Source organism: Schistocerca nitens, chromosome 9 (assembly GCF_023898315.1).
Source record: "Schistocerca nitens isolate TAMUIC-IGC-003100 chromosome 9, iqSchNite1.1, whole genome shotgun sequence".
Taxonomy (NCBI): domain Eukaryota; kingdom Metazoa; phylum Arthropoda; class Insecta; order Orthoptera; family Acrididae; genus Schistocerca; species Schistocerca nitens.
The window spans coordinates 399,743,300-399,815,388 of record NC_064622.1 but is presented as its reverse complement, the minus strand read 5'-3'; positions in this window follow the sequence as shown (position 1 = coordinate 399,815,388).

Genomic DNA, 72,089 nt, shown 5'->3' with positions numbered 1-72,089 from the left:
CCCACTATACGCCCTCGCTCAAAGTCCGTCAACTGCACATACGGTTCACGTCCACGCTTTCGCGGCATGCTACCAGTGTTAAAGACTGCGATGGAGCTCCGTATGCCACGGCAAACTGGCTGACACTGACGGCGGCGGTGCACAAATGCTGCGCAGCTAGCGCCATTCGACGGCCAACACCGCGGTTGCTGGTGTGTCCGCTGTGCCGTGCGTGTGATCATTTCTTGTACAGCCCTCTCGCAGTGTCCGGAGCAAGTATGGTGGGTCTGACACACCGGTGTCAATGTGTTCTTTTTTCCATTTCCAGGAGTGTAGATTTCATCCCTACACGTGTCTCACCCTCAAGAGCTGCATGGGAACGATTATGAGGCTCTTGTTAACTTCTGTACGTAGGCGTTTCGGCAGGATTCTTCAGACGTATTATGTATCTTTTTTAGTAATCGAATCATACACTACTGGCCATTAAAATTGCTACACCACGAAGATGACGTGCTACAGACGCGAAATTTAACCGGCAGGAAGAAGATGCTGTGGTATGCAAATGACTACCTTTTCAGAGCATTCACACAATGCTGGCGCCGGTGGCGACACCTCCAATGTGCTGACATGAGGAAAGCTTCAAACCGATTTCTCATACACACACAGCAGTTGACCGGCGTTGCCTGGTGAAACGTTGTTGTGATGCCTCGTGTAAGGAGGAGAAATGCGTGTCATCACGTTTCCGACTTTGATAAAGGTCGGATTGTAGCCTATCGCGATTGCGGTTTATCGTATCGCGACATTGCTGCTCGCGTTGGTCGAGATCCAATGACTGTTAGGAGAATATGGAATCGGTGGGTTCAGGAGGGTAATACGGAACGCCGTGCTGGATCCCAACGGCCTCGTATCACTAGCAGTCGAGATGACAGGCATCTTATCCGCATGGCTGTAACGGATCGTGCAGCCACGTCTCGATCCCAGAGTCAACAGATGGGGACGTTTGCAAGACAACAACCATCTGCACCAACAGTTCGACGACGTTTGCAACAGCATGGACTATCAGCTCGGAGACCATGGCTGCGGTTACCCTCGACGCTGCATCACAGACAGGAGGGCCTGCGATGGTGTACTCAACGACGAACCCGCGTGCACGAATGGCAAAATGTCATTTTTTCGGATGAATCCAGGTTTTGTTTACAGCATCATGATGGTCGCATCCGTGTTTGGTGACATCGCGGTGAACGCACATTGGAAGCGTGTATTCGTCATCGCCATACTGGCGTATCACCCGGCGTGATGGTATGGGGTGCCAATGGTTACACGTGTCGGTCACCTTTTGTTCGCATTGACGGAACTTTGAACAGTGGACGCTACATGTCAGATGTGTTACGACCCGTGGCTCTACCCTTCACTCGATCCCTGCGAAACTCTACATTTCAGTAGGATAATGCACAACCGCATCTTGCAGGTCCGGTACGGGCCTTTCTGGATACAGAAAATGTTCGACTGCTGCCCTGGCCAGCACATTCTCCAGATCTCTCACCAATTGAAAACGTCTGGTCAATGGTGGCCGAGCAACTGGCTCGTCACAATACGCCAGTCACTACTCTTGATGAACTGTGGTATCGTGTTGAAGCTGCACGGGGAGCTGTACCTGTACACGCCATCCAAGCTCTGTTTGACTCAGTGCCCAGGCGTATCAAGGTCGTTATTACAGCCAGAGGTTATTATTCTGGGTACTGATTTCTCAGGATTTATGCACCCAAATTGCGTGAAAATGTAATCACATGTCAGTTCTAGTATAATATATTTGTCCAATGGATACCCATTTATCATCTGCATTTCTTCTTGGTGTAGCAATTTTAATGGCCAGTAATGTATTTACCAATCATCGCCAGATAAACCACCGAAACATGAACTATTGGCCAATTGACAATCCCAGTTGGCTTCATCAGTGGAACGTCAGCGTCTGTGGAGTGTAAACGTGTGGTGTGAAATAGTGAAACATCGGCTCACAGGCCCGTTGTTCATAGACGGAACAATGAATGCGCACAAGTAACGCAGCCTTCTAACGGACCATCTTCCATGGATGCTAGAAGACGTTCCCCAGCAGTATAGCAAGAAGCTGTGGTACCAATGTGGTAGGTGTCCAGCCCATAGAGCACGAAGTACTAATTGTTTCCAAATCATTCGACTGGACGCTGAGGACCTGTGCCTACGACGTCTGTATAATTTTTCTCTGGGGAAAGCAAGGCGCTGCCTGCATGGACATACCAACTACTCCCGATGATATGCCACGGCGTGTTACTGCAGCAGTTCAGACATCTCTGCTGGAATGCTAGCGCTTGCGCAGCAGTCGTTCCATACCAAACTGGAAGCGTGTATTGCCGATGCCGATGGTCAATTTGAACACAACCTGTGATGGTCAATTGTCTCGTTACTTGTGAGTATCCAAATAACTGGTGTAGGCGCTTAGTTGCTCTTAAGTGTGTACCCACAGGTTAGGTTAGGTTAGGTTAGGTTAGGTTTGTACAACTATCGGTGTGAGAACATTTCAATCAAACACCACTAACATTCTAATTTACCGTAGTTTTAGTTTGATAATGTCAATAGGCGTTTTTGTATTCAAGAAAGTGTACCTTTCCACTTTCCATTTTCACAAATTTGCGATGCACGTTTTAGGTGATTCACCCTGTATACTACTTTAAGCCAGTTTTGGCGTGATGCGTAGTCAGGTAATCGAAACAAAGCAGAACTTCAGAGCTGTTAAAAGCTATAGGGAGAATTTCCAGACGAGCCCGAAAGTTGCTTCCCCCACTTGGAATTCCAGAATTGCTGAACCGAATGAATTAAAATTATCCCCACCTATACCGCTTAATCTTCAGTGTGGCGGACTCAGTTCTTCTTCACCACGTGTGCGTAGCACCAAAATTTGACACCCAGCGTCTAAAAAGAAGTTTCAGAACTTCCCTTTCACATAACTGATCAGAAAAAAGTCTACCACTGATTCTGCAAAGGGATGACCCGTGATAGCCTTCATTGGGAGCGGAATGAAATTTTCACTCTACAGCGGAGTGTGCACTGATATGAAACTTCCTGACAGATTAAAGCTGTGTGCCGAACCGACACTCGAACTTGGGCCTTTGCCTTTCACGGGCAAGTGCTCTACCATCTGAGCTACCCAAGCAGGACTCACGCCCCGTCCTCTACTTCTGCCAGTATCTCGTCTCCTACCTTCCAGACTTCGCAGAAGCTCTACTGCGAACCTTGCAGAACTAGCACTCCTGGAAGAAAGGATTTGGCGGAGACATTGCTTAGCCACAGATTGGGGGATGTTTCCAGAATGAAATTTTCACTCTGCAGCGGAATGAGTGCTGATATGAAGCTTCCTGCCAGATTAAAACTGACATATTCTTGGCTGTTGCTACACTATGGTGTATGGGAGCGCAGAACACCTCGTTCTTGCTGGGTGCTGTGTTGGCAGGTCAGCAACTGCAACTTGCAATACAAATGTTATAGATTTGATACGTGGCTGCAGCTGCGGCTCATGCCATTACACCTTACTCAGGCAGATTTTGTATGTAGAGCATGCAGAGCATTAATCCAGGTCCACCAATAAGCATTTCTGAATAAATTTGCAGAGATGAAAGTCACATAATTTACCTCATGTGCCACACATAACCGAAAGTGCGTGTAATCTTGTCAAAGCCGTAAGTGTGATTGCTCGTGACGCCATGGAGACTCTGCTGAACAGACGAAAGGTACGTTTCAGTACTTTGAGGAATGGAAAATAATGTACAGTAAAAAGCTTTATAATTTAATGACATTGCATTTAACAAAACACCACTTAAATGTATTAAAAATTTAATTTTTTTAATGTTCAAATGTGTGTGAAATCTTATGGGACTTACCTGCTAAGGTCATCAGTCCCTAAGTTTACACACTACTTAACCTAAATTATCCTAAGGAAAAACACACACACACACCAATGCCCGAGGGAGGACTCGAACCTCCGCCGGGACCAGCCGCACAGTCCATGACTGCAGCGCCTGAGACCGCTTTTTTTTCTCTAAATCTCATTTGGTCGCTTTTGTTCGTTGCATCTGCTCGGGGCGGACGTCGTAAGACATCCGTTTTTTAAGTTCGTTGTTGATCGATTAACTCAGTTTTTTTTATTACAGAGGGCAGCTAACCCTCTGACCGAACACGCTGAGCTACCGTGCCGGCAAGACCGCTCTGCTAATCCCGCGCGGCAAAATTTAATTGGAATAAGAACCTATGTCTAGTGTAGGATAGTATCTCCATTTTGCGTAAAGAGCAAAGATCCTCCATAAAAGATATTATGACTAAATTAACTTAATGCAATTTGCACTCGTTTCTTATAATATGCTATCTCGGCGGAAAATAAATAGGATATCTTGCAGTATTAAGTGCTATTTGTGATGGAATGACGGATCGCAACTGTTTTGCAGTCTTCATCTGTATCCTTGCGCTGTGAAAAGTTTCGTCACGATTGATATACGAAGCAGTAGGCCATTAGGTGTAATGCACAAGTATTTTACTGCAGATGTGACCATGCACACGGCTGGAAGACAGAAACAGCGAAACATCTGTGCAACTTCACAGAAACAGAATGCGGAAATATTTTAAGCAGTGGAAGAAATCAACGCAGCCGGCCGGTGTGGCCGTGCGGTTCTAGGCGCTTCAGTCTGGAACCGCGCGACCGCTACAGTCGCAGGTTCGAATCCTGCCTATGGCATGGATGTGTGTGATGTCCTTAGGTTAGTTAGGTTTAAGTAGTTCTAAGTTCTAGGGGACTGATGACCACAGATGTTGAGTCTCATAGTGCTCAGAGCCATTTTTTTTTTTAAATCAACGCAAATCGATGTAACTAAATAAGTACTAATTAGAAGGCAACAACCACTGATAGAACATTAGATAACCGCGCAAATTGACGACATCAAATCTGATTCTTTTGTGTTATGCAGAAGATAATAATTGTCTGCAGTAAACTGATTCCTGACAATGAGTTGCCTACTGATGATACTTGGCACACCAAAGCGTTGCAAATCAAGGATGAAAAGTAGTCATGATGTAATATAAAATGACAAGTAATTCATTACTAATAATGACATCATTGTCACCTTTGATAGTAAAAATTATTTTGGGTCATGTTGCCATTATCAAGCGGTAAAACTGTGTTTTAGCACATGTCAGAATCTAAAATTCTTTTGACAGTTGTACATGTCGTCGTCGTATCCATATGTTGAAACTTTCTACATTTTTAAGTTCTTTAACATGAATCGCACCAAATCACTATTCGTATACATTGTCTATACGATGAACCGTCATAAGAAACCTACAAGAAAGGAAGATCGTTATTAAGAAACACAGTTTAATTGTAGAACACTAACGGACTTCAGGGTGCGACTAGAATTACGTATTTTGAATCACGAGATCGTCACTTTTCTTAAAGGAATTTAAAACAGAGTAACCTTGCAGTATATGTCCATTTCCATAGCAAATGTAACATACAAACAGTTACGTGAATGAAATAATCACTGTTCTAACGAGCTCACAGATTATAAGGATAAAATACACGTTTAGAATCAATAAAAAAAAATGGTTTTTAAGTGGTGACTAAAGTATTTATGTAACGAATTACAGTAACCGATTCTAAACGTCATTCACTGACTTGCGGAAGGTATCGGTGAATGTTCCCTCTTAACTCCTAATAAAAACTTCTTAAGGACCTTCGTCAATAGAATCATTGTCATCATCATTGTCATTATTAATCATAAATGATATATATATATCATCATTACAATACTCGTGAAACGCTGTAAAAGAATAAAAACACCCTCAAAATAATAAAACTCTTGATTCATATCTCGTATCGTATCTAGAAGTCGTACTGAAACAAATTGCATATTTACACTATCGGCTGAGATATGATGTTTCCAATGCTGTATACTTCAGCTTACATATTCTCTTAACTCATCGCTAAACGCGGTGTGAGTTACTGTTCCGCACACAAGAAATTTGTCCTTTTTGCACTACAATTCGGCAGGTCACACAGCATCCTAATGATTTCAGGCACTGCAACTGCGAGATGTAGTTTCACGGCTGTGTGCATTTAGGCCTACAGTCGCTTACTTCACGTAGTAATCTGAAAGTCTCTGCCGAGGTCGTTAAATCTAATGGTGTTACGGCGTAATGTGAAGCGCCGGCACGCCAGTCGAGAACGAGAGAGCGGAGATGACTGTGACAAGATGTCAGCCAATTGCACGCTGTGCGACCCCTTTCCAGGACAACAACGCGGCAGCAGCGGCCTCTATGCGAAGACGGTAGAAGTGCCGCTCCCGAATAGTCGCGAGTTAGTCGACAGCAGCCTGAATACTAGCAACATGCTTAGAAGCGTCAAAGCTCATTACTTTGCTCGTACATTCCATGTAGCTCAAACTTTGATTTGTTGTACTAAAGAAACGTGATTATTTTGTCTGTCGCCCTTTGCTTGCGACACTATGTAATTCTCAAAGTTAAGTACTGTCATTTATTTTTCATCTTAAAACTCATCAACACGAATTGTTTGAATTGCTTGAATTGTTTGTCTAGCGATGCGAGAAAGCAGGTTTCCTAGACAATCCACAATTTGACAGGCAGGATTTAACAAGTGGGATGGCAGATTTTAAGTGGTGTAACTGCGACCGGGACGGTCGCGGGGTTGAAATGACGGAAACCGCGGCGGGACCCTCGGCGAGGCCCGCGAACAACAACACAACGGGAGTGGACCGACACGACCAACGAAGGATAGAACGAACAACAACAAGATCGAACAACGGAGTCACAAGGAAACCTATCAAACACGTCCACTCGTACGCAGAAGAAGTAAGCAAGCTGTCTAACGCGAGGCGATGTGTCAACAGACGTACGCGAGATTAGACTGGCTGGCTGAGCTTTTTTTTTTTTTTTTTTCTTTATTGAGTTTCGATTCCCCCCGAAGGAGGCGGGCTGGCAGCAGCTCAGTATGCCGCTCTTCAGCCTACAGAATTAGTTTTAAAAAGAGGAAAATAATAAAACAGGCCATAAAATAGGAAACTTAAATGGTAACATGGCGGAAAAATTCGTCGAACTTAAAACATAGAAACAAAGGAATGATGATGCTAATAAAATACACATGAAGCAGACAGGTAAAAGAATAGACAGACAATTAAAAAACACGACTACAGTCTGGTTTGTGTTCGCAAGAGACATAAAATTCACATCCAGCGACAGCATGATTTCTGTTCGCAACACTTAGGAAAGAGGAACAACACTGAACATTCACTTGAACACTGCACTAAAAAGTTTCAAATCTGGCATACCACAGCCGAGGGCGGCGGGGGGGGGGGCGCCGCATCATCTGTCCAGGTGGGGACCTGGACAGATGATGCGAAAATAAAAGGGATGGAAGGAGAGGAAAAACGAAAGGGGGGAAAGGGGGGCAAAGGAGTCGATGGAGGACGAGGACCCATAAGAGGGGAGGGTGCTGGGCAGACACGACAGGGAGTGGGGAAGGCAGAGGAGGGGAATACAAAAGGAGGGGAGAAGGGAGGTAGGGAGAGGGTAGGCAGGGAGAAAACAGGATGGAAGGGGGGGAGAGGGAGGCCAGGGAAAGGACAGAGGAAAGGAAGGGAGGGGGGTGAGGATCGGAGCTGATAGGAGGGATAAATGGAGGGAGAAAGGGCATCATCCAGGAGGGGATGGAAGCCACCTTGGGAAAGGAGATGAAGGGTGTAGAGATGGTGGGGGGGACACAACAATGAAGGCATGGCAGGGTGTGGCGACGGGAGAGGAGAGGAGCAACCAGGGGATGAGGGGGATCAAGGCAGCGGGAGGTGTAGAGTATGTGGAGATGTTCGAGGATAAGGGAAACGAATGAGGTCATAGAGGATCCGCGTGGGGGATGGGAGGCGTATACGGAAGGCGAGGCGGAGTACATGATGCTCAAGGATCTGGAGGGACATATAGAATTTGGAGGGCGGCAGAGTTCCAGGCCGGACTGGCATAACAGAGGATGGGACGGATTAAGGATTTGTAAGTGTGGAGGATGGTAGAGGGGTGCAGCCCCCATGTCCGGCCAGAGAGGAGTTTGAGGAGTCGGAGGCGGTTGTGGGCTTTGGATTGGATGGAGCGGAGATGACTGGCTCAGCTTTCTTTTCCCTTTATTGTGATTTCATTCCCCTGCCCCAGATGGGCAGGGGAGGGCTGTTAGCGGCACAATCCGCCGCTCTTCAGCTGAGTGACATGACAAATAAATCAAGAATAAAATGTTACATACATAAGGCGATAAAAAGGGGAACCTAAAACAGAGTAAGGGGAGAAAATGGAGGTAAAAATAGACTGACATGGAGACGTTCATAGGGGACAGTTAAAAAAGTCACCAGAAAGTTAAAAAAACGCAGTTGGCGATTCTTAAAACACAGAGAAGACATTGAATGCTCATGCACAGGTTAAAAGCCGGCCGCAGTATTAAAAACACTCCAGAACAACACACTTAAAACCCACTTGGAGCACACACAACAAAGAATAAAACTGCCAGGTAGGACCTGCCGAAGGAAAGGTCAGAGAGGATGGAAAAGGAGGGGAGAGCAAGGGGCAACAGGGGAAGCAGCGGGATGAAGAGAGTAGGGGTGTCAGCGGGTACTCTAGGAGGCAGGAGACGTGTGGGGTAGGAGATGAAGAGGGAAGACAAAGCAGGAGGGTACACTGAAAGGGGGCACAAGAGAGGGAGGGGGAGTAGGAGGGGGAAGCCGCTCAGGAGGACAGAGGGGGAGGAGAGGGAGCCCTGAGGAGGAGCCAGGAAGATGGGGTTAGAGTTGGTAGGAAGGGTAGATGTCAGGGCGAAGCTCATCATCCGGGAGGGATAGATGGTGGAAGTTGCGTTGGGAAAAGAGATGGAGGGTGTGGAGATGGAGAGAGGGTGGGACACAATGGTAAAGGCGTGGCAACTGGTTGGGGGTGGAGAGGAAGGGAGCCACCAGGGGGTGAGGGGGATCAAGTCAGTGGACAATGTATAGTGTGCGGATATGTTCAAGGAGAAGGAGAAGGTGGGAAAAAGGGATGAGGTCATAGAGGATGCACGTGGGGGATGGAAGGCAGATGCGGAAGGCTAGGTGGAGCTCATGGCGTTTGAGGACTTGGAGGGCTTTATAGAACTGGGGAGGGGCGGAAATCCAAGCTACACTGGCATAACAGAGGATGGGGCGGATCAAGGATTTGTAGGTGTGAACGATGGTGGAAGGATGCAGACCCCTTGTCAGGCCGGACAGGAGTTTCAGGAGGCAGAGGCGGTTGTGAGCTTTGTTTTGGATGGTAAGGAGATGGGGAGTCCAGATGAGGTGGCAGTCAAGTGTGAGGCCAAGGTATTTGAGGGTAGGAGTGAGGTGGGTAGGACAGCCATAAATGGTCAGGTAGAAATGATGGAGGCCGAAGGAGTGGGTGATGCAGCCTATGATGATCGCCTGGGTCTTGGAGGGATTGATACAGAGGAACCACTGGTTGCACCAAGTGGTGAATTTGTCAAGGTGGGTTTGGAGGGTACGTTGGGACCGTTGAAGGGTAGGATAAAGGGCTAGGAAGGCGGTGTCATCAGCAAACTGGAGAAGATGAACAGGCAGGGGAGGTTTGGGCATATCAGCAGTGTACAGGAAATAGAGGAGAGGGGAAAGGGCAGAACCTAGGGGCATGCCGGCAGAGGGATAGAAAGTACAGAATTGTGGATAGTCACATAGGAGGGACGATGGGAGAGGAAGGAAGAAGGAAGCAACGAGACGGACTAAGTTTATGGGGAGAGCATAGGTCTGGAGTTTGGAGCCCAGGATGCCAGACACGGTCATAGGCGTTCTGGAGATCAAGGGAAACAAAGATAGCAGAACAACGGGAGTTAAGTTGGAGGGAAAGAAGATTGGTAAGGTTAAGGAGGTGGTCGGCAGTGGAGAAGGAAGGCCAGAAGCCACATTGGGTAAGGGGAAGGAGGTGGTGCTGGTTAAGGTGGTGGTGAATACGTTGAGAGAGGATGGCCTCGAAGACCTTACTGAACACGGAGATGAGGCAGATGGGACGATAGCAAGAGGTATCAGAGGGGGGTTTGTTGGGTTTAGGGAACAGAAGGACACAGGACGTCTTCCACAGATCAGGGTAAAATCTGGTGGAGAGGAGGACATTGTACAGGGAAGCAAGGACAGACAGGAAAGATGGGGGGGATTCCTTGAGGTGGCAATAGGTGACGCCATCATAACCAGGGGTGGTGTTGCGTTTGGAGGACGAGTGTGATGCCTTGTGCCGTGATGGGAGTGTTGATGTCTGAGCGGGGTAACCGATCCAATTACTGGAAGCTAGGGGCGAGCGGGGCTACAGAGGTGTCAGTACGGTCAAGGATGGTGGGGAAGAGGGAGTAATCAAAATGGGGATTGTCAGGAATGGAGAAGACCTCGGATAGGTGGGAAGCAAAATGGTTAGCCTTACTGAGGTTGTCAGGAAAGGGTCGATCGGCATGGAGGATGGGGTAATGCGGGGTGGGATGGCTACCAGTAAGGTGGTGAAAGGCTGACCAGTACTTGGAGGAGTTGACAGGGAGGGTGGAGTTGAGGCGTGTGCATGTCTGGCACCAGTCCCGGCTTTTCTTTGCTGTAAGGAGGTACCGGATGTGTCGCTGTAATTGCTGGTGGCGGGTGAGAGTATCCCGGTCACAGGTGCGGAGGAAGGAGCGGTAGAGCCTGCGGGATTCACGCAGAAGGACAGCCTGTGGAGGAAGCATAGGGCGGTGAGGGTGGATGAGTTTGGTAGGGACATGAGCCTCCAGGGCAGGGTGGTGGAAGGTGAGGGGGTGGCTTTCGACCTGTAAGGCAATGGATTCCCAGTAGGCATCCCAACTGGCACGGCGGTAGTCATGGACAGACTTTGGAGGGGCAGCTGGGTGGGTGGCTGCAGGGGTGGGATGGGTAGAGGAGATGGTGAGAAGGACAGGGAGATTGTCACTACCAATGGGATCGAGGCCATCAACGGTGATCTGACCAAGGAGGTTGGGGGAAGCGAGGATAACATTGGGGGTGGAGTTACTTTCAGGACAGGTGTGCTGTGGGAGAGGAACGAGGTCACCATGGAGGGTGGCAAGGAACTGATGCCACTGCTGAAGGGTGGCGGGGTCACGGCTGTGGATGTTGAGGTCAGCAGCGATCATATAGGTGGAGAAGGTATGGTCAACATGGGAAATGAAGTCAAAGGGGAGAGGAGCTGTGGGGCGGATATAGATAGTGGCATAGGTGATGACTGGCTGAGCGAGAGGCAGGCTACCGGAGGCGCCGCTATTGGCCGCTGGAACCACGTGTTCCACTGTGGCGCCCTCACACTAAAAACGGGCCAGGAGGCGCGCGCCACCACAGCTTACGGTGCGATGGTGCAGAGACTTCTATGGGTCTTCGACTTCCATGACGTCTGGCGCTGATTCAAATTCCGCGGCGTGCGGTACCAGATAAAGTACTGAAGAATGCGGTATTTCTTTCTTTCATTGCCAAGACGCTCGCACTGCGTCTGTTCTGATCCTGAAAGAAAAATTCGCTTCCAACAGGTTTAACGTGACTTGTACATTTATTGGCACTCAAATATTTTCAGTTTCTGATGTGTGACGTGGTTTAGTGAGTAATATTTTCCCAAAAGTGTTATACTATATCTCCAGTCTGATAAATTCTGCACACCATCTGTAATAGTAGGGGAGAGTGGGAAAAGTGGACATGGTGGGCAATGAGGCCATTTAGGTTCTATGGGATATAAGCTACTGTCACAACATGGGTAATGTCTTAACTTATTCTCCCTGGGCACTCAGCACTCAGTCACCCACCGAAATTTTAACTCTTTGGTGTGTCACTTTTCAGAGTTGTGGGATTCTTGTTATCCTTATGTAAGGTAAGCGGTCGGTTTGTGTATTCCTTGTGGAGAGGGAATGTGCCTCAAGTCATTTTAATGAAACTGTGTTGAAAGTGTCGTATCTTGACTCAGTAATTCTTCTGTAGTTGTTGTTGGTTCAAATGGCTCTGAGCACTATGAGACTTAACAAAAAATTGTTCAAATGGCTCTGAGCACTATGGGACTTAACTGCTGAGGTCATCAGTCCCCTAGAACTTAAAACTACTTAAACCAAACTAACCTAAGGACATCACACACATTCATGCCCGAGGCAGGATTCGAACCTGCAACTGTAGCAGTCGCGCGGTTCCAGACTGCAGCGCCTAGAACCTCTTGGCCACACCGTCCGGCCTGTAGTTGTTGACATTTCGGCCATGTTGTTAGAGGGTACACGCCTTTTGTATAATGTGAATGGGGGAAAACGTAAAAGCAGCGGCTGGAAGAAGGATCGGCGGCGATAATTACTGCAAGTTCTTATAAGAGTGCTCTAAAAAATGGTTCAAATGGCTCTGAGCACTATGGGACTTAACATCTATGGTCATCAGTCCCCTATAACTTAGAACTACTTAAACCTAACTAACCTAAGGACAGCACACAACACCCAGTCATCACGAGGCAGAGAAAATCCCTGACACCGCCGGGAATCGAACCCGGGAACCCGGGCGTGGGAAGCGAGAACGCTACCGCACAACCACGAGCTGCGGACTAAGAGTGCTCTCGAAGTGGCAAATAAAGAAAGAGACCAAAAAGAAGGTAATATGGAAAGCAGTCGGAAAGAAGGCAGTAAAAAGAAGAGTGTGAAAATCAGCAAACTCAACTCTAGAAGATCTTTTTCCGAAGGCAACGCGGTGGCCGTGCTGTTCTAGGCGCATTAGCCCGGACCCACGCGACAGCTACGGTTGCAGGTTCGAATCCTGCTCGGGAATGGATGTGTGTAATGTCCTTAGGTTGGTTAGGTGTAAGTAGTTCTAAGTTCTAGGGGACTGATGACCTGAGATGTTATGTCCCATAGTGCTTAGAGCCATTTTTGAACCGAAGGCAACGATGAAGATACATGTGTATGTACTGCGAAGAAAAATTTTCACATTTAAGGCCGAGCACTGAATGTAGTGCCAATTGTGCTCCTTCGGTGCCCAGAAACACTGTATAGGAGTTTTACTTGCGAAAAGGGTAAATAATTTAAGTCTAGTCATATTTTTCAAAGAAGTGTACTCAGTTCTTTGTTAAACCATTTTTATCCTTTATTTTTTAGTTTTTATTTACGCTCATGTCGGGCAAAGTGGCCATTTTGACACATTGTGAAAATTTTATTGTTTAAAATATTTAATTTGATCTTAAACTAATTAAACTATTGGATACTACAGTTCAGTAGGTGGAGATTATAATCACTCATTTCTTTGCATTTCCGTCTATTGCTATTCAGCTAAAAAAATTGGAATACCGTAGTTTGGCCACTCTCCACGTCTCTCCCCGGCGAAGATTTATTTATTTTTTTTTTTCAAAGAAATAATGAAAACTTTAACTACATCTACATCTACATTTATACTCCGCAAGCCACCCAACGGTGTGTGGCGGAGGGCACTTTAGGTGCCACTGTCATTACCTCCCTTTCCTGTTCCAGTCGCGTATGGTTCGCGGGAAGAACGACTGTCTGAAAGCCTCCGTGCGCGCTCGAATCTCTCTAATTTTACATTCGTGATCTCCTCGGGAGGTATAAGTAGGGGGAAGCAATATGTTCGATACCTCATCCAGAAACGCACCCTCTCGAAAACTGGCGAGCAAGCTACACCGCGATGCAGAGCGCCTCTCCTGCAGAGTCTGCCACTTGAGTTTGTTAAACATCTCCGTAACGCTATCAAGGTTACCAAATAACCCTGTGACGAAACGCGCGCTCTTCTTTGGATCTTCTCTATCTCCTCCGTCAACCCGATCTGGTACGGATCCCACACTGATGAGCAATACTCAAGTATAGGTCGAACGAGTGTTTTGTAAGCCACCTCCTTTGTTGATGGACTACATTTTCTAAGGACTCTCCCAATGAATCTCAACTTGGTACCCGCCTTACCAACAATTAATTTTATATGATCAGTCCACTTCAAATCGTTCCGCACGCATACTCCTAGATATTTTACAGAAGTAACTGCTACCAGTGTTTGTTCCGCTATCATATAATCATACAATAAAGGATCCTTCTTTCTATGTATTCGCAATACATTACATTTGTCTATGTTAAGGGTCAGTTGCCACTCCCTGCATCACGTGCCTATCCGCTGCAGATCTTCCTGCATTTCGCTACAATTTTCTAATGCTGCAACTTCTCTGTATACTACAGCATCATCCGCGAAAAGCCGCATGAAACTTCCGACCCTATCTACTAGGTCATTTATATATATTGTGAAAAGCAATGGTCCTATAACACTCCCCTGTGGCACGCCAGAGGTTACTTTAACGTCTGTAGACGTCTCTCCATTGATAACAACATGCTGTGTTCTGTTTTCTAAAAGCTCTTCAATCCAGCCACACAGCTGGTCTGATATTCCGTAGGCTCTTACTTTGTTTATCGGGCGACAGTGCGGAACTGTATCGAACGCCTTTCGGAAGTCAAGAGAAATAGCATCTACCTGGGAGCCTGTATCTAATATTTTCTGTGTCTCATGAACAAATAAAGCGAGTTGGGTCTCACACGATCGCTGTTTCCGGAATCCATGTTGATTCCTACATAGTAGATTCTGGGTTTCCAAAAACGACATGATACTCGAGCAAAAAACATGTTCTAAAATTGTACAACAGATCGACGTCAGAGATATAGGTCTATAGTTTTGCGCATCTGCTCGACGACCCTTCTTGAAGACTGGGACTACCTGTGCTCTTTTCCAATCATTTGGAACCTTCCGTTCCTCTAGAGACTTGCGGTACACGGCTGTTAGAAGGGGGGCAAGTTCTTTCGCGTACTCTGTGTAGAATCGAATTGGTATCCCGTCAGGTCCAGTGGACTTTCCTCTGTTGAGTGATTCCAGTTGCTTTTCTATTTGGACACTTATTTCGATGTCAGCCATTTTTTCATTTGTGCGAGGATTTAGAGAAGGAACTGCAGTGCGGTCTTCCTCTGTGAAACAGCTTTGGAAAAAGGTGTTTAGTATTTCAGCTTTACGCGTGTCATCCTCTGTTTCAATGCCATCATCATCCCGGAGTGTCTGGATATGCTGTTTCGAGCCACTTACTGATTTAACGTAAGACCAGAACTTCCTAGGATTTTCTGTCAAGTCGGTACATAGAATTTTACTTTAGAATTCACTGAACGCTTCACGCATAGCCCTCCTTACGCTAATTTTGACATCGTTTAGCTTCTGTTTGTCTGAGAGGTTTTGGCTGCGTTTAAACTTGGAGTGAAGCTCTCTTTGCTTTCGCAGTAGTTTCCTAACTTTGCTGTTGTACCACGGTGGGTTTTTCCCGTCCCTCACAGTTTTACTCGGCACGTACCTGTCTAAAACGCATTTTACGATTGCCTTGAACTTTTTCCATAAACAATCAACATTGTCAGTGTCGGAATAGAAATTTTCGTTTTGATCTGTTAGGTAGTCTGAAATCTGCCTTCTATTACTCTTGCTAAACAGATAAACCTTCTTCCCTTTTTTCATATTCCTATTAACTTCCATATTCACGGATGCTGCAACGGCCTTATGATCACTGATTCCCAGCTCTGCACTTACAGAGTCGAAAAGTTCAGGTCTGTTTGTTATCAGTAGGTCCACGATGTTATCTCCACGAGTCGGTTCTCTGTTTAATTGCTCGAGGTAATTTTCGGATAATGCACTCAGTATAATGTCACTCGATGCTCTGTCCCTACCACCCGTCCTAAACATCTGAGTGTCCCAGTCTATATCTGGTAAATTGAAATCTCCACCTAAGACTATAACATGCTGAGAAAATTTATGTGAAATGTATTCCAAATTTTCTTTCAGTTGTTCTGCCACTAATGCTGCTCAGTCGGGAGGTCGGTAAAAGGAGCCAATTATTAACCTAGCTCGGTTGTTGAGTGTAACCTCCACCCATAATAATTCACAGGAACTATCCACTTCTACTTCACTACAGGATAAACTACTACTAACAGCGACGAACACTCCACCACCGGTTGCATGCAATCTATCCTTTCTAAACACCGTCTGTACCTTTGTAAAAATTTCGGCAGAATTTATGTCTGGCTTCAACCAGCTTTCTGTACCTATAACGATTTCAGCTTCGGTGCTTTCTATCAGCGCTTGAAGTTCCGGTACTTTACCAACGCAGCTTCGACAGTTTACAATTACAATACCGATTGCTGCTTGGTCCCCGCATGTCCTAACTTTGCCCCGCACCCGTTGAGGCTGTTGCCCTTTCTGTACTTGCCCAAGGCCATCTAACCTAAAAAACCGCCCAGCCCACGCAACACAACCCCTGCTACCCGTGTAGCCGCTTGTTGCGTGTAGTGGACTCCTGACCTATCCAGCGGAACCCGAAACCCCACCACACTATGGCGCAAGTTATTAATTCTGGAGCAAATGGTCAGATTCGACTAGCCGTGCTTTGTGTTTGGGGCAATAGTTTTCTGTCTCTTTGATAACCGTTCTGCGTTCAGGTGGGTTGTCCTCTTTTGGGTTGACTTGGGAGAGCATTTTTGTTTTGTTTTGTTTAGGGCGCTCAACTACTAAGGTCATTAGCGCCCAATCACAAACGTTAGTGCACTAATAGCGTAGAAAAACGCAAGAGGGCAACATCAGAAAGTACTTACGAAGACGCAGAGAAACAAAATAAAAGAGTTAGATATTTTTGGACAAGTCCGTGAGTGTAATAAAACGAAGGGCACGAGCAGCTGCTCGAGCGTCATCGGCTAAAAGTTCCTGTAAGATGGACTTGGGACAGCGCTGAGATATTCTGTCGCTTCCCGACCTGGACTAGCACTCGCCGCCCGACAAGCTACTCGAGGCTGCGTGGGTGGACTCGGCGCCGGCAGGAGTTGCGCCGGCGGCAAGTAGGGAGTGCGCTTAAAGTTTCACGCGCAACCAAGGCAGTCCCGCAGTCTCCAGGTCAGAGCAGCCTGCTCGTGGTGGCGCGTCGTTACTAATTTAGCGCGCGAAAACTAGAGAACGTGTTACGAGGTGTCGGCCGAAGCTGCCGAAACCTATGGACCTGAGTTGCCGGCAGTGAGTGAATATTTCAGCGGCGCCGACCGCCAACGGTTTTCCTGTGACTCGGAGGCGCAAGCGCAGGTACGCTCGACGCTGCGGCATCTCACGTAACTCCCAACGAGCCGCTAAAACATCGCGAGGTGTCGAATTTATTTTCTGTTGCTCCTTCTTTTTTCATGCTATACACTATCTGATCAAAAGTATCCGGACACCTATTCCTGGACATTATTAGGGGCTGTGTCCACCCTTCGCCTTTATGACGGACTGAACACTGCTCGAAACAGTTTCTACATCTGCATCTACATACATACTCCGCAATCCACCATACCGTGCGTGGCGGTGGGTACCTCGTACCACAACTAGCATCTTCTCTCCCTGTTCCACTCCCAAACAGAACGAGGGAAAAATGACTGCCTATATGCCTCTGCACGAGCCCTAATCTCTCTTATCTTATCTTTGTGGTCTTTCCACGAAATGTAAGTTGGCGGCAGTAAAATGGTACTGCAGCCAGCCTCAAATGCTGGTTCTCTAAATTTCCTCAGTAGCGATTCACGAAAAAAACGTCTCCTCTAGAGACTCCCACCCGAGTTCCTGAAGCATTTCCGTAACACTCGCGTGATGATCAAACCTATCAGTAACAAATCTAGCAGCCCGCCTCTGAATTGCTTCTATGTCCTCCCTCAATCCGACCTGATAGGATCCCAAACGCTCGAGAAGTACTCAAGAATAGGTTGTATTAGTGTTTTATAAGCGGTCTCCTTTACAGATGAACCACATCTTCCCAAAATTCTACCAATGAACCGAAGACGACTATCCGCCTTCCTCACAACTGCCATTACGTGCTTGTCCCACTTCATATCGCTCTGCAATGTTACGCCCAAATATTTAATAGACGTGACTGTGTCAAGCGCTACACTACTAATTGAGTATTCAAACATTACGGGATTCTTTTTCCTATTCATCTCCATTAATTTACATTTATCTATATTTAGAGTTAGCTGCCATTCTTTACACCAGTCACAAATCCTGTCCAAGTCATCTTGTATCCTCCTACAGTCACTCAACGACGACACCTTCCCGCACACCACAGCATCATCAGCAGACAGCCGCACATTGCTATCCACCCCATCCAAAAGATCATTTATGTGGATAGAAAACAACAGTGGACCTACCACACTTCCCTGGGGCACTCCAGATGATATCGTCACCTCCGATTAACACTCACCATCGAGGACAACGTACTGGGTTCTATTACTTATGAAGTCTTCGAGCCACTCACATACTTGAGAACCAATCCCAGATGCTCGTACCTTAGTTAGGAGTCTGCAGTGGGGCACCGAGTCAAACGCTTTCCGGAAGTCAAGGAATATGGCATCCGTCTGATACCCTTCATCCATGGTTCGCAAGATATCATGTGAAAAAAGGGCGAGTTGCGTTTCGCAGGAGCGATGCTTTCTAAAGCCGTGCTGATCCATGGACAGCAACTTCTCTGTCTCAAGGAAATTCATTATATTCGAACTGAGAATATGTTCGAGAATCCTGCAACAAACCGATGTTAACAATATTGGTCTGTAATTTTGAGGATCCGTCCTTCTACCCTTCTTATATACAGGCGTCACCAGCGCTTTTTCCAGTCGCACGGGACTTTACGTTGGACAAGAGATTCGCGACAAATGCAAGCTAAGTAAGGAGCCAATGCAGTAGAGTACTCTCTGTAAAACCGAATTGGAGGACCTGGCGATTTATTTATTTTCAACCCATTCAGCCGCTTCAGAACCCCAGGGATGTCTATGTCCTCCATACGGGAATCTGTACGAGACTCAAACGGCGGTATGTTTGTACGATCCTCCTGCGTGAAAGATTTCTCAAATGCTAAATTTAAAATTTGAGCTTTCGTTTTGCTGTCTTCCGTTGCCAGGCCAGATTGATCAGTGAGTGACTGGCTGGAAGCCTTCGACCCGCTTACCGATTTTACGTAAGACCAGAATTTGCTTGGGTTTTCAGCAAGATCTTTTGCTAAGGTATGACGGTAGTAATGGTTGAATGCTTCGCGCATCGCTTTTTCTACAGCAGCACGAATCTCTACTAACTTTTGCCTGTCGTCATTCTCCCGATCTTTATTGTACCGCGAGTGCAACTGTCTTTGCTTCTTGAGCATTCTCCGAATTGCGCTGTTAAACCACGGTGGATCTTTTCCGTCCGTAACCCACTTTTTCGGCACATACTTGTCCAATGCGTGATGTACAATGTGTTTAAAATTTGCCTATAATTCTTCCACGTCCATCGTACCGGAAGTAAATGAAGTCGATTCATTTACTAAGTGGGATGCCAACAACTGCTTATCTGCTCTTTCTAGTAAGAATGCTCTCCTAGCCTTATTGACCGACTTTTTAACTTTCGTAACCATAGTCGTAATGACAACATCATGATAACTAATCCCTGTCTCAACACTGACAGGCCGGCCGGAGTGGCCGCGCGGTTAAAGGCGCTCCAGTCTGGAACCGCACGACCGCTACGGTCGCAGGTTCGAATCCTGCCTCGGGCATGGATGTGTGTGATGTCCTTAGGTTAGTTAGGTTTAAGTAGTTCTAAGTTATAGGGGACTTATGACCACAGCAGTTGAGTCCCATAGTGCTCAGAGCTATTTGAACCATTTTTCAACACTGACAGCGTCGACGAGGTCTCGTCTGTTCGTGGCTACCAGATCTAAAATATTTACATTATGCTTTGGCTGTCGATTTAGCTGCTCAAGACAGTTTTCGGATAATGTGTTCAAAAGTAATTCGCATGACGGCTTATCTGTACCACTTGTAATGAATCCGTAGACATCCCAGTCTATACTAGGTAGGTTGAAGTCGCCTCCCACTAATATAGCATGATCTGGGTACTTCTGCGATACAGAATGTAGAGTCCCTTTGAACGATTCTAGAACTGCCACGGTGGAACCTGGTGGCCGGTAATAACACCCCACAATTAACTTTATTTCCCCTAGCCCTGTTAAACGTGTCCAGATAACTTCACAATCACACTCTACTTCGAACTCAGTAGACACAATATTTTTGTAAACTGCAACGAAGACACCACCTCCTACGGTGTTTAATCTATCTTTCCGATACACATTCCAACCCTCACTAAATACGAGGGCCGTTCAGAAAGTAACCTCCGGTTGATTTAAAAAAATACACCAAGTTAAATAAAAATATTTTAATATATACATCTTACAACTACATCTTTGCACTATTTTTCTACATAGTCTCCATAGCGATTGAGGCACTTATCGTATCTCTTCACAAGCTTTGAAATTCCTTCTGCATAAAAATCACCCGCTTGTGCCTGGAGCCAGCCTGTGACCGCATCTTTGAGCTCTTCGTCGTCATCAAACCTCTGTGACCCGAGCCATTTCTTCAAATGCATGAAGAGGTGATAATCACTTGGCGCCAGGTCTGGGCTGTAAGGTGGATGGTTGATAACGTCCCACTTGAAGGACTCAAGAAGGGCCGTTGTTCTGCGAGCAGAGTGAGGACGGGCGTTATCGTGCAAAAAAACGATACCGGAAGTCAGCATACCACGGCGTTTATTCTGTATAGCCCGTCGTAACTTTTTTATTGTTTCACAGTACACGTCTTGATTAATGGTCGTACCACGTTCCATGAATTCAACCAACAACACCCCTTTGGCATCCCAAAACACCGTTACCATCAGTTTTCTGGCAGAAAAATCATGCGAGGCTTTTCTTGGTTTGGTAGGCGAATTTGAATGTGCCCACATCTTTGATTGTTCTTTTGTCTCAGGGTTCACGTACTTAATCCAGGTTTCGTCACCGGTCACGATTCTGTTTAACAATGGTTCTCCTTCGTCCTCATAACGTGACAGAAAGTCTAATGCAGAGGCCATTCTTTGAGTTTTGTAGTGGTCGGTAAGAATTTTGGGCACCCATCGTGCACAGAACTTACGGTAACCCAATCTTGCTGTCACTATCTCGTACAAGAGAGTCTTAGGAATCTGTGGAAAACCAGTAGACAACTCCGACATTGAGAAACGTCGATTTTCACGAACTTTTACATCAACTGTCTGAACGAGTTCGTCAGTCACCAATGATGGTCTACCACTCCTCTCTTCATCATGAACGTTTTCTCGTCCACTTTTAAATAAACGTACCCATTCACGGACAACTCCTTCACTCATAACTCTTGGTCCGTACACGGCACAAAGCTCACGATGAATAGCTGCTGCAGAATATCCTTTGGCTGTAAAAAACCTTATGACAGCACGCACTTCACATTTGGCGGGGTTTTCTATTGCAGCACACATTTCAAACTGCCACAAAAACTAAACTAGCGCAGGTACGACGTTCACTCGACCACGGGTTGATGCCGACTGACCTGTTGAGTGCGTGAACGCACAGATGGCGTCGCTACTCCCCCCACAACCAGCACTGTGACCAATCGGAGGTTACTTTCTGAACCGCCCTCGTATTTCAGAACTTCATATCTCAGGGTTCAGCCAGGTCTCAGTCCCGAGAATAATTTGCGCGCCACACGCTTCCTGGAGGGCAGTAAATTCAGGAACTTTATTCCGAACACTCTGAAAATTTACTGCTAATATCTTGATAGCTGAAGTGTCTTTACACTGAGCGCGTCCTGATTTCCCTGCCTCCACATCGACTGGTGAGTGTTCATCAGGACTCCTCGCACTACTGCCCAGCCTAAAAAAACCCCATGTGCACGCCGCAAGTACTCTGTTACCCGAGTAGCCGCTTCCTTTGTGTAGTGCACCCCTGGCCTATCTAGGGGCGTCCTACAATTCCCCACCTAACAGCGCAAATCTAGAAATCTGCAGCCAAGACCGTCACAGAGTCGACGAAGCCTCTGGTTGATACCTTCCACTCGTCTCCAAACCAAAGGACCCCGATCCACTCCGGGAACGATGCTGCAAATAGAGAGCTCTGCTTGCACCCCGCGTGCGAGGCCAGCGGTCTTCACCAAATCCGCCAGCCGCCTGTACGAAGTGAGGATCTCCTCAGAACCCAAGCGACAGGCATCATTGGTGCCGACGTGAGCAACTACTTGCAGATGACTGCACCCCGTACGCTCGATAGCTGCAGGCAAAGCCGCCTCCACATCTTGGATGAGGCCCCCCGACAGACAAACCGAGTGTACGTTGGAATTCTTTCCAGCCCCTGTACGCTATTTCCCTAAGGGGCTCCATCACCCGCCTGTTGGACCTCCCAATAACCAGCAAGCCTTTGCCCCCCGTGTGCCTGCTCGGGCCCTGCTGAAGGAGCGGCCACCTGCCCACTGACAGGACGAACGGGCGAGGCCAGCCGGCCAGCCTCCACATTGGCCCTCCGCCTCGAGCGACGCGAACGCGTTGCAGTCCGCCACTCGGCCTGAGGTGAGGGCGGCCCCAACGCGCCGGGTACACTAGAAGGTGCCTCGGCGGCTGAGTCAGCGGGGTGTCTCAAGCGACGCACCAGACCCTCCGCCGGCGCTGCACCTCGAGGCAGCAGCCTGAAGGCGGCTGACCGTGGCCAACAGCACGCTCAGCTGCTCGCGAACCACGGCCAGTTCCTCCTGCGCCCGCACACAGCACGCACACACTCTATCCATCCTACTGCTAATATCTAGCGACTCCGCGAATTTATACGGCTATCAATAAGCAATATTACTCCACTCAAATACGAGAATACGCTAGGATTTTATGTAATTAAATATACAAGCGCACAAACACTCGGAAAGAAATTAAGAATCAAACTACAAAACGAATATGAAAGATAAATATGCGACTCGCTACTGCACTGCTGCTGCACTGATACTTCACCAGCGTCTGCTCAATGCTAACTGAACTGTGTCACAAGCACACTGGCTGTCCAAAAGAAACAACTTACTAACGACTCCGCGAATTTATACTCTACAGCTATCAACAAGCAATATTACTCCTCTCAAATACGAGAATACGCATGGATTTTATGTAATTAAATATGCAAGCGCACAAACACTCGGAGAGAAATTAAGAATCAAACTACAAAACAAATATGAAAGTTAAATATGCGACTCGCTACTGCACTGCTGCTGCACTGGTACTTCACCAGCGGCTGCTCAAGGCTGAGATGTCTGAATGTCTGTGGAGGAATGCCAGTCAGTTCTGTCTTCAAGACGAAACCAAAGAAGGTAGTGGGGTCCGAAGCGGACGTTTTAACTCATCCCGAAGGTGTTCCGTCAGATTCAGGTAGGGACTCTGGGCAGTACAGTCCATTTCAGGAATGTTAGATCCGCAAATCATTGACTTACAGATGCTACTTTATGAAAGGAGGCATTGTCAGGCAGATTCAACCAATCATCGTCTCAGAACTGTTGCTCTTCTGTACGCAGTATGCACTGTACGAAGTGTGTTCATATCCTTCCACATTAACTGTTTTCTTAAGCGTAGTAAGGGGATCACAGCCTAACCATGAAAATCACCTCCATACCACAGCACCACCTCCTCCATTCTACACAAGATGGCACGTTAGGTTCTCCACACATTCGCCAAGTCCAACCACTTCTATCGGATTGCGACAGTGTTTACCGGTATGCATCACTTCGAATTACTCGTTTCCAGTCATCCACTGTGTGGTGACGTCGTTCTTTGCACCACCTAAAGGGTAGCACAGTATTGATGACAGAAATGTGTGGCTTATGAGGAACTGCTCGACCATTATACTCCATTTGCTACTTGGATTTGTGGTTGCTCTTTGGAACTCACAAGTGATCCCTTCCGCCGATTTCATGTGTTTCTTGGAACCACTGTCCTCAATTGCAAAGTGAATTAGACAATATACACTATGTGATCAAAATTATCTGGACACCTGGCTGAAAATGAGTTACAAGTTGGTGGCGCCCTCCATCGGTAATGCTGGAATTCAATATGGTGTTGGCCGCCTTTAGCCTTGATGACAGCTTCCACTCTCGCAGGCACACATTCAATCAGGTGCTGGAAGGTTTCTTGGGGAATGGCAGTCCATTCTTCACGGAGTACTGCACTGAGGTATCGATGTCGGTGCGTGAGGCCTGACACGAAGCTGGCGTTCCAAAACATCCCAAAGGCGTCCTATAGGATTCACGTCAGGCCTCTGTGCAGGCCAGTCCTTTACAGGAATGTTCTAGTCGTGTAACCACGCCGCCACAGGGCGTGCGTTATTGAACAGGTGCTCGATCATGTTGAACGATGCAATCGCCATCCCCGAATTGCTCTTCAACAGTGAGAAGCAAGAAGGTGCTTACAACATCAATGTAGGCCTGTACTGTGATAGTGCCACGCAAACCAACAAGGGGTGCAAGCCACCTCCATGAAAAACACGACAACACCATAACACTACTGCCTCCGAAATTTACAGTTGGCAACACGCTGGCAGATGACGTTCACTGGGAATTCGCCATACCCACAGCCTGCCATTGGATCGCCACATTGTGTACCGTGATTTGTCACTCCACACAACGTTTTTCCAGTGTTCAGTCGTCCAATGTTCACGCTCCTTACCCCAAGCGAGGCGTCGTTTGGCATTTACCGGCGTGAGGTGTGGCTTATGAGAAGCCACTTGACCATGAAATACGTTTTCGCACCTCCCGCCTAATTATTATAGTACTTGCAGTGGATCCTGATTCAGTTTGGATTTCCTGTGTGATGGTTTGAATAGATGTCTGCCTATTACACATTACGGCCCTCTTCAGCTGTCGGCGGTCTCTTCCAGTCAACAGATGAGGTCGGCCTATACGATTTTGTGCTGTACGTGTCCCTTCACTATCACATCGGAAACAGTGGACCTAGGTATGTTTAAGAGTGTGGGAATCTCGCGTACCACGTTCGAAGTCCGTGAGTTCCTCGGACGCCCCATTCTGCTCTCTCACGGTGTCTAACGACTACTGAGGTCGCTGATATGGAGTACCTGGCAGTAGGTGGCAGCACAATGCACCCAGTATGAATAACGTATGTTTTGGGGTGTCTGGATACTTTTGATCAGATAGTGTATATGTATGATGTGAAAAGTGGCAACTCACCCAAAATATTAAGTACCAAAATAAATACGTTAAATTTCAGTTACATGCAAATCACACAAATCTAGAAGCTGTTAATTCAACTAAATACCTACAAATTACAATTGTTAACAAATTAAATTGGAAAGATCACACGGATCGTATGGTGGAGAAGGCAAACCAAAGACTACACTTAGTAGATGCAACAAATCCACTGAAGAGATGTGTTGCAGATCCTGGTAGTCGCTTTGTTTTGGAATTACTTGGAGTGGGTCAGCAAACTGAACTGGTGCGGAGGGGCAGAGTGCCATCCTAAATACATTCCCGACAGAACCTTGATGCATGGGTGTCACGTGTTTCATGGAGGCATGTTAGTGCTCCTGGTTTTGGCACTGTTGTCCCAGATGTGTACACCACTGTTCTTGAGGCTGGTGCCTCCCACGATGAAGTCAACGCTGCATGTTTCTGCGGTGCTGGCTGGTGTACCGCTTCAAAAGAGACCAGCGTGTTTTGGACAGTTAAGCTGCTTATGGTTTCATACGCTTTGCCTGAGATATTGTTTCCAACTGGGACTGCCGAAAGAGTTTCTCCAGCAGAACCAGACCACGTGCAACTTGCAGAAGATGCCTGTAGTGTGGGTAGCTGTGGCAAAAGCTGTGCATACACCATTCCTCCCTCCCCAGAGTACAGATGGTGAAGCAGTCTTGATCTCAGATGGAGATGCTTGACCCCTTCCCCACGCGGTGCCATCTTGCAGAAACAGATCCTGGCGTCGATGGGGCATTCAAATGGATGAGGGGCCTCAGAATAAAAGTTGCTCCCATGGTTGTGGGGGCCTTGGAGGTCGACTCCCTGGCCCTGGTATCACAGGCTTGAACCTTCTGGCCACAGGTATCAACTCCCGAGTGTGCCTGCAAAAACTGGTTCTGTCTCGAATGGAAACTGTCTGGAATGGTTCTGGAAAGAAAAAGAATACTGCAACTTGGTCTTCGACGGGTCTACCGCCGCTAATGATGAGTCCACACTTCTGGCCGTACTATCTATTTGCATGTAGATTTCCAAGAGGGGCAGCTGTAGAACCAGGGAATTCCAACTGGGAGCTTGCGAAAATTGTTCTGAGGAACAGCTGTGGCCACCCTGAGGGAAATGAGACGACCTGGTGATGGACCATGTTCTCACCCAGCTGAAGAATTATGTCGTGTAATCAAGTAGGTTTGGCTCAGGGCATGAACACAGGCCGATGGGCTGCATCTCGCAGAGGCTTCTTTCTGAAAGTAGTGGAATAAAAAAAATGGCTCTGAGCACTATGGGGGTTAGAGACTGATGACCTTAGCACTTAAGTCCCATAAGATTTCACACACTATGGGACATAACTTCTGAGGTCATCAGTCGCCTAGAACTTAGAACTACTTAAACCTAACTAACCTAAGGACATCACACACATCCATGCCCGAGGCAGGATTCGAACCTGCGACCGTAGCGGTCTCGCGGTTCCAAACTGCAGCGCCCAGAACCGCTCGGCCACTTCGGCCGGCGTAAACTGCCTCGTAAACAAGGTTACTGACAAGTAAATCATATAAAGCAAAGTCAGTATACAATCCTAATCATCAAGATAATGGGATAGGATTGGGAAAGGGAAAGGAAGAGTCATGGCTGAAGCCTATGAGCATATCGAAGTGACTGCATCATGAAGTACATGTCCTAATTAATTAATTAATTTATTTATTATTATTTTTTTTGCATGTTCGACAATAGAGTAGTGACAAACGTGGATTGCATTCAGTGTACAAAGTCATCTGAACTCATTATTATTTTCCTCGGTCATGTGGAGAGATACAATAGGTACTCGGCAACAAATTACCAACAACCATAGTAGGCGATTATCGTAATATAAGTAACGTAATCAGCATCATCATCACTGCTGTGCGTAGTGGAGATTCTTCTGACAAGGGAACCTCCCCATCGCACCCCCCCTCAGATTTAGTTATAAGTTGGCACAGTCGATAGGCCTTGAAACACTGAACACAGATCAATCGAGAAAACAGGAAGAAGTTGGATGGAACTATGAAATAAAAGAAGCACAAATACAAACTGAGTAGTCCATGTGCAAGATATGCCCTATCAAGGACAGTGTGACATCAGGAGCGCCGTGGTCCCGTGGTTAGCGTGAGCAGCTGTGGAACGAAAGGTCCTTGGTTCAAATCTTCGCTCGAGTGAAAATTTTACATTCTTAATTTTCGCAAAGCTATGATCTGTCCATTCGTTCATTTACGTCTCTGTTCATTGTAATAAGTTTACTGTCTGTGTTTTGTGACCGCACCGCAAAACCGTGCGATTGTTACTGAAGTCGCGAGCTATATTTGCTGGATTCATATTGCCTACGGAATACATCTCACGTATTTAATGCACTTTCGTCCATAGTAGCGAACAGTCAACTGCCAGCCAGGGATTCTCGTTAGCAGGAATACTCTCTCTTCCGTGCGCTGTTGTCGACAGAAGTCGTGTGTTTCGATGTTTGTTTAGGTGTAGCGTCCCCATAATACGGCGCAGTTACCTCGCATCGGACGGACGGACGGACAGGTAATAATTGTCTGAAAATAAAAAATTAAACTTTTCATTCGAGATAGGACTTCAACCATGGACCTCTCGCTCCGCAGCTGCTCACGCTAACCACGGGACCACGGCGCTCTTGAGCTACTACTATACTTGATATTGCCTATATTGCACATGGACTACTCAGTTTGTGTATTTTGCTTATTTTTTCATAGTTCCACACAACTTCTTCCTGTTTTCTCGACTGATCTGTGTTCAGTGTTTCAAGGCCTATCCACTGTGCCAACTTATAACTAAATCTGAGGGGGGTGCGATGGGGAGGTTCCCTTGTGAGATCCAAAAGACATATATGGATATTGTATCACAGACACATTCCCTTTGACCAGAGATGTCACTAAACCCGCCAAAAGATGTAATCAACCATGCATGAGCAGCGACTATTAGACGGAGGGGGTTCCACTCATTCGACCAGGAAGGAGGTACACGGCTCGTGTTGTCTGTGGTTCAGCCATGACCAGACGGTCAATACTGCGGTTCGCTCGCGTCCGCATTGTTATTTTGTGCCAGGAAGGGCTCTCAACAAGGGAAGTATCCAGGCGCCTCGGAGTGATCAAGGCGATGTTGTTCGGACATGGAGGAGATACAGAGAGACAGGAACTGTCAACGACCTGCCTCGCTCAGGCCACCCAAGGGCTACTACTGCAGTGGATGACCGCTACCTACGGATTATGGCTCGGAGGAACCCTGACAGCGACGCCACCATGTTGAATAATGCTTTTCGCGCAGTCACAGGACGGCATGTTATGAATCAGACTGTGCACAATACGCTGCATGATGCGCAACTTCACTCCTGACGTCTTTGGCGAGGTTCGTTTTTGCAACCACGACATCATGCAGCGCGGTACAGGTGGACCGAACAGCATGCCGAATGGACCGCTCAGGACTGGCATCATGTTCTCTTCACCAATGAGTGTCGCATATGCCTTCAACCACACAATCGCCGGAGACGTGATTGGAGGCAACCCAGTCAGGCCGAACGCCTTAGTCACACTGTGCAGCGAGTGCAGCAAGGCGGAGGTTCCCTAATGTTTTGGGGTGGCATTATGTGGGGCCGACGTACGCCGCTGGAAGGCTGTACGATACGTGAATGCCATCCTCCTACCGACTGTGCAACCAACCATATCGGCAGCATATTCACGAGGCATTCGTCTTCAAGGACGACAATTCGCGACCCCATCTTGCACAGCATGTGAATGACTTTCTTCCGGATAACGACATCGCTCGACTAGAGTGGCCAGTATGTTCTCCAGACATGAACCCTATCGTAATTGCCTGGGATAGATTGAAAACGGCTGTTTATGGACGACGTGACCCACCAACCACTCTGAGGGATCTACGCCAAATCGCCGTTGAGGAGTGGGACAATCTGGACCAACAGTTCCTTGATGAACTTGTGGATAGTATGCTACGACGAAAGCAGGCATGCTTCAATGCAAGAGGCCGTGCTGCTGGGTATTTGAGGTACCATAAACACTGACCTTAATAGCTAAAATGTCACAGAAATCATCTTTTTGGCTCAAAGTAGCCTAGTTTTACGCAAAATAAACATCAAAGCATGGAAAATATCACAAAATATCATTTACCTATACCTTTATATGGCACTCACAGGCCTATGCATAATTCATAATGGGAATATGGCTTTTACCAGAACAAAGTACATAAATAGCAGTATTATATAGATGTATGGTTCTGTATGGCCTGTATGAGTACATATTAGGCCAATAGCATCATAAAATTGAAGTATGGATCCATACGAGGAAAGACACAATATTTATAAGTTGTATAGCACCCTCAGGGCTTCATAAATTTCAATCTATTAAATGACCTATATCTCTGACACTGCACATATCTACAGGGAAAGATATGGGAGTAATTGATAAGGGCAGTGCACTTTATCTGTAAAGAAAATGATTAATACTCAATTCTCATTAGTGTTGAGTGAAGAAATATTATGCCCAAAGCAAAGAAAAATGTGATTATAGGTAGGTAAATGTAACATATTACAGTAAATCATGAGATAATTGTGCAAAGATGAGGGTGAGTTACAGAAATAGTGTGACCTGGAAATGTGATTATCAACCTGGAAAAAAATCAGTCATGGATGCTAACATTAGAAGACAGTATCATATGCAATCTCATAAGGAATGGTGAAAAATTTTTTTAGGTGCAAAGCCTCTGTGACAGTCTCCTAAAAACACCTCCAGTCATGTGGCACAAGGTAAGACAAATTTTCCTAGAAAGGACACAATATTCACAAAATGCATATTAACATCATTACGGAAGAATCACCAATATATCAATATAATCCTCATTATTGGAGTGCAGCCCAGGATGTGAACATTTATTAAACAAAATTACATCATTATTCCAAAAATTTGATGCAGCTCAGGGCATGAAAACTCATTAAATATTCTAACAATACTCTTATACCTAATACAAAATGCAGAGAAAAACATATGCTTTATCCTAAATATTTATAGGCAATCTGCTTAATTTTCCTAGCACATTAACAGGAAAATGATTATAATGGCCTGCCAGGAAACTGTGTGAGAAGTGTCAACGGTGTTTAGTATTCCATATAAGTTGCGTATGTCATGCTTTCTATGTGATGCATTTCCTGCACACCTTTGTGGGTGGCAATTTTACACTTTCATGTGCTTCTGTTTATGAGCATAACGTCACGTTTGGATACAGTAAGACTTAGGTACATTGGTTCTGCAAAATATACCAAATGATTGGATATATGCAATGGACGTGAGTTACAGGGTACATTGATTTCTCACATCTAAATAGGCAAAAGCAAGTAAGCTAGTGACATCATGAAGTACAAGCGTTATATAGGAAAATAGAGTATAAGACTGGGCATAAATGAAATATGGCAACATTATAAAGACAAAGAGTGACTAACCTGACAAAAAATGTAATAGTAACTCATCAGACAATAGCATAAATGTTAGTGGTATCTTGCTTAGGGAGTGCAATAATTGCAAAGTGGAGTAGCATAGCATATAAAAAATAGCACATTACATGGTATCATTAAAGACAAAATAGCATCAGAAATAAATGAACGTAAGATATATAGAGGCTATATACAAAGCACACAAATTCTTATTATGAAAAAAATGTTTGAGTTACAGTTTCCAGCGGTCAGACAACCCAAGGCATGTGATCTGCTGGACAAATGTCAAAATAAATGGTGTTTCATTCAGTTGTTATTTTCGTGCACTTGCATATGAAAACAGAAAAATGTGCAAAGCCTAAGCTTACGGTAAGAGAACCGACCTGCAAGATTCTATCTATCGGGCACGTCGTCACCTGATGAAATGCTGCATAATCAAGGAATCGTGGAAACAAGATACCAATAGAATTTGTATAAGCATGGGAAATCTGTCAAGGTAAAGGCCTGAAGTGTTTTACAGTTATGTTCACGAGTTGAGATTAACTGGTAATACAAATAACGAATTCTGCAAGAGAAATGCCAAGTATAATATTTCCTGAAAAGTAGCAAAGAAAAAAATACAAAGCTAAAAAGTGTTAAAGAAATACAAATAGTAGTAGCATAATGCCTTCAGAATGCAAGAGGTCGAACTGAAGAAATAATTTATGTCGTCACTTTTGGAGCTTATATGCAGCGTAAACAAAGTAGCTAACTATGAAGTACATGTCAGTGTATATTCTTTGGAAATAGAAATGGATAAAGTTGCTTAGTTTATTACGTGACTGTTTTAAGTCTACCATGAGGTAATGGGTGGTAAATATTAATGTCAACGATCGGAAGAAAAACAATTATACATAGTAATTCCAGTTGTTTTCCAGCAGTGTTTCCATCTTCCAGTGCCATTTAAAGGTTTAAAATCATAATTCTCATTATGATCACAATATTATTACTACGCATCTTGACTCGTTTCTTTTAACGAAAAGCCGAACGGTTCTAGGCGCTTCAGTCCGGAACCGCGCTGCTGCTACGGTCGCAGCTTCGAATCCTGCCTCGGGCATGGGTGTGTGTGACGTCCTTAGGTTAGTTAGGTTTAAGAAGTTTTAAGTCTATGGGACTGATGACCTCAGATGTTAAGTCATATACTGCTTAGAGCCATTTGAACCATTTTCTTTAAACGAAAAATTCCCGTCTACTGCTGAAACGGATATCAGGTGTCCTTATATGATGTGTAATCTGTTTAATAAGCATAATGCGCTAGATATTCTGTCTTCGAGGCTGGGCTTTGTCACGAGTGTACCTAGAGTATGTTCATTCAGAGAAAACAGCCACCTTCAGCTGCCGTGCGTAACAATGCGTTGACGACAGGAATCGCCGTCAACTTTAGGGGATTGTAACAACGGACATATGGTTCACGCTGAAGCAGATCACTCGCAAATATAGTTATGGGCAAAAACAGCTGGTGAGTGGGAACGGAATCTCGAACTACCATCTCGCCACTGGGCACTGAAGTCGCCGCGCACCGCATATAATTCGCAGACCGCACATGACAGGATACAGAGATCAATCAGCATGAGCTAAGGATGATGGTCGTTGGTTTCTCGAATCACTTCAAATGAAGAGTTGTTGCGTTCCTTGGTTCACTCAGCTCTCATGGTACAAGGCGATGTATCCCATCTTGTCAACGGGTCATCGTTTCCGTGACAGTACAATTTTGGTACATTAGTTAAATAATTTTAGCCCTTTTTTTGTATGATTTGCTAAGGCAAATGTTGGCGCCATTTGTTGCATGCTTGCTAAAGTGTGCTTAAACTGTAATGTCGTGTATTTTCAATCGTCTTTCAAACTCAGTTAAAGCCAACAGTCACAACTACAGTAATTTTTTGGGGTAATTTTATTTAATTTTCAGTGGGGGCATTCTTGGGAAAGATAAATTGTTTTGGGAGCGGGTTTTAATTCTCCGGATTAGTTTGATACGGACTGCCAAGACTTCCTTTCCTCTGCCAGTCTCTTTACTTCAGAGATGCGCTTATATCCAATGTCCTCTAATTTTTGATATGTTGAAGTGCTGCTTTTGTTTCGCTTCATTTCATTACTTTCAAGTAATAATAGTTTTGATATCGATTGGAATGTGTGTTCTTATAGGACAACTATCCAAGGATTTTCACCCAATAATATCCAAACAGCAGACTCTGCACACAATTTATTAAATTGCCAATACTTAACTCTTTTAAGTAACAACAAATTCATATACTTACAGAACTTACCAAATGGTTAAAAGAATGAGCTATAAAAACAATAACGGCGGGTTGCCACCATAAAATCAAAGAATCATTTACAATAGTGCTTTTAGTTTACCCAAGAGACAAAATCCAATAATAAGTTAACTTGGCAATACAACTTAAGATCATTTACAAAAACCTCTAAGAACATTAATTACACTTCGCACCATAAAATCGGAAAACATTAAGAACAGTAACAAACTTAAAAAAATAAAAATGATGGCAACTTGGCACCATAAAATAAGAGAAATTTCTTCTGCAAGAACAAATTACAATGGTGCTTTAAAAGATTTTACTGCACAGACCAAGATCAAATAATAACTTGGCATTACAATTTAAAATCATTTATATAAAAAAACTTTGAGAAAGATAATGGCCCTTGGCACCATAAAATCAACGAAGCGCAACACACAACCAATAAATATAATAACAAAATAATAATTTTATACAACCAAAGGGCGAGGGCAACTCCCAACGCAATCACAGACGAGCGAGCTCTCAACACTTCGGAGCCTTCCCACCAGAAACGGTCCCCGAAATAAACTGCTGAGAGCTCCCCGACATGCCTCCCACAACTGCCCATCACTTACGCACCTTTGTTATTTTCTGTAACACACGACAGATAATATCAACACAAAATAAAATTCAAAAATCAAATAACAATATAACATCCCGACAGCACATGATAACCACGGCTCCGTTAACTCGGGCGCTCTTAACAAGTGCCGGAAGTCAACACACACAAATCGTAATAAACAATTCTCGCTTCTTAAAACAAAACAATAAAAGCCAAGCGCACATGAATAGTTAAACCACAGTCTTAGAAGTGCCTTAACGACAGCAAACGCGACTGTTCCACCAAGTTAATAATAACACAGTGAGCTAAAAATACAGAACGTACCACTAAATGCTGTTACACAAACAAAATGACGAGATCGTGTTGTTCAGGTCCCAAAAGACCACGTTTACCAAGCAACAGTAATTCATTATGCATATACGGTCCAAAACCGCCTTTCTTAGGTAGACTGTACCTAACACATCAAATGGCAAAGATACCATACATGAACGCAACTCCGGGCAGGTAGCAGGAACCACCTACGTGAATTCCTTCAAAAACGAACAAACAGGCACCACCAAAGGTAACGCTGAACGGACCGGGTGGGCAACGACCCACTCAGCGGGATAACCTAAAGATACTCCAGTTGAGCAAATAAATTAGTACCAACAAATATCGTAACGTGCCAAACACACACAGCAAAAACTTCCAACAACGCCGTCCCACATCAGAGTGAAGTTCAGAAACCGCTGCTGGAGCTTCCAGCAGAAAATCTGATGAGCCAACCGAGCCCACACCCTAACCTGGCAGACATTCCAAATTTCAGCAACTAGTTGTCTCTGGGCCAGAATATCACAGGACCCCACCGGACCTCCACATCAGACAGGCAGGTAGAACAAGTACGCCGACTCCAATTAATCACCACCGCATGGCCAGCACAGCGGCGAGTCGCCTCCGCCCCAGACCACTCTGCTCATATTGCGAGGCACTACAACCATAGCGCTAGTCACCAGCAAGTCAGGCAGAGCGAACTTCACGTTCCGTGCAATACCCCGAAACCGACTACCCTCTCGCTTTCCGCCGGCCACCGCAAACACACGCCAGCGACGTAATAGCAAATCACCACCGAAGCGCCACCCGCACAAGTACATCGAACTATACTCGATTATAGCGCGCGCTCTAAACAAGATCACAGGATAGCAGCGCGCGCCATATCATCGAATGTGATGTCAATAATCATTTCCTACTTTTGATTCATATACTTCGGCTGGCGAAGGAAAAGTTACCTCTGTTTTGTATTACATGTCACATTCTCTTTTCTCCTTTTCTCTGCCTCCACCCTTGTATCAGTCATCGCATGAGAGTGAGTACAGGCTGAATTTACAGGGATGAGGGCAGACCAGAGGCAGACAACGTAGTGTGGAGGCAATACCAAATGAACCTTGTGGGCAAGTTAAACAAAGGTAAGGTAACACCAAAGATAACCTAGTTGGCAGAGTGAGTCAGGTTGGTCACAGGGGTGATCGTCCTACGCACCACCAACCAAGTTTGAACGGGAGAGCTGTCGTCTGCTAGCACGCTACGTCCTAGTCTAGATGATCGGACACAGCCGGGTGTAGCACTTCACATTCGCATAACAAAGGAAGGTATCAGAATGTATTATTTCGTCTTGGAGAACGTGAATGATGTGGGTTTTAAGCTTAATTTTGTCAATGAAAGTTTTAATTTCGGGTTAATGGTCATGATTTTGCTGGAATAAGAGAGGGAAAATGGGGACTTAGTCGTGAGTGGACGTGGAGTGTGAACAGTTCAAGCCGTTATTTTGTTTGACAGAAGCTTTTATTTGTTGTTCGTTTATGCAAAATGTTTTTCTGGTGCCGTAACAGTATAATTTTGGTACATAAATAATTCAGGCCTTTTCTTTGTATGATCTACTTGGGCACATATAAGCGCCATTTGTTGCGTGGCTGCTGAAGTGTGGTTAAACTATAATGACGTGGCTTTTCGATTGTCTTATAAACTCACAACTACAGTAATTTTGTGGGGAAATTTTATTTAATTTTCAGTGTTTCTTTCGTTATTTGTGACTGAGCACATGTTCTCCCTTTTGTCATAAATGAGCCTGTTTTGTCTGGGGCTATTTTTGTTGCACCACATTTAGTTAAAAGTACGGTAAATTCAACATCTTTCGCGGAGCAGTAACTTTGTGGGGGAATGTTAACTTATTTGTGCAGTTTCTTTGTGTGTTGTGTACAAGCAAAAAGCACGTGAGTAGCTTCCCTTAGATTATATAGTGCCTATTCTTATCTCGAGCTCTGTCAGAGAGATTTCTTGTGAGAATTTTAATTCTTTTTAAAGTATTCTTTGTACCAGGTGCATACAAGTCGTGTTACTTATGAGTTACGTTACACAAAGGTTAAGGTCCCCTTCTGCAATCCTATGTAATGAATTTTAGTGTCTATCCATATTATTTGATATAAAATTACAATCAGTGATTCATTTTAGTCAGGAAGCTGTGTAATTTTAGAGGTTGTTTAGAAATGAATTGAGTGTGTTCAAGCACTTCACCTATCGTATACCTTCTCATAATTTTTTTGCATTAAAGTAATCTTTTATATCAGATCTTGCCCCGTTTCTCGTGGTAAAGCCAGTAGTAATGGTTGTTCCACTGCATAGATCTACCTGTATACTCACATGTGGCACCAAAGTTCATAACTAAGTATTGCATTATGGATACGAAGTCTTTCGCGACGTATTTCTTGAATAAAAATCAATTTTTATTTAAGTATTGCATTGTTTACTTCAGAAAGTAAATTCCGTTTGTGTTGATTTATTAAAGGTCTCACTCTACTGGTAATTAAGAAGACAGTTAATTAATATGCGTGCACTTGATAACTTTGCAGAAATTTGCTCACCACGTTCAGGTAGATCTCGGTCCACGCCCCATGTTGTTCTAACTGCGTGTGCACGTAGTTGGACTGGTGAGTACAGTGTGGCTGAGTGAATCGTCCATTTTACTTTCCATTCTTTTCCAAGAGAAGGAACATCTGACCGTAATTATGTATTTAGTGAGACAATTGCTGGTAAACTCTGCAATGGTGTTTTCAAGGTAATTCAAAATGTGTAGAATGTGTTGCTTAGAAAGCATCATAAATTTTGCAGCTACTGTTTTGCCAGTTTCACGATAAATAAATGGAAACTGTCAGCAAACTAAATTTTGTCAGTTGTTCAAACCTCTCCTTTGCTTAATCCTAATGAATGTAATTTCACCCCAGAATTTAAACGATTGGCACAATTATTGAATTAATAGTTACAACAGAGCTTAATGAAAAATTTAATGAATGAACCTATGCCAACCCCGCTGCATTTGCGAGTTGCTTCTTGGTAACTCGCCACATTAATGTTATCCGTTGCGCATGTAATTTAACAGATTTGGTAAAAGGTTACTGTTGACCTGTGTTCATAATAGTTTTTCGGGTGTTTGCCGAGAACAATTGAAGTCGAGTTCTTAACCATGAGGTAAAACGTGTAGCGAGAGTTGGAGCGAACCGACAAAAAAAGTATCATTGAGTCATTTGTAGAGAAGAACCAAGCGGTAATCTTACAGTATATTAGGTGTAGAAGTATGAAACCGGAATTTGGATGCAATAATTACGCGTCTGTTGTTAGAAACTGATAAACAATGTTTTATTCGAAATAATTTCCATTGTTATTTATATATTTCTCCCACCTCTCCGGCAGGCTATGAATGCCACGCAAAAAAAAAAAAAAAAAAAAAAAATGCTCTCCTCTTGAAGCGAACCAGTCAGCAAACCATTTTCGTACATTTTCATACGAATTGAAGCGTAGTTAAGCGAAAGCGTGTCCCAGAATGCAAATACTCGTAGATGATAATCGGACGGAGCCAAGTCTGAATAAGCCGCATGCCCTAGTATTTCCCAACTGAACGCCTCGATCGTTTCCCAGACCCGTTTTGCTGTGTGTGATGGGGCGTTATCATGGAGAAATGTGACTTTGTGTTGCCTTTTTCCATATTCCGGTCGTTTCACACGTAATGCCCGTTTTAAATCGATCATTTGCTGTTGGTAGCGATCAGTGTTAATAGTTTCATCAGGTTTTAGCAGCTCATAATAGATGACACCCTTCTGATCCCACCAAAAACAGAGCATTGTCTTCTTCCCAAAGCGATTTGGTCTTCTAGAGGATGTCGATGGTTTACCTGGTTTCACCCATGATTTACGACGCTTAGGATTCTCAAAATATACCCATAATTCATCACCTGTCAGTATTAGATGGAGAAACGACTTTCTTTTGTATCTGACGAGCAAGTGGAACCCATTTTCGCACGTTGTACGCGTTTACCTTTGCTTTCAACCGAAGGGAACGGCTTTCTGCGTCTCATTCAATTGTTCCGCGAATTCCTGTTGAGTTTGAGTATCATCTTCATCCAATAAGGCCTGCAATTCGTTGTCTTCAAACTTTTTTGGTGGTTTTCCGCGCTAGTCGTTTCTCAAGTCAAAATCACCAATTGCAAATTTTTTTAACCACTTGAAACACTGTTTTCGTAAGAGCATGTTCGCCGGAAGCTTCGACAAGCGTTGGATACCATTCTGGAGCAATTTTCTTCAAATGATAACAGAAAACCAATACTGTCGGCAAATCGTAGTTCGTAGACACAAAACTCGACATGTTTACGGGTTTGAAACAGATACCGATGTATGGGTCTTGGGTTACTATGTGTTGACATTCGTCGTCAGCCGATAAAGGAAGCGGGTGGCGCTGCAGACGCGGTCTCACAGCTCTTTACTAACGACTAGCACCATCTATAAGGAAATTTCGGTTTCATACTTTTACACCTCCCATACACCAACTATCTATAATTATCATCCTTTACAGATCCCATTAATACCGTGGCAGTCACTCCCGGATATGTTTACACATATTATGTCACCAGGCCCCTTCTTCTATTGAGTGTTTGAATGTTAAAATTTTTTTGCCTTTTCTTGGGATAATGTCATCATTTGATTATCAGCATATTTCTGTAAACTACGTCTGTAGCCACGTCTCAGACACTTCGATTTTATTCTTTTCTGGCTTTCCCACACTTTTTTCCATATCTCAATCGGCAAAACCCTTGTCGGATCACACCATTGTCTGTCTGCTGTTCGTCTGTTCAGATCTTTTTCTCGGGAGCAAACAGAGGTATCAAATTGTAATTTATGTCGAATACTAATGTCTCTGTTCCCTTGGGTATGCAAAAGATTTAAGCTTCTGAGTTACAAGCTTCTGAATTACAAACTCATCCATTAAAACCTATTGTGAACTATGTACATAATTAAATTTTTACGGAACCTTAGGAGCGCTTATCAGGTTTTTTCGATTCTTTGTTCCAGAGGTACATTCTCAGAAATTACTTTCTCAAGATAAAGGCTACATTTGTTATCAGCAGACTTCTTTTTATGACGAATGCCATTATTGTATGTGTCAGTCTACTTCCTATTTACTCTACCATGCTTTGGTAACAAAACTCCTTTACGTCGTATATTAGACCACAATTTCAGTCTTAACTTTACCGTTAGTCTCACTTCCACTACTCCTGAATACTTTCATATTTATTTGGTTTCAAATCATTATGTGTTCATACCATTCAGAAGGTCCTGTAATGCTTCTTTGCTTTTTCTGGGAATAACAACACCATCGATAATTATGTTACCCTCAGTTTTAATATCGCTTTTGAATCTTTTATTTCTTTCATTTTTTGTCCGATACACTGTTTGAAATCTATAGGGGAAAGACTGCATTTCTACCTCACATACTTCTTAATCTGAACACTTCTCTCCCATTATGCCGTTCATTATTGCTTATTTTTTCTCCTCGCGGGGCAGTTTTCCACCCCGTTTTACAAGAAGCTGTCCAGGACCTACATGCGCTTATCTGCCCTCTATTGGCTGTTGGCAGAATGAGCGTGGCTCCTTACGCCAGAGTTTATTGGCTGCCAATGCTGTTGATTTTTATTCGAAATCTAAGGTGTGACGGGTATCGAACCCATGGACCATAGAGATGGGTGGAAGTATGTTTGTATGAGATGAGATGTGGCCTCTGGCAGTCCTCTGGTGGAAAATGTAGAATCGTACGGTCCAATCACGTTCATCCGCTTTTTGGTCTACAGCAGCCTACCTCTACCTTCAGCATTCCCAAACACCTTCTCATCGCTCCCAAAGATGTCTGAATGCCTAGAGGAACACCGTGCACGTGATTTCACATTCTTGGTTCCCAAGTAATCTGACGTTTTTCCTGCTCAGCTCATCTGAGACTCCATCGAGCGATTTTGTACTGGGAACGATGGATGAAGGGTAACAGGCAGATTCCATATTTCTAGATTTCCGGAAAGCATTTGACACAGTGCCCCATTGCAGGCTGTTAAAGAAGGTACGAACATATTGGATAAGTTCACTGATATGTGAGTGGCATGAAGACTTCTTAAATAATAGAACCCACTCTGTTGTCCTCGACGGCGAGTTTTCGTCAGAAACAAGGGTATCGTCGGGATTGCCCCAGAGAAGTGTGAAAGGATCGTTGTTGTTCTCTGTATACATAAATGATTTGGTGGACAGGGTCGGCAGCAATCTGCGGTTTTTTGCTGATGATGGTGTGGTGTACGGTAAGGTGTCGAAATTGAGTGACTGTTGGAAGATACAAGACGACTTAGACAAAATTTCCAGTCGGTGTGATGAAGAGCGGTTAGCCCTGAATGTGGAAAAATGTGGGCTGATGCGGATGGGCAGGAAGATCAAGCATGTAACGTTCGAATGCAGTATTACTAGCGTCCTGCTTGATACAGTTACGCAAAGTTGCAGAGCGATATGATGTGGAACGAGCACGCGAGAACTGCGGTAGAGAAGGCGAATGGTCGACTTCAGTATATTGGGAGAATTTTAGAATAGGCAGGTTCACCTGTAAGGGTGATTGCGTATAGGACGCTGGTGCGACCTATTCTCGAGTTCTGCTGGGGTGTTTGGGATCCGTACCAGGTCGGAGTGAAGGAAGACATCGAACCAATTCAGACGCGGCCTGCTAGATTTGCTACCGGTCGCTACGAACAATGCGTAAATGTTAAGGAGATGCTTCGGGAAGGCGACGTTCTTTTCGAGAAACACTACTGAGAAAATTTAGAGAACTCGCATTTGAAGCTGATTGCCGAACGATTCTACTGCCGCCAACATACAGGGTGTTTCAAAAATGACCGGTATATTTGAAACGGCAATAAAAACTAAACGAGCAGCGATAGAAATACACCGTTTGTTGCAATATGCTTGGGACAACAGTACATTTTCAGGCGGACAAACTTTCGAAATTACAGTAGTTACAATTTTCAACAACAGATGGCGCTGCAAGTGATGTGAAAGATATAGAAGACAACGCAGTCTGTGGGTGCGCCATTCTGTACGTCGTCTTTCTGCTGTAAGCGTGTGCTGTTCACAACGTGCAAGTGTGCTGTAGACAACATGGTTTATTCCTTAGAACAGAGGATTTTTCTGGTGTTGGAATTCCACCGCCTAGAACACAGTGTTGTTGCAACAAGACGAAGTTTTCAACGGAGGTTTAATGTAACCAAAGGAACGAAAAGCGATACAATAAAGGATCTGTTTGCAAAATTTCAACGGACTGGGAACGTGACGGATGAACGTGCTGGAAAGGTAGGGCGACCGCGTACGGCAACCACAGAGGGCAACGCGCAGCTAGTGCAGCAGGTGATCCAACAGCGGCCTCGGGTTTCCGTTCGCCATGTTGCAGCTGCGGTCCAAATGACGCCAACGTCCACGTATCGTCTCATGTGCCAGAGTTTACACCTCTATCCATACAAAATTCAAACACGGCAACCCCTCAGCGCCGCTACCATTGCTGCACGAGAGACATTCGCTAAGGATATAGTGCACAGGATTGATGACGGCGATATGCATGTGGGCAGCATTTGGTTTACTGACGAAGCTTATTTTTACCTGGACGGCTTCGTCAATAAACAGAACTGGCGCACATGGGGAACCGAAAAGCCCCATGTTGCAGTCCCATCGTCCCTGCATCCTCAAAAAGTACTGGTCTGGGCCGCCATTTCTTCCAAAGGAATCATTGGCCCATTTTTCAGATCCGAAACGATTACTGCATCACACTATCTGGACAATCTTCGTGAATTTGTGGCGGTACAAACTGCCTTAGACGACACTGCGAACACCTCGTGGTTTATACAAGATGGTGCCTGGCCACATCGCACGGCCGACGTCTTTAATTTCCTGAATGAATTTCGATGATCGTCTGATTGCTTTAGGCTATCCGAAACATACAGGAGGCGGCGTGGATTGGCCTCCCTATTCGCCAGACATGAACCCCTGTGACTTCTTTCTGTGGGGACACTTGAAAGACCAGGTGTATCGCCAGAATCCAGAAACAATTGAACAGCTGAAGCAGTACATCTCATCTGCATGTGAAGCCATTCCGCCAGACACGTTGTCAAAGGTTTCGGGTAATTTCATTCAGAGACTACGCCATATTATTGCTACGCATGGTGGATATGTGGAAAATATCGTACTATAGAGTTTCCCAGACCGCAGCGCCATCTGTTGCTGAAAATTGTAACTACTGTAATTTCGAAAGTTTGTCTGCCTGAAAATGTACTGTTGTCCCAAGCATATTGCAACAAACGGTGTATTTCTATCGCTGCTCGTTTAGTTTTTATTGCCGTTTCAAATATACCGGTCATTTTTGAAACACCCTGTACATTGCGCGTAATGTCCACGAAGATGTACTTGTGAGTGGAACAGGAAAGGAAATGACAAGCAGTGGTACAGACTAACCTCCACCACGCGCCGTACGGTGGCTTGCGGAGTATCTATGTAGGTGTAGATGTTTATCAAGTAGACAGGGATCATTGGCAAATGAATATTTATTGCACGTCTATCTAAAAAGAAATAAATGCGCGCGCGCGCGCGCGCACACACACACACACACACACACACACACACAGTGTCCCAACCATCAGTTATCACCATCCTGCAGCTAACCCAGCCGCTGGGTCAATTGCAGTGTACAGAAATGTTGATTATGTCCAACGACATATCTAATTGTGACATACAGTTAATGGGAAACTCACATTACGTTCATCTAGTACCTATTGTGACAAAACAGAAGCCTCCATAATATTACTTCTGCCAGAAACGACGGGTTCATAGAAAAAGTTAATAATATAAGTCATTTATTTTTCAAACTGAAGCAGTTTATCACCGAAAAATATTAAAAATGGAGGAAACGTGATACGTTTTTAATGAAATGAGTACATGATCTGTAATACATAAGTTTGGAATAACTAAATAAGTGTCCGTTTCCGAATTCACTGAATGTTACGTCAGTCAGACAGAGACAGTTACTGATATTCATGGGCCGGCCAGAGTGGCCGTGCGGTTCTGGGCGCTACAGTCTGGAGCCGAGCGACCGCTACGGTCGCAGGTTCGAATCCTGCCTCGGGCATGGGTGTGTGTGATGTCCTTAAGTTAGTTAGGTTTAATTAGTTCTAAGTTCTAGGCGACTGATGACCTCAGAAGTTAAGTCGCATAGTGCTCAGAGCCAGCCACTTGATATTCACGAAGACATGTAAGAAAGGTCCCAAAACGGCTTTGCAGCACTATAACATGTCAAGTTTTGAGATGTAAACACGTGTCAACCAGCACGCATCTGTTAGATTTAGTTTTATGTGGTATAAAGACTTCAGCAAGGAAAATCCAGCTACTCTTTCCTGATTGGCCGCAGCCAACCGGCTTAATGGTGGAGACTACAAAATACACTTGTTTTACTATCACAGTGCCCAAAACACCACGTACTCCGACGTGCAGTTTGAATAAACATGATAAATAAAGAAATTACACAAACGCGTCTGATACACATGCATATGTAGTAAAGATGAAAAAAAACATAAAAAAAGTGGTATCATTGCTAATGAAGGTCTAGTACAGCAAACTGTACAAGAATGAAAGCAATGTCAAAAAAGAAAGTATTTGTAAATATACAATGTTTTTACAAAGCAACGAGAAGTCATAAACGTAACTTCAGAAGAAGATTATGTTTTTGCATAAGTCTTTCAGAAATAAAGGTACGAAAGGGAGCTTCCGAAAGGTCATGCTGTTCACTAGAGATCCACTTAGCTGGCTGAGGAAAATGGGGTGTCGTCATCCAATATCGGTAGTCCATAAATAAGAAGCGTAATCTTTATTAAGAGTTGCCGTTGTAACTGCCCTCTCGAAATTGGAGACTTGTGTAGTGAGGCACTATTGAGTGACTTATTTAGAGTCTCTGTAGTTGGGAATGAAGATCCGACGTGCTCCAGATTTGTTTTTATAGTTCACACATGTTCTCAGTGTCAAAATATCAGTCCACTTCATAAAACTGTTTATTCGCAGTTCACATATGCAAGCTTTCATATTATTATCTTCTGATACAATAGTTTACAAGGAGACTCACTTTGATCTATATGTACTTTGAGTTAACAGGGCAGGCTACACGCCCAAAAGAGTCCACTCACCAAACACATTACTCCACTGTCCTTGCGTCATTTTCAAGTTACTGTACTAACTTCAAACCTTCAAAGAGTGTATATCAGGCGATATGATCAATAGCTGTTTGCTTATCTACAAATACTGTGAATGTGATCTCTCGTCAACATATCTTCTAAAGTACTTCACAGACTCAGTACTTTGATATGTGTTCTTAGATTTCTCCAGAACTCAAACTGATTTCACCCAGGTTTTAAGTATCGCTCCATTATTTACTAAATAATCCATGTTAGTATTTTGCAACCGTGCTTTATTAACTGGCAGTTCGGTAATGATCACGCCTGTATTGAGATAATGTTCAGACCGTATTAGAAGAGAGGAAACCCATGGCATGGGTAACAGTGAGTCAAACAATGCTGTGGCCTGTTATTTCAAAAGCGGATGGTAACCTGGTAACACAAAAAGGACGCAAGTGGCAGGAAAAAGGTGTGAGTTGCTACGAAAATGGTATACCTGAAAAATGCTGGACGCGTAGTTTATTACACTAATGAAACTTAGTAAGTTGAAAATGTTTTCAAAACGTCGAAATTGTAGACACGGAAAAATTCAAAAGGAGAAATGCAAAAGTGGAATGACGGGAAGGTAGTCTATACACAATACCTGGTTCTGTAAAGAGTGCTACAGTGTGTGACAAAAGCGAAAAAACAGATTCGTGCGAGATAGTGACATTATTTGTATGAGATAAACTGGTGGTAGTGGTGCATATCACTATTCGTAAAGGAAGGAAAGGAGGAATCACGGGTTAACATTTCGTCGAAAATAAAATCATTGGAGATGCTGCAACAGCTAGGATTTGGGAAGGAAACCAATAATGTCTTTTCAGTGGACTCATCCCAGCATTTCCATTAAACAATTTATGAAGACTACAGGAAATGTATGCATGTATGGCTGAATGGCGGGTTTGATCCACCGTTCTCTTGAATGCGCCATTTGGCTCATTAACCATGTGGAGGTGAATGCAGGACAGTAACACTGAGGTGATAAAAGTCATGGGATACCGACATCCACAGATATAGATGGTCGTAGTATCTCGTACCCAAACTACGGGGTGTTCAAAAAGTCTCTCGGCAGTGCCGTATGATTGTTAGCTGCGCGTGCCTAATGCCGCAGTGAATATACCGAAATGAAACTCAGTGAAATACAAGTTATTAATTTATTGAATATTCGTTTTTATTTACAAATTTTCACATTAAATGTTGAAAGTGCCCCCCCCCCTCCCCGACCCCCCCCCCCCCCCCTCGCCCTGTTGTTGAGTACACAATTCAATTCGTCTAATCATGTTTCCAAACACAAGCTGTAACATTTCTTCTGTAACACAAGCAGTGAAAGTGGATATTGCAGTTTTCAATTCATCTATGGATTTTGGACGGTTTTTATCGACAGTTGCTTTCGTTGAACCGCAAAAGAAAAAGTCAGGTGGTGTTCGGTCAGGCGATCGTGGAGGCCAAAGTTCCTTTGAAAGTATGCGATCACCAAAAACATCAGCAAGCAGTAACATTGAAACGCGAGCTGTATGCGAGGTTGCACCATCTTAACACAAGAACCCCTATGAATGGGTACAGAATGTCATTGCAATATCCTTGTGCGTTTATTGTTTCGTTGAAACATATGGGATCCACAACCCGACATCTAGAAATTGAAATGCAAACTCCTATTTTCACAGAATGAAGCGGTTCCTCATGAATACACAATGGATTTGCAGTACTCCACATACGAGAATTTTGCGGTTCATGTATCTGGATAAATGAAACCACGCCTCATCAGTGAAAAACGTTTCATTAAGAATATCCCTTCCATTTTGTTGAAGGAAATTTTTGAACCATTGACAATAATGCAGTCTCTTGCCATGATCAGTATGTTTCAGTTCTTGCACGACTGTCACTTTTTATGGGAAAAGTTCTAATTTTTCCCTTACAGCTGTGTGGGCCGTTCCGACACTAACATTGATTTCCTGGGCGAGTTTTCTTACTGACTTGTTCGGACTCATGGACATTTTATCGGAAATATCGAGTAGTTTATCCTCAGACAAAACGCTAGGATGACCACTTCCCGGTGCATCTCTCACTGAACCCGTACTTCGAAATTTGTTAGTCAAATCTTGCACAGTATCGCGATGTTGGAGTGTTGTCTCCGAGAAAACTGAATTAAATCTTTGACGAACTGAAACTGTGTATTTACCGCCAGTTTTGAACACATGTTCGACTAAAACCACACGTTCTTCAATGGTTAGCATTTTGACAGTGACAAAAACGAAACAAACGAACAAAGGAACTAAGCTTAAAAGTTCACGTCACTACGTACGACACACACCAACGATACTACTGACGCTGGCTGAGATAAACGAAACAGTGGAATGTTGGGAGAGTCCACTACAAGGGAAGTAGCCCAGGCAGGAGAACAATCATACGGCACGCGCGGCTAACAATCATACGGCACTGCGGAGAGACTTTCTGAACACCCCGTATAAAAGGGCAGTGCATTGGCAGAGCTGTACTCAATGATTGATTTATGTGAAAAGGTTCCCGACGTGATTATGGACGCACGACAGGAATTAACAGACGTTGAACGCGAAATGGTAGTCGGAGCCAGACGCATGGAACATTTTATTTCGGAAATCGTTAGGGAATTCAGTGTTCCGTGAGCCATAGCGTCAAGAGCGTGCCGAGAGTACCAAATTTCAGACATTACCGCTCACCACGGAAATTTTTTTTTTCCTTTATTGTGATTTTGATCACCTTACACAAGACGGGCTGTCAGCAGCTGAGTACGCCGCTCTTCAGCCTTTAGTTTCACAATAAGTAAAACATAGAGGTGGCACAGAGAATACAATCAAAATGGCGGGCAAAAAATGTAGACACTAAAAAAAAAAAAACATGGAGCCGTTCACGCTGGACGAGGAACATCACTAACACCAGTTGGCATGGCGCACATAGCACGAATGAAGGCGACAGTACACGTGAACAGTGGTGGCGTGACGGCGAACAAACATTAAACACAAAAGAAGGCACACACACGAGACACTGATGGCGATGATCTCCGGCGCGCGAAAGTCCACGTAGCGTGTGCGAGTCCGGGGACCTGCCAAGAGAGGAGGAGGGGGGGGGGGGGTAGGGAGAGGGGAGAGCAGATATGCCTTGGGCAGAGGAGACAGGAGGAAAGGAGGAAGGGGGAGGGGAAGCCCGGGGGAAGAGGCATGGAGAAAGAGGGATGGGGGGAAAAGGAAAGAGAAGGGAAGGGAAGAGAAGGGAGGAAGGGTGCCTAAAGGAAAGGCCACAGGAAGTGGGGGGGAGGATCAAAGTTGATAGGAGGGGTAGATGGAGGGGAGGAGGACATCATCAGGGAGGGGGAGCTGGCGGAAGCCACCTTGGGAGAGGGTAAGGAGGGTGGAGAGATGGAGACCGGGTGGGACGTGGGAATACAGGCGCGGCAGTGGTCGGGGGTGGGAGAGGATGGGTGAGACAAGCAGATGAGGAGGATCGAGTTTGCGGGAGGTGTACAGGATCCGTATCCTGCCATGGACAAGGTGGTCGCCGACTGCCTTCAAGTAACGAACGAGAGCGGCAGTGAGTGCGTACAGTTGTCAGTGTTAACACACAAGCAGAACTGCGTGAAATAACAGCAGAAAATTAATGTCGGACGTACGACGAACGTGTCCATTAGGACAGTGTGGCGAAATCTGGCGTTACTGGACTATGGCAGCAGACGACCGACCCGAATGCCTTTGCTAACAGCACGACATCGCCTGCAGCGCCTCCCCTGGGCTCGTGACAATATTAGTTGTACCCTAGACGACTGGAAAACTGTGGCCTGATCAGATGAGTCCTGATTTCAGTTAGTAAGTGCTGCTCTTTTCAGACACCGTCTTACCTCTAGTCAGTTTCAGTGGGAATATGAGTTTTATGAGCAGGCTGATGGCATGGCCATGGGTAACCCATTGAGTCCTACGATAGCCAATTTTTACATGGAAAAATTCTCACAATTAGCTCTGGCAAAAGCGAATAAGAAACCATGTCGATAGTATCGATATGTGGAAGATACATTTGTGGTTTGGTCACATGGCAAAATAGCTTTAGAGGAATTCTTTTGTTATTTAAATAGTAGAAATCCTAAAATCCAGTTTACCATGGAAATTGAGAAAGAAAATGCAATATCCTTTTTGGATGTCTTCGTTATGAGACTGACTGATGGCAGCTTGAAATATAAAGTCTTTCGGAAGGCTACACATACCGACAGATGCTTTCATAAGGATTCCAATCATCATCCACAACAGAAAAGTGATGTAATTAAAAGTCTAGTGAACAGAGCTAAAAGGATTTGTGGTCGGTATACCTGGACCCCGAGTTAAAACATCTAAAGCAGGCTTTTGAGAAGAATGGATACTCTAGTAAGGAAATAAATAGAATTTTGTGACCGAATAACAAGAGGCCTAAGGACAACGATAGGACACAGCGATGGAAGATCACGGTTTCTGTACCCTTCATCAAAAAAGTAATGGATCAAATCGCCAAGATTTTAAGGAAACATAACGTTAGACCGATTTTCAGACCAACTAAGAAAATAGGCCAAGCACTTCGTTCCGTTAAGGATAAACGTCCCCCTCTGTCTGCAAGTGGCGTATAAATGATATGTGGTATGGTATACATTGGAACTACAAAGAGAAGTGTGAATACACGGTTGAAGGAACATAAAAGTCTTTGCCGACTAGGGAAAACTGGCAAGTCAGCCCTGGCGGAATATGCTCTTCAGTCGGGTGACCACGTAGTGAAATTTTCGGAAACTGAAGTTTTATGTACTATGACGAACTATTATCCGCGGCTATACAGAGAAGCCATCGAAATATATAAACATGGGGATAATTTTAATAGAAAAGAAGAAACTCAGCGATATACGGACAGTGGCGCTACAGAATCGAAGTTTCTATCTTTGACGTACTATGATCGATAGTTATATTTTATCTTTGACAAGGTTTATCTCTGCTATCACGTGAAATCCAGACCACGCCCACTTTCCACGGTATTGCGGCCGCTCTTCGACGTCCGACTCGCCAGTCGACAAGACTCAGCACAACCAGGAGAACCTCCGAAGATGTCCAACATAGCCTTGGACGAAACGTCAGGGATAGAAGAGTTCCATGGACCACGGCCATACAACCCGGAAGAATTCTCGGCAGCTGAAACATCCGGTAATGAAAGCCTTCATTCTATAACTTCCAACGACTTGGTGACTCCATGCCGCGTGGAGCTGCTGCACTACGCTGGTAAAAGGATGTCCGACACGTTATTAGAAGGTATCCCATGACTTTTCTCAACTAAGTGTAGCAGCACCTTCACACTACACAATGTCCAATGGCCACACAAAAGAAATCGGTGACACAAATGCAGGGCCGGCGCCAGGAATTTTGTCGCCCTGTAACGCCGTAAATGCATATCCTCCTATTTCCATCTATTGTACTATAAATTTTTGTCCTTATTTTGTTACCTGAAGATATGACGTTTCTGTGTCTGTGTATATTGTAATTGTTTTAGTATTTGTATATATATATATATATATATATATATATATATATATATATATATATATATATATGCGTTTATGTCGATGTGCAATTGGTTTGTTTTGTGAATATTATTTGTATTTATACGCTGGGTCTGGCCTAGGGAAAACTATGCTATCGAACGAATACATCAATGGTTCAAATGGCTCTGAGCATTATGGGACTTAACATCTATGGTCATCAGTCCCCTAGAACTTAGAACTACTTAAACCTAACTAACCTAAGGACATCTCACAACACCCAGTCATCACGAGGCAGAGAAAATCCCTGACCCCGCCGGGAATCGAACCCGGGAACCCGGGCGCGGGAAGCGAGAACGCTACCGCACGACCACGAGCTGCGGACACGAATACATCGATAGGTCGTGTGGAGAACCAAGGTGTTTAGGATCTTTGGTAGTGTTAACTCTGCCGCGTGGAGCACGGGCAGAGGAGGGTCTGGCTGGAGTAGTGCAGTGGAGCAGGTGTGTTGTGTGACGCTCCCGCGAGTTGCCGCGCTCTCGGGGTTTGGCAGCATGTAATTGCGCTCGACTTGCTATGTTAGTTTTCTGACATGGTGTCGCGGATGGGAGGCGTTAGCTGGCACACATCAACAGCCCGTTTCGGCTGGAGACCGTGTCGAGAAGAAGACGCGCCAACATCCAATTTCTGCAAGAGCGACGGCCGACAATGAGTGACTGTCGCCACCTCCTCGATCGACGACTTCAAGCCTTCAATCAACCAACAAGGAAGACTGGTAGCACGTAAAGTTTTAGAACTGTATGGCAGACCTCAGCTTTTCAAACTGTTAAATTTTTCTCACTAAATTACAGCAACGTAGCATGAACCTTTGTTGCTCATTGTCCCAATTGCATTACCAAGCAGGGTCCCTTCCTTTTCCGGAATGAACCCGAGTGTCGTTGAAATTCAAACGCCAGCATTAAAGTAATATCATTCGATTTCACTGCTTTAATTTCAAAGTTCAGTTAAGGTATTCATAGCTGGCTACAATATTTAGATTACACAAGCACAAATTAAGAGTGCGGGTTTTGTTACCGTATTTTAGCTTACCTGTGACTGCAGCTCAGCTTGGTACGTACTAAATTTTACTATTGTTAATTGTTCAGAATCATTTAATTCAAGTTCAAAGTTAAATCTCTTATTTCTAAATTGCGTACATTCAAGTAGCTTTTGAAATGATTGTTGAGGTAGCCTAAGACTAACCGTATTTTACTGAATTTCAATGTGCTTCAGAAACAAAGCTCACTATTAATTTAAGTCACTAAATTAACTTTCAATTTTCCAGTTTTATTAATTCTTTTGCTAAATTAAGTCAGAGTGTAGTGAAATTTATTACTTCTGACAAACTTTCAGTTTTCACACAGCACGTGTCAACCTTCAGTTGCTACGCTTTTAGTGCTAATTATATGTGCAATAACCTTTCTTTTTCAGTTATTATAGTAGTTGTCCATAGGACTGGCGACCGTAATTTCCCCCATATCTCAAATATCTAATTGCCGCTAGTTAATTGTTAACGTAACGGCCGCACATTTACTTTCTTTATTAACTTTACCCCTTTTCAAAATTAATTTCCACCAGTTTCATTTGCATTTTTCCTTTCATTTAGATGTAACCCTTTCCTCCCTCTTTACCGACAGATTAACTTCGGTGACGATTGCTTTTCCCAAATTTCCATTAGGTACACGCGGTTTAATTTTTCACTGTCATTAAGGTCGATAAGTGAGGGGGAGGTTACAGCCCCACGCGGAAATATCAAGCTCCACCTACCCTCTTCCTTCTTGTAGTTACAGACAGAGGCACTCTTTTTCACGAAGTCATTTATTCTCACATATCACACTGACTCGTGTGTCTTTTTGACTAGAGTACGCTCTTCAGACCGAAGCTCACAGAAACATGGAGTGAAACAGAAGTGAAACGTTGGCAGTGTAACACATTGTCAGTTATAGCTCCAATATTAATTTGTCATTTCCAGAGTATATAGTAAACTCTGTTCAATTGTTCTCGTTGCTTGAGCAGTGGGGAGCGTGAGGTGCGGAGAGAGAAGCATCATGACCGCCACGGGGAGAATAACAAGCGGGGAGTATAGGCGAGTACCGTTCTGGTTGTACTTGCAACGCTCACGGTTTGCACAGCGTATTGATTGCTTGCTCTGATGCAAATGATGCGCGAGAAAGGCAGCTTTTGTGAATAGTGACAAATCTTGGTCTAATTTCTGTTTTACACTTTGCTATTTGGTTTCTACCTGACTGGTTGAATGCTCCTGTTCAGGTGTGAACTCATTTGTAGGTTTTCCTATTGGTTCTTGCAACTTCGTATCGATTATTTGAGCGATATGTTTGTCTTTTTTGACGCCCAAGATGCTAATTCATCTATAAACTTTTTCCTTGTTATCCAAATTTTTCGTACATTGGCGTTTCCTTTTCAGCTGTAATATTGCTTAATCTCTCTGAAAGCTGTCGAACAGATTTATAAAGCATAGACTGCTCTCCTTTGATTTCGATGACTTCGTTGGCTAACGTTTGCAATGCTTGTGACAGACCTATTGACAATTTCAGCTGACAACTCTTTCGACACTGCGTTCTATTTTGTTGAAATTTCTAACGTTCTGAGCCCCGTGTTTCGATAAATTTTCCGCCTACTCTAAATACATAGTGGCCTGTTTTCGTGAAATTTCTGTCTGCACTGCAGAAATAGTTTCCTGTGTTGTGCACATGGTTGCTTGTGTTGGCGAAATTTTGCCTATGCTGTTTGACACCAGGGATATTGTCGTAGGCATTAACTCTAATTTCTTAAAAAGTTTGGCTAATGGATCGGTCGACTGACTTGCTTGAGCGGTAAATTCTTTCATTGCAGAGCTCAAGCCTACTATACTAATCTCAGTGGGATCCATGTTTAGTTGTTCCGGTATGTTGACAATAGTATGGGTTAAACCAAATTCTCAGAAATAAAACTTCCCTCATTCTTAGAATAATGAATAACATTTATTATTACATTCAATGAATAAAAAAAACGGTAGCTGCATCGTAATAAGATTTAGAAGGAAAAAAGGTAGCAATTCCTGCCCCTATTTTTGCTATAGCGCAAATATTTGCTTATCGGAACATGCATACTTACGAAATACAGCATTTATCTACAATAAAAAATCCCTTCAACTACTATGCTGAACTTTGAGCTATTCTAAGAGAGCAATTTGCTAGCAAGCATGTCAGTACAGGAATATATAAAATTTTCGAACCTGCAGTTGAATTTCACCGACGAAAGTTCTTGTCTCGGTGTGCCAATCTTCTGTACACTTTCTGGTACATTTCACTCACAAAACAGAGAAAAATACGATTCTTTTAGTTAGAAGATAAATCAATGACTTACAGCAGTTGTATTGTTGTCCTTGTAGGGACGACAGCTATAATGTGCGATGAAACAATGGATTTTATCCCCATCTTAGTAACTTAGTCACACACAATTACGTTTAAGGTAATCCTAAGTATTTGTGGAATTAATCAAAAATGGCTCTGAGCACTATGGGAGTTAACTTCTGAGGTCTATCAGTCCCCTAGAATATAGAACTACTTAAACCTAACTAATCTAAGGACATCACACACATCCATGCTCGAGGCAGGATTCGAACCAGCGATCGTAGCGGTCGCGCGGTTCCACACTGAAGCGCCTAGAACCACTCGGCCACACCGGCCAGCTGGAATTAATCAATACAGTTTGCCAATAGGGATTCAATGTGCATTTGAAAACATTTTGTTAGTCAGGGACTGCTTTCAGCTTAAGTGAATGCCCATTTAAAATATATGTTGTGGAGTAACGCTCAATTATGTAGAAGATATACAGTAACATACTCTCCATGTACGGTACCTTCGTCGGCCTTTGTCAGTGAATGGGAGGAATCAACCGTTCATTTCAAATAAATGCCTATTGTTAACAATGAATTTGATGCGAAAGCTGATGAATAGTCACTTATGTCTGAGATATCCCAATGGAAGAATCCTCCTCTAGCGCCCTACATAGTACCTCATCTACACCTGTATAGCTTGCTTATGGAAGAAATATGTCCTTATCGTCTGTAGAGAGCTGGACCTGAAAGTCAACTCAGGTGACATCAAGGAATGTAAAGTAAACGAATGCATGTTCATTACAGACGCTGACCCTGGAGTGCATTTTTAAAGTAAAGGTAAACGCGTTGTGTGTGGCATTCCCAGCAACTCTAAATCCAGAAAATCTGTTGCCGTCCAATTCCCTTGACAAGTTACCATTGTAAAGGATTTAAACGTCACCCCTAATAGAATTAATTGTAAGAAACAATGTACCTACTGTGTTTTATTGATATAGCGAGTAAATGCTACGGTATATCATGAGATTTTTCTCTAAGGAATAAGAAATTCGAATAGCTTGTCTTAGTCAGTATCGTACAACTGCATCGCGTCGTTTTATTTTCTAATGATATGCAATCAGAAACTGAATGTGTCGTTTTTCATTACATTAGTGTGTAATATTTTAGTAAATAAACGAAAATACATAATTCATTTTACTCTAGGGAGTAAGAAATTAATGTGGTTCCCTTAAGTTAAGTCCAAAACCAAATTGAACATTTCTTTTTGTTTTAGTTAACAATCATACTCAGCAACTCCTATAATGGAAGTGAACCTTGAAATCTAAGATACTTCATAGGGATATTTGCTTTTAAGAAAAAAAAATCTGTGAAATCTTGAACGCAATATAGAAGGTCTGGTTGTCTGAGAAGGGCGCATAAGAGGCGACAGCGGCGAAGGAGCAACGGCCTGTATTCCCTAAAGTGCACGTAAAAAGGAAAGGGCGCGAAATAAGCTGACAGAACACATTTGCAGAAGACGCAGTAAAGTCAGGTGGTCTAGAAGCTCCAGGTATGAAATACGTCACGGAATTGGCAGCGGGAAGGGGAGCGGTATGAAAAAGAAGGAGCTCGTATCACGCGACGAGAGGGAAAAGAGAGAGAATTTTTGTTATTACTTGAAGATACGACAGTGTTACAGAGAAAATCTGGCAGAGTTATAGCGTCAAGAAGCTAGCTACGTATAATATATATATATGGGAAAGTTGATGGCAGGAGAAGTCGGAGGTGTATAAGATACCTTGTATCCATAGTAACTCGAAACCCTTTGAGATCTCAAAAGTCTTTGTTTTCGAAATAAAACACCCGAAAATGAAATCAGTTTCCGAGAAGAAGAATTTCTTTTCATTCCGTGATGCAGTACTGTACATTGTCTCCTTAATGAAATGTATGTACATTTAATAATGCTAAAATACGTCTGAAATTTGTTTAATGCTGTGAGACAGAAGTCAAGAATGAAGCAATAATACTAATACTAAAAAAGACTGGCGGTGAAAGGTTGAGTATTACCGAATCATCAGTTTAAAAAGTAATGGTTGCAAACTATCAGCACGAATTGCACAGAAGAATGGAACAACTATTAGAGACAGATCTCAGGAAGGATCAGTTGATGTTCCAGAGAAACGTAGTTACACACGAAGGAATAGTGACACAGTGAATTATCTTGGAAGATACGTTGAAGAAAGGCAAATCCCCATTGGTAACATTTGTAATATTCTGAGACGACTCTCGGAATATATTGTTTGGAATTTCGAATGTACAAAGAATAAAATACGGTGAGTGAAAGATTATGTACAACGTGCTTACATTATATACAACGTAACTACAGTTTGCAGGGTATTGAAGGGAGGGAGTGGCTGAGAAGGAAGTGAGACAGGAATGTAGCACGTCCCTAAGGTTATGCAATCTATATATTCAGAAAGTAGTAGATACAACTATAAATAAATGTGGAAAGGGATTTCAAGTTCATTGAGAAGAAAGAAATAGTCCGATCTTAACTGATAACATTTTAATTCTGTCAGAGACGACAAAAGAATTTAAAACTGAATGGAATGAACAGTGTCTTGAAACGTGGTGGTGCGACAAAAATCAATAAAAATAAAACAGGAGCAATAATATATAATTGAACTAAGTCATCTGATGCTGAGGTAAAGAGTTTTACTATGTGGGCATCAAAATAGCTGTTGATGGACGAAGCAGAGCTGATATAAGATGGAAATAACAAGAAAATCTTTTCTGAAAAAAGAGAAATTTGTAGAAATCGAGTATAGATTTAAGTGCTGGATAGTCTTTGCTGTATTTGTTTGGAGTGCATCCTTATATGGAATGAAGACGAATGATAAACATAATTTAATAAGAAGACAATAGGAGATTTTGAAATGCAGTGATACAAAAGCACTCTGAGTATTAGGTGGTAGAGCAAGTATCTAATGAAGGCTTACAGAAGCGAATCGTTGACAAAAGTGCTTTTTGACACAACCTGATCAAAAGCAGTAATATGTTGGTAGGGCACTTCCTGAGGCATCAAGGAGAAGTCACTTCAGTAATGGAGAGAAGTGTGAGGTATAATAATTGTAGAGGGATCAAGCAGTGAATAGAGCAAACATGGTTCAACTGGATCTAAGGTACAATAGTTATACAGTCATGGAAAGACTAGTGTAGACAGCTGTATCAAAGCAGCTTGGGGAACTGATGGTTCAAACAACGATGCTGCTGATATATAACTGTTAGTTTTTGGGCTTCTCTAAACGATATTCCTGTTGATGTGTTAGGTACATTATATTTAACAAGAAAGGATGCCAGTTCATAAGGATTGTTATTTTTACAGTAAACATCTTGTTCAAAGTATGAGCTATGCTTCAAAAGTTTTTACTTGTCAGTCTCTTCATCGGTGGCACATACTGCGCATGTCTGCATCTAAAGAGGTGCCCGTCAGGTAGAAAATCTTGGTCTACACGTGTTATAAATTAAAGTCCCCTGCCACGTTTCCTTGGCTTTATGTGGAGGCTAATGTAATCACTAATTGGCATACTGATTCACGAGGAAGGTTTGTGTATATAATTTATTACCGTTACGCCAAATAAATTGTCTTGCTTTAGATAATATTATCCATGTGAAGCTGGGAAAAGTCGATAATAATGGATAAAAATGATACGGATCCCTGTGGTCCACGGATCAACATGCATACATGTTATAGTTATGAAATAGTAAACGGGACTCATGGCTGTGGTATGCTACCTCATTGTACACGCTCATCTCAGTGTTAATAAGTTGATACATTAAACTAATGAAGTAGTGAAGGAATCAGGTGGAATCATTTGCAGACCGATGTACAATTTTATTGAAGTGAGATCAGTGAAAACCGCGTCTTGATCCGGATGACGAACCACTAGATACTTGAATTTTAATGCTGTTTAATAATCTGCATCCACGGGAACCAGCAGTGGTCACATACAACCACTGTCATAGAGGCGGGCGAGGATGTGCACAAAAAGTCAGCATTGTGGGGTTTGAGACTATGGCATGTGGACGTTTGAAGGCTGACGTAAGAGTGCTAACAGTGACCAGAAATAAAAATACAGCGTAGTTTGCTGATGCGGCCACCGCTCGGTTACCACATGATAGAACAGTCCAAGGGAATGCAGAAGTGTAAAGCAAAAATCATAAAATCATAGATTGTCATAGAAGGTAGGGAAATTATACCATGGAAACAATAATATTCACAAAGCAGATGCTATGACGTCACTACAGTCCAGGACAGGCAGCAGTAGGGACGATGCACCATTGTTAGAGGGAACGTGGCTGGTGTTGGAAGTGGTTGGACGTGCGGCAAAGGTCAGCTCCACATCTATCGCATTATAAGCTTTGTTTCTATTCGTGTTAACATCGTCAAATCAGGTACAGTCGTGTAGGTGTTGACAAGGTACATTTTCGTTTGTGACAACCAACAATAGTAGATAATGAGCAAAGCTTATGCCTTGTGATACGGCATCACTCATGTCGGTAAGTAGGATGCTGCGACTATTCTAGTATTCACTGCCTCAGTACTGTGAATTTATCGTTTCTGATGATCAGTTGGTCGCGACAGGGAAGGAGCTTAGATATTATGATATTTTTGTATGTTGGAGAATATCGGGTTATTAATAGCCAGCAAATCCTAAACTGTCCTGGCGCCATGGTTTGAAGTCCTGCGTGACGTATACATAAATCATATGGTGCAAAGTGTAGCAGAGTTGTGGCAGATTATAATTGTAAACTCATATGCGAGTAATTTTATCTTTCGTATCGTTAGTGGTGCGCTGGCAGGAAGGAGTTATGGCCAAGTGAGCTCCGTGAGTCCCGGTAAAAGCATTTTTAACTCTGTGCAGCTGATGTAAATAATTATCTATAAAACTGGAGTACACCGGCCCTCTCTAGTCTATTAAGATTTTACCACATTTGTATGCTGTTCAATTATGGGCGTTCTAACCTCTCCCAAAATGTTGTTTTTAGAATAACTCATCATCACATTTCATATGCTGGAGCACAAAGTATTGATAACTGCTCTACAGATAAGGTCAGGTATGTTTAGCTGCTCAAGGACGTTCGGATGTACATTGAACTTGCAGGACCAACATGTAGCTCTGCAATTCAATAGTCACGCATCCCTGTTGGGGATCCACTTACTGATAGCAGTTGTTGATTTATGGTACATTGTTTGTTAGAGTTTAGACGTTAGTTATTTTCTCTCAGTGTTTTATTTAGACTACCACCAAAAAAGGCTAAGTCAAATTAATATCGAGTTCGAGAGGAAATAACGGAAGTTTTTCAACCCGCCACACAGCCTAGGCATAATGGACGGTTAAGACACTGGACTCGCATTCGGGAGGACGACGGTTCAATCCCGCGTCCGGCCATCCTGATTTAGGTTTTCCGTGATTTCCCTAGATCGCTCCAGGCAAATGCCGGGATGGTTCCTTTCAAAGGGCACGGCCGACTTCCTTCCCCATCCTTCCCTAATCCGATGAGACCGATGACCTCGCTGTCTGGTCTCCTTCCCCAAACCAACCAACCAACCATAATGGACGCCATAGTATAAAGTGTACATACACTCCTGGAAATTGAAATAAGAACACCGTGAATTCATTGTCCCAGGAAGGGGAAACTTTATTGACACATTCCTGGGGTCAGATACATCACATGATCACACTGACAGAACCACAGGCACATAGACACAGGCAACAGAGCATGCACAATGTCGGCACTAGTACAGTGTATATCCACCTTTCGCAGCAATGCAGGCTGCTATTCTCCCATGGAGACGATCGTAGAGATGCTGGATGTAGTCCTGTGGAACGGCTTGCCATGCCATTTCCACCTGGCGCCTCAGTTGGACCAGCGTTCGTGCTGGACGTGCAGACCACGTGAGACGACGCTTCATCCAGTCCCAAACATGCTCAATGGGGGACAGATCCGGAGATCTTGCCGGCCAGGGTAGTTGACTTACACCTTCTAGAGCACGTTGGGTGGCACGGGATACATGCGGACGTGCATTGTCCTGTTGGAACAGCAAGTTCCCTTGCCGGTCTAGGAATGGTAGAACGATGGGTTCGATGACGGTTTGGATGTACCGTGCACTATTCAGTGTCCCCTCGACGATCACCAGTGGTGTACGGCCAGTGTAGGAGATCGCTCCCCACACCATGATGCCGGGTGTTGGCCCTGTGTGCCTCGGTCGTATGCAGTCCTGATTGTGGCGCTCACCTGCACGGCGCCAAACACGCATACGACCATCATTGGCACCAAGGCAGAAGCGACTTTCATCGCTGAAGACGACACGTCTCCATTCGTCCCTCCATTCACGCCTGTCGCGACACCACTGGAGGCGGGCTGCACGATGTTGGGGCGTGAGCGGAAGACGGCCTAACGGTGTGCGGGACCGTAGCCCAGCTTCATGGAGACGGTTGCGAATGGTCCTCGCCGATACCCCAGGAGCAACAGTGTCCCTAATTTGCTGGGAAGTGGCGGTGCGGTCCCCTACGGCACTGCGTAGGATCCTACGGTCTTGGCGTGCATCCGTGCGTCGCTGCGGTCCGGTCCCAGGTCGACGGGCACGTGCACCTTCCGCCGACCACTGGCGATAACATCGATGTACTGTGGAGACCTCACGCCCCACGTGTTGAGCAATTCGGCGGTACTTCCACCCGGCCTCCCGCATGCCCACTATACGCCCTCGCTCAAAGTCCGTCAACTGCACATACGGTTCACGTCCACGCTGTCGCGGCATGCTACCAGTGTTAAAGACTGCGATGGAGCTCCGTATGCCACGGCAAACTGGCTGACACTGACGGCGGCGGTGCACAAATGCTGTGCAGCTAGCGCCATTCGACGGCCAACACCGCGGTTCCTGGTGTGTCCGCTGTGCCGTGCGTGTGGTCATTGCTTGTACAGCCCTCTCGCAGTGTCCGGAGCAAGTATGGTGGGTCTGACACACCGGTGTCAATGTGTTCTTTTTTCCATTTCCAGGAGTGTATATCTTTGTGCCGCAGATTAAAAAGAGTATTTCATAAAGATTTAGTACTTTACAGACACATCATCGGATGTAGACGTGCACAGTACATACTACTAAGCCGGCCGGAGTGGACGAGCGGTTCTAGGCGCTACAGTCTGGAACCGCGCGGCCGCTACGGTCGCAGGTTCGAATCCTGCCTCGGGCATGGATGTGTGTGATGTCCTTAGGTTAGTTAGGTTTAAGTAGTTCTAAGTCCTGGGGGACTGATGACCTGAGAAGTTAAGTCCCGTAGTGCTCAGAGCCAAACCATACTACTGATGATGGGCTATATGTCTGAATAGTGTCCTGGAAAATAAATATGTGGTTTTGAAATACAACATGATGCTCAACAAGTTCTTGTACATCAAATACAAAGAAGCTTAAAACATCCAAAATACAAGATTTTCCACGAATGACAAATTTGGACGTTTGCTACTGATCAATTCGGTGTAAGAGGTCAGTAAGGCAACTGAACCTGTAAATACTTGTAGTGCTTCTAGTGTTTCCTTCAGTGGACAGGGTGGTCGAACTTCTCTGTTGTACTCTATGTCCTTATCCAACTTTTTATTACTCTGCGTGAAAGGTATCCTAAAATTTTTTTCGGAAAAATTTCGTGTATTGGTTCATGTATTGAGAAGTGTGACTGCTGGAGGTTTTATTTGTGACACTGAGGTAGCGTTCTTGGCTTGTCACGCCATACCATGAATTCCAAGATGGAATCTGGTATACTATCCATAAAATAATTTCCATTCATATAAGAACTCAGGCTCTCGCACTCGTTGTCGATGTAATTAAAAACTCTTGCGTGTTGGTACCGCATCATTCCTGCAAAATCTTCCAGTACGATTTTTCGGCCTTTTTGCTGAGACTGTCTTCAGGTGTCTGGCTGCACACTACTGGACGCTGGTAAACTTTTGTTAATTTACACAGTATTTTACGCTCTTAACTTCGTAGACGTTGACGACTGGCTATTCAGTGGCGTAACCATAATTTTTGGAGGCATTGCCCCTTCTCCTACTGATGGAGAGCGGGCAGAGAATGGTGTCTTGCTTGTGGTCATGTTTGAGGGCAGGTCGTCTGCAGCCTAAAGCCGTCGTCATAGTCCACATTATCAATGTTTTCTTTAGATGTCGTACTGGTTGTTTTAAATTGGTGACGTCATGTACAATACGCCGTCGTCATAGCACACGTTATGAATGTTTTCTTTAGGTGAGGTAATGCTTGTTTTAAACTGACGACGTCACACATAATACGCCATTGCTGCCAGCGTGCTGAGGTGTGTCAGTTTTTGTGCAGGGTGGTGGTGTTAGCCACATGCTGGTATGTGGCAGTATTAGGGGCTTTCCCATATACCTTGTGCCATCTGATTGTTCATGTGCTATGATATCGAGGAATGGTAAACTTCTCTCTCTTTACACGTTGATACTGGCTATGGCGTTTACAGAAAACATAGATAACATGGACTATGATGGAAAGTCAGTAGACAATGTGCTGAAGGGCAACAAAGTAGCGGACAAGAAGGAAAAAGAAGGCGCAGTAGCACAACAACTGGTGCTTGAGCCTTACATAGGAAGTGTGACGGAACGAAACGGAAATATCCTCCGGCATGTAGATCTAATGCCATTTCCTTTCAAGCAACTATGTAACGAAAGACACGTTAAGATCGATGAAGGAACAATTATAAGCGCTACATACTGCTTGAATAGACGAAGTTAGATCAAAGTGATAGGAAGTACAGGGTGATTCAAAAAGAATACCACAACTTTAAAAATGTGTATTTAATGAAAGAAACATAATATAACCTTCTGTTATACATCATTACAAAGAGTATTTAAAAAGGTTTTTTTTTTACTCAAAAACAAGTTCAGATGTTCAATATGACCCCCTCCAGACACACGAGCAATATCAACCCGATACTCCAACTCGTTCCACACTCTCTGTAGCATATCAGGCGTAACAGTTTGGATAGCTGCTGTTATCTCTCGTTTCAAATCATCAATGGTGGCTGGGAGAGGTGGCCGAAACACCATATCCTTAACATACCCCCATAAGAAAAAATCGCAGGGGGTAAGATCAGGGCTTCTTGGAGGCCAGTGATGAAGTGCTCTGTCACGGGCTGCCTGGCGGCCGATCCATCGCCTCGGGTAGTTGACGTTCAGGTTTCATAACTAACCTTTTTCGTAGGACTCTCCATACAGTTGATTGTGGAATTTGCAGCTCTCTGCTAGCTCTGCGAGTCGATTTTCCTGGGCTGCGAACAAATGCTTGCTGGATGCATGCTACATTTTCATCACTCGTTCTCGGCCGTCCAGAACTTTTCCCTTTGCACAAACACCCATTCTCTGTAAACTGTTTATACCAACGTTTAATACACCACCTATCAGGAGGTTTAACACCATACTTCGTTCGAAATGCACGCTGAACAACTGTCGTCGATTCACTTCTGCCGTACTCAATAGCACAAAAAGCTTTCTGTTGAGCGGTCGCCATCTTAGCATCAACTGACGCTGACGCCTAGTCAACAGCGCCTCAAGCGAACAAATGTACAACTAAATGAAACTTTATAGCTCCCTTAATTCGCCGACAGATAGTGCTTAGCTCTGCCTTTTGTCGTTGCAGAGTTTTAAATTCCTAAAGTTGTGGTATTCTTTTTGAATCACCCTGTATACAAAGGGGAGTTCAAGAATGTCTGGAAGGCCACAAACGATTTGCACACCTCAAGTAGCCGAGCAAGACAGCCGTAGCTAAACGCAAGACAGACAAGATACAAAGCTTGCTAGTGTCCACGTTTTAGCAAAAGCACTCTATGAATGTGAACGGTAAGGCAGAGAGTCAGTCGAGATTGGTAGACGCCTGAACAATTTTAATCGTAACAACGGCTTCAGGCTGGATGTGACATGCGGATCTGTCCGAGTGCTAAGAGGGGGCCGCTTGCATATGACGCAAACAGAAATGTGAACAAGACACTGCTCACTCCCCGACTTCCACCCAATAGTACAAGAGTGAACGCCTCCACATTACTGTTACGCCACTGGATAACCAATTATCAACATCGGGAAATATCGTCTGCAAACTAGAGAAAGTTTGACAGTGCTCCACAGTGTTCAGAAAGTTTCCGGAAGAAGGCCTCAGCAAGAAAACCGAAACCTCGTAGTGGATGATTCTGAAAGACTGACGTGTGTCATTCATTTCCTTCCTCTAATAATTAAGTTCACTGGATATAATTATGAAATTTAATCGTAGTTTCGGAATCTGTCTGATATTAGCTGTCTTATATATGAAGATATTACCTATTGGTGATTACATGACAGTTTCTGCCTCATCGCTCTCGAAACCAGATTTCCCGATAGTCGCGAGTGGTGGCCTGAACAACTTCAGCTATCCGAGCACGCTTCTACGACCTACCCAAACTTCCTCATGTCATGCTGTATGTGATCCCATCGCTCGCAACTTTATTTGGATTCCCGGCACATGGTTTCCAGGAGACAAGAGTATTCAACGTTATTAGTTCAAAAATTCAAATGGCTCTGAGTACTATGGGACTTAACAGCTATGGTCATCAGTCCCCGATAACTTAGAACTACTTAAACCGAACTAACCTAAGGACATCACACAACGTTATTAGTATTACGGTCATTTTGCCCACGAACTTTGTACTATTTATTTTTAACAAGACTCTGTAATACCATCTTTGTACTGGATGGTTGAGGGATGTCGGCTATTCAGTGTAAAATATCAATCAAAACAACCTTCAGCCGTGTACATTTCAATTTTGTTTTACTAATGCGACCAGTTTCGGCGTTTCACTACGCAATCTGCAGTGTCCCTGACTTATGTGTAGGAAGAATTCCTGATGTGCAGTCGGAATAGGAGCCATCGTCAATAACTGGTATATCAAGATTACTCTTTTTTTCTCTTTTTTAACAACGCGGTCTGAGGCGCCTTCCTACAGTTCCCGAAACTCCCCCCCCCGCCCCCGTCGGAGGTTCGAGTCCTCCCTCGGTCATGGGTGTGTGTGTTGTCCTTAGCGTAAGTTAGATTAAGTAGTGTGTAAGCCTAGGGACCGATGACCTCAGCAGTTTGGTCCCATAGGAACATATAACACTACTGCTCCGCTCTTTATACTGACATGAAATTTACCTAGTGACGACAAGTGACGATCACAATATCGTTTCATAGCTTCTGTTACTGCTAATATCTAGACAATAGTGCCTACGCGCTTTAATTTGTACGCTAAAGCACTGAAGATGATCATTATGTGATCGAAAATCGATTTTGCTGTTAATGAATCATCAAAATTACAGCCAATGCTGACCTTCCTTCTAATTTTAATCATTTTAGAGCTTTTCACAAACCTAGAGCACCATTTTACTGCGGCATATTAAATCCGAGACCATTACATTCCACTTGTAATACTATAATAAACGTCACTCGGCACCTGCGCTGTTTGCTCGTCAGTCACTTGCTGTCGACTGCCTACTGTGCTCTCTCGTTTGGCGCCCAGACAAGCACAACATCCGCCTTTTCCTAGCACGTCAATTCACTTCCATAGCAGAGGGGAACAACAATGGATGTTCCTTTATATAATGCGAAGTCGCTATGTATGAACCAGTTTCAATGTAGTTACCAACAAACATATTTTTAAAAAAATCTCATCATTTAAGCATATTAAGAAAACACAAATAAACATAATTAAATGCTACTCTCCTCCAAATAATACAAAGGACTTGCATAGAGTAAACGTGTCACAAAACCTTTACATTTCTTTAAAGTAGATCAAAGACATTACATATTAAAGAATATATGCTTTACATTACTCATAATAAATCAATACAGGTTATTTACAGTATTAGACTGTGGTGTTACAAACTTACCACAAAGTTCCAAATTTCTTCAGACCGATGCTGACTATCTGCAACTGTAATGGTTACTGATGCTTGTGTTTCAGTACCGGCACCTAATGACAAGTCATGATACTAATATGACTAACAACGCAAATCCTGCAGGACACAGTGTGAATGCCATTCTTGTAAAGTTGGGGAGATTATTAGTTTACCGTTTACACAGGCTCAGCTAGCGGAAGTTTGATTATAACCATCCTGTAAATGACTAACATTTGTTGGATGTTCGTAAGGAGATACCGATACTGAATCACCTGAGCATCCGTGCTTACTAAAACTTACACACAACACTTCAGTCTCGAAGTTGCTGTAATACCTGCCAAGATTATTAAGTGGTCCAGGGGTGTAGGACCACTTACGTGCGGTGTTGGGTCGTGGCCGTGAGTCGCGGCGAGGGAGTAGGCCATTGGTAGCTTACGTCAGACAGACAGCATCGCAAGTCAAAACATTTTACTATTACTCATTCGAGTACACTCGTAGTATCTCGCTTTGGGCAGTGGCCATGCCCCACGCAGCACATGGTGAGGACGGCGCGTGCGCGTGGTGGGCTAACAGCTGTTGCACCATGACATTGGCGCCCAGGGATGCTGACTACAGGATCTTAGGCAGCGTCGTGTGGCTCCATCAGCGGGACTCCGTTGCCCACTGTCAGAGCCAGCGGCCCTGCCCTAACGAACTGCTTACAGAGGATACCGGCCTGCGGTGGTGTAACTCGCCCCAGCAAGAGCCGACACTTGGTCAGTAGGTGCCCGCACCAACACGGACGGGCAGGTGGCTGTACTGCTCGGGTTTCACTGAGTCTGATGGCTGTCGGAGTTAGCCAGAAGGCAGCCTGCCAGTGGAGAAGTCCAAGGTGGCTGACTTGGCACTAACAGCAGATGCAGCGGTGGATCCTCGAACTTGCAGCAGATGTGTGCCATATAACATCACCCGGTCGACCAGTATGATCCTCCCATCTCTGAAGGCGCTGGTGGACTCCGCAGAAATTAATGGTTATTTATTTTCATTCCGGCCATCCAGATTTAGGTTTTCTGTTAAAAAAAGAAAAGTTCAAATGTGTGTGAAATCTTATGGGACTTAACTGCTAAGGTCATCAGTTCCTAAGCTTATACACTACTTAACCTAAATTATCCTAAGGACGAACACACACACCCATGACCGAGGGAGGAGTCGAACCTCCGCCGGGACCAGCCGCACAGTCCATGACTGCAGCGCCTCAGACCGCTTGGCTAATCCCACGCGGCTGGTTTTCTGTGATTTCCCTAAGTCGCTGTGGGTAAATGCTGGGATGGTTCCCTTGAAAGGACACGGCCGATTTCCTCCACCGTCCTTGAAACAATTCGAGGTTGGGCTCTGTCTCTAATGAGCTTGATTTCGACGCGATATTAAATCCTAATGAACCTTTCTTTTTCTCCATCTGATTAGGTTGCAGTCTTATACATTGCCAATGGCATAGAATGACACGGCGGCCGGTAGACATTTCTTGCACCTTCACTAACTTACGGAGCAAGTTGTTCAAGACTTTTTTTAGACGCTTATAACGCTCTGACGTACGCCGACGTCGTCTAAAGAATTGGAAAAACAGTATTCGACAATGACAATTTACGAGTAAAAATTCAATCAGCTCGTAACAAATTATTTTCTTAATAACCGGAATCTCCTGTTGAATATCACTTGCGTAATTACTTCTGTCAAACAGAATAGAATACTACTTCAGCACGTTGCAGCTGCAGTTTACTGTCGGCCTATATGTGTACCTTTTTTCAAAGAGGTCTGACGCATGTCGTCCACACATTTGGGAAGAATACGTGACTTTTGTCAGTAGAGTTACGATTTCTGTCAAACACCCTTTCACCATCTCGTGAATCTTAAGACTGAACAGCTCACTGCTGTGTTTATTTAACTTTTTCAGTGGGAATGGTATGCTCTTCACTTTTGACATGACTCTATATAGAAAAATACAGAGGTCACGTGACTCTGGAGATCAGAGTACAGGTCATCGTCGACCTGTCCATGTTGGGTCAAGTTGTAGCGTTAGATACCATTTTACATTAGCAGCAAAATGTGTCGGCGTTCCATAATGAGTGTACCATTTTCCCCACCCATGCACCGTGGGGAAATTTGTGTCCACAGGGGTCCTTTTAAAATACTGGGTGGTTATAATCAAATTTTCGCTGTTTAACACGTACGAGTACCAAACTTGGTAGCATTAATGTCAAGGACATGGGAAGAGAAATAATGCAGAATAGCTCAATTGAAAGACTTTTAATCATACCATTACATACCGGTGCCATTACTGCTACAAAAAGGGCTCAATATGGTGCCCACCAGTGGGCAGAAGAGTCTGAAAGCGCAGGGTTGCATTCTGCATAGCGGACCGAAGTGTGTCCGCAGGTGTGCTGGCTACCTCTCTTGGAGAATTTCCGAATGGGACGGAAATCGGTACATGATTTATCCAAGGAAAAGAGCTCCACTAGTTGAGTAAGTCAATGAGACGTTGGTCCACCTCTGGCCTTTAACTAAACAAGCAGTTATTTATTTATATTATCTACACGTCAAGTTCCGTAGGACCAAACTGAGGAGCAAATCTCCAAGGTCATGGAACGTGTCAGTACATGAAATTACAACATAAAAGTAATGACAGACAAAAATAAATGTTCATGAAGCCGAAAAAAGTCATTCCATAAGTTTCAGTAAACGCAATCAACAATACAATAAGAATCAGCTTAATTTTTCAAGGAACTCCTCGTACAGAATAGAAGGAATGACCCCATGAGGAAAGTCTTCAGTTTCGATTTGAAAGCGCGTGGATTACTGCTAAGATTTTTGAATTCGAGTGGTAGCTTTTTTAAAATGGATGCAGCAGTATACTGCACACTTTTTTGCACAAGAGTTAAGGAAGTCCGATTCAAATGCAGGTTTGATTTCTACCAAGCATTAACCGAGTGAAAGCTGCTTATTCTTGGGAATAAGGTAATATTGTTAACAAGAAATGACAATAAGGAATAAATATATATATATACATATATATTTTTTTGACATTGGCCTCTCAAAATATATATATATATATATATATATATATATATATATATATATATATATATATATATATATTGAGAGGTCAATGTCAAAATATGCAGACTCGTGAACAGGGGTCGAGAAAGAGATTCGTGAACTTACACGACTTATTGTCCGAACTGCCCATTTCTGAGCCAAAAATATAAAAATATCCTTTTAGAATGCGAAGAGTTACCCCAAAATATAATACCATACGACATAAGCGAATGAAAATAAGCAAAGTAGACTAATTTTCGAATCGAACGATCACTCACTTCTGATACCGTTTGAATAGTAAAAAAATGGCAGTATTAAGTCTTTGAACAAGATCCTGGACATGGGCTTTCGACGACAGCTTACTATCTATCTGAACACCTAGAAATTTGAACTGTTCAGTTTCACTAATCATATGCCTGTTCTGTGAAATTAAAACGTCAGGTTTTGTTGAAGTGTGTGTTAGAAACTATAAAAACTGAGTCTTACTGTGATTTAGCGTTAGTTTATTTCCTACAAGCCATGAACTTAGGTCATGTACTGCACTATTTGAAACCGAGCCAATGTTGCACACAACATCCTTTACTACCAAGCAAACAGAAATATTACCGTAATACTGGAGGGCATATCATTTATATAAATAAGGAGCAGGATTGGCCCCAACACTGATCCCTGGGGCACCCCCCCCCCCCACTTGACAGTATCCCACTCAGACCCCACATCACAGCCGTTATCAGCATTGTGAATAATGACTTTTTGCTGCCTGTTCATAAAGAAAGCATGGCATGGCATGGCATTGATTGAGAGAGTTGTTGGACGTCCTGCTGAAGGATATTGTGCCAAATTCTGACCATTTTGCACGTTAGATCTCCAGAATCCCGAGATGATTGTAGTACTCTGCCACAATGCACCAAATGTTTTCAGTTGGAGAGAGATGCGGTGACATTGCTGGTCAGGGTAGGATTCAACGAGTAGTAGAATCTCTCACCATGTGCGGGCGAGCATTATCTTGAGGAAATGAAAGCCCAGGATGGCTTACCATGAAACGCAATAAAACGGGGTGTAGAATATCGGCGACATAGTGATGTGCTATAAGGGTGCCGCAGATGACAACCAATGGGGTCCTGCTATGGGAAAGAAATGGCATTCAGATTATCACTCCTGATTGTTGGGCATATGACGAGCGACGCGCAGGTTGGTATCCCACCGCTATCCGGAGCGTCTCTAGAGACCAGCCTGGAATCTCATTGATTGGAGTAGAATTACCTTCAGTGATGAGTCCCACTTTGAACTGAGCCACGATGGCCAGTGAAGATGTGTCTGACTGAAGACTTCCCTTCATAGCAAGCCATCCTGTGCTTATATTTCAGGAAGATAATGCCCGCCCACCTTCGCAAGAGTTCCTACCGCTTGTTTTCGTGCTTGCCAAATCTTACCTTGGCCAGAAAAGTCGCTGGATCTCTCCCCAATTAAGAACGTTTGGAGCATATGGGTAGGAAGGGTTTTGACGACCTAACGCACCATTTTGGTAGAGTTTGGCACGATATCCCTCAGGAGGACATTTGACAACTCTTAGGAGTCAGTGTCAAGACGAATAACTGCTTGCCTAGAGCTAGAGCTGGAACAACGCCTTACCGATTTGCTCAATTTGTGGCGCTCTTTCTCTGGAATGAATTCTCCAATTTATAAATTTATAATAATTTGTTTATCTGTAAATGTATATCACATCAGCCGATTTCCATCACATTAGAACAATTGCTTCGTCGTCCGTTTTTTTTCCCTTGTTTCCTTAAAGTGTATTTCGTTTAATGGTCGTATTTTCTCCTAGTGTTTTCTGACTAGCCTCGGTTTACTTAAGTAACAAGTACTCACGGAATCCATGTCAGGAGAATCGCTGCTGTATTGCTTTCCAAGGATGCAATAACCCGCAATTAAGCAGGTGGTCATAATGTTTCGGCCGATGTCTTGAAACAGGTACCGCAATTTCCCTAAGTAACTGGTCGGTGGTGTGTGGTCCTGGAGATAGTGCCCGATCGCATCTCAGACGAATTTCTTGGCCGGGATCTCAACGTGAGTTCGTTATTTTGTTTTTGAAAACACTATAGCACGATTCTGTTTTTGAGAAACTGATAGTTACCTTTCTAGAAGATGACTTCGCGGTCGTGGAAGATATTAAAGCTGAGGCGATGCAGATGGCCCGCAAGAATGTTCACGTACTGTACAGCTGTCACGGTGCATTCGATTACTACTACAAGCCTCGTTGAACCTTAAGCGAATATCTCCCATAGTATACGAGGGGGTACACCAAAAAAAACCGGAATTATTTTTTTAAAAGCTATATATTTTCAAATTGTTTACAAAACAACCTTATCCCCTTCAAAATACTCTCCATTACAACTAATACATTTGTCCCACTGGTGTTTCCGCTGATCGAAACATTTTTTGTAATCATCTTTAGAAGTGGCTGACAGCTCCTCCCCCGTTTTTTCCTGATTTTTTCAGTGTCGTCAAATCGCTGTTCTTTCATGCCTCTTTTCTTGCTTGGAAAGAAGGAAACGTCGCACAGAAAATGGCTCTGAGCACTATGGGACTTAACTCAGGCCAGGCGAGTAAAGTGCGTGGGGCAGCGAAACCATGCCATTTTTAGCCAAAAACTGTTTTACAGAGATCGCTGTGTGTGCAGGTGCGTTTTCGTGGTGGAGCACCAGTCTCCTGCCTGCGAAAAATCTTTCGATAAAATTCGCTGAACCGAGCTCCAAAATAACCCACTAATCTCTGACAGTTTATCAATTGACTGTCGACATTCCGTGAGCACAAGTTCTAAAATTTTTTCGATATTTTCGTCGGTTCTGGCAGTTGATGGACATCCAGTACGAGGTCTGCCATCATTCTACATGTCACCATTTTTAAATCGAGAAAACCACTCGTACGCTTGAGGTTTTTCCCATAACGTCATCTTGGTAAGCTGTTTTCAACATTAAAACAGTTTCATCAGCGTTTTTACCGAGTAGAAAACAAAATTTCGCAGCTGTACGTTGTTCACTTGAACCTGCCATCATAAAAATTGAAACAAGAACAAAACAGTGGTTGTAAAACAGTCACAGCAGATGAACAGAGGAAGCCAGGTCGAGAACACAGGCTACACTGAGCTGGCAACGAGTTGCGCTATATACGCCTAGCGGGAGAAGTGCGTGCTATAGAAGCTCTGACCACGGCAATGTTATTCCGGTTTTTATTGGTACCCCCTCGTAATAGTGCCCCCACCGTCCTGCGTACGTGGCGCAATGTGAGTTTCGAGCTACCGTTCACAGGGATGATAACACATCTAGACACGAGTGTCGACTTAGTGTAACGAGAAACGTGATACATTCGACAAGGCGACACGTTTACCTTCATTCGTGGTGGAATTTATATGACACTGTTACCACTCCATCCTTAACTGACGATGTCGTTGGGTCAACATGCGAACTCGCAAAGGTCATTCGCTGATGAGCACCATTTCTTTAACATGGGCTGAATGTCCGCAGCTCGTGGTCTCGCGGTCGCGTTCTCACTTCCCGAGTACGGAGTCCCGGTTTCAATTCCCGGCGGGGTCAGGGGTTTTCACCTGCCTCGAGATGACTGAGTGTTTGTGTTGTCCTCATCATTCATAAACGTGGCGAGATTGGACTGAGCAAAGATTGGGAATTTGTACGGGCGCTGATAGCCGCGCACTTGTGCGTCCCACAAACCAAACATCACATGGGCTGAATGGTGTGGCCAGAAACACTTGTTCCTGCACCAGCATTCTGTCGTGAGATCTGCCACAGAACGCCGCCTATTCTGTTTTACACAGTGCGCAAGTCTTCGACCTCTCTGAGCCGTGGCGGGACTGGTGCCAGTAGTATCTCTGACATGAGTACGATCGATTTCCTAGTGCAGAGGATTGTCTTTGGGCTTGGCCCGGCTCGAGATATAAGGGTGTGCCGCGAGTAGGAGAGGGGACACTACGTTTTGAGAACGTTACGAGGCGGTGCGCGAGTCGGCGATTGGCAGGTGGACAGAAGCAAAGATGGCGTGCCTGGGGCAGGGCGGCGGTTGTCACGTGGTTGTACTAGA